This window comes from Gossypium hirsutum, chromosome A02, assembly GCF_007990345.1.
Source record: "Gossypium hirsutum isolate 1008001.06 chromosome A02, Gossypium_hirsutum_v2.1, whole genome shotgun sequence".
In the NCBI taxonomy this organism is placed as follows: Eukaryota; Viridiplantae; Streptophyta; class Magnoliopsida; order Malvales; family Malvaceae; genus Gossypium; species Gossypium hirsutum.
The window spans coordinates 61,802,016-61,874,104 of NC_053425.1; the positions used below are offsets into that span (position 1 = coordinate 61,802,016).

Here is a 72,089-nt window from a genome sequence, read left to right on the forward strand (position 1 = left end):
CACTATAAGACAAAGGAGAGAAAAGAAAGTAAGCTTATAGCTTAGTAAGTAAGTATATAAATAACAAATAAGAAATCTAATATGTTTACAACATAACTCAATTATATCATATTTTTAATTTTATTGTTTACTCCAATTTGATCAAGCTGTCCCTCCTGCATCATGATCACTAAATAAATCATAACTCGAGTTACGAAACTCAAAATTCAAATCCGTAAAATTTCCCTGAATCTAGACTCATAAAAATTCTTACTAATTGTTTTCTAGAATTTTTGGTTCAGCCAATTAGTACATTTTATTAGTTAAAGTTTCCCCTGTTACACAGCTCAACTGATCTGACCTCTGTTCATTACGAATTGAATTTCTCTCAGTACACAATTCAACTAACCATGAAACCTGTTCCATTTAAAACTATACTCAATAAGGAATTTATGCATATAAACTATATTTCTTAATTTGTTTTGTACAATTTTTAATGATTTTTCAAAGTTGAAACAGGGGATTACATAGTCATCCTGAGCAAGTCTCACACAATTGTAAATATCTCAAAATATAGAATTTCTTTGCTTTCTCTGTTTCTTTTATATGAAAATAGACTCATTACGCTTTAATTTAACATCTCATTCAACCTCTAATTAAATTCCTTCTATTTTTGGTGAATTTTCAAATTCATGTCACTGCTACTGTCTAAAACAGTTTTAATGCTAATTTCATTCTTTCACACATTCTTTATACTAACCTCATTTTAACTTACATATATATATATACTACAAATCATTTTCATCACATTTCATACATCACAAGTGTAGGTCTATGACTACAATGTCACCACAAAACCATCCCGTTGAACAATTCGGAATAATCCTCGATACTTGATAGTTTCAGCACACAGCCCCACCATCATATCTCATTTAATTCGGCTCTCTTGTACACATGGTGAACACTTAGTACCACTCATGTGATCTAGCCGATTTATCTCGTAGCTCTCTTGTCTACATGGTGTCCTTCACTTGGAATCACTCATGCGACCTAGCTACATTTATATCTCATGTAGCTCTCTTGTCTACATGGGATACATCCCGTATCACACATGTGACCTAGCTACTATATAGTATCTCGTAGCCTTCTTGTACACATGATGTGCACTCGGCACCATACATGTGACCTAGCTACGCTCCCTCTATTTTATTCGATTTTTTCGAATGTTCAACCGGGATCTCTCTCTCTATTATTTATTTCCATTCTTTCAATAATCGATTTATACTTCAACATCAGCTAATATATATATAATAAGCTGAAATATAAAAATGTAAATGAAATTAATGTATTATTTACATACAAACTTACCTCGGTGCAAAATATGGGAATTTTGCAATTTAGTCCAAAACTTTCTCCTTTCCCCGTTCGAGGTCGATTCCACGCCTTTCTTGATCTATAACAACATATTTAGCTCATTTAACACTCAAACTATTTATTTTAATCTAAAAATCACATTATACAAAAATTACATTTTTGCCCCCTAACTTTTACAAAATTATGATTTTGCCCCAAGGCTCGGAAATTTAATTTCAGCCCTTATTCTTATGTTTAATGACCTACTGATCATTTTTCTCTTCTATGGCAACATCAAATTCTCACTCTAACACATAGTTATGAACAATAGGTATTTTTATCGATTATGCCGTTTTGCTCGTTTTCGTTAAAAATCGCTTAGAAAAGATCGTTCCCCTAACTTCAAACATTCATATTCTACCATCAAACAACAAAATACATGCCTATAATTCATGGGTAAATTTTTAAACATAAACCCTAATTTGAACTAATGGTAGAAATAAGTAAACTGAGCTACGATGATTTCAAAAATATGAAGAACATTAAAAACGGGGCTTGAATTCACTTACTATGAAGCTTGAAAGTTGAGGAAACCCTAGCTATGGAGGAGAGAAATTTTCGGCAGCAACTAATGAAGATGATAACCAATTTTGTGTTATTTTTCCCATTTTATTTCATTTAATTTACAAATGACCAAAATGCCCTTACTACTAAACTTTCAAAAAAATTCCCTCCATGTCCAACTTTTGTCCATAACTTAAGAATGGGTCAAATTGCTATTTAAGACCTCCTAATTAATATCCCAAAGCAATTTCATACTAAAAACTTCTAAAACACAAGTTTTACAATTTATTCGATTTAGTCCCTATTTTCAACTTAAGCCCGAAATGCACAGAATTTCATCACGAAATTTTCATGAAATCATGAAATCATATCATAAACCCCAAAATAATTATAAAAAGATTATTTCTATCTCGGATTTGTGGTCACGAAACCACTATTCTGATTAGGCCCTAATTCGGGTTGTCACATTCTTCCATAAAATTTCAGAAAGCAACTTGAATACTCTCATGGCAAAACCCTAGATTTTCAACCATTTTTCAAAATAGTCCCCTTACTAGAAAGCTCATGCTACAAGGGTGCAAAAATACAAAAATCACTAGGAATAACCTTTTAAATGACTTACTTGAAAGAGATACAAATGGCTGATATTTTGAGCTCTCTAAACCCCTCTTTTTTTTGCTGAAAAATCGGTGGAGAAGATTACACTATAGCTTCCCTTTCTTTTATTTTTATTTTAGTCAAATAAGTTACCAAAAGCTCACCTAACCTAGTCAACATGACTCAATTTGTCCCCTATGGTCGGCAAAGCTTCTTTTAAGGGTCTATTTTCCCTTTCAAGACCCTCAATTATGGTTCTCTAGCTATTTGACACCCTTAGCTATCAAAATAGGATTTTTTCACTTTATGTGATTTAGTCCTTTTTCGCGATTAAGTTCACAAACGCTAAAATTAATTCATGAAAATTTTTATGCACCTTTATAAACATACCAACACACATAAAATAATATTAAAAATAATTTCTTCGACCTCAGGTTAGTGGTTCTGAAACCACTGTTCCAACTAGGCCCCAAATTGGGCTGTTACAATTTCTTAACGAAATTTTCACACAATCATATTATCATGTTGTAGACATTACAATAATAATAAAATAATGATTTTTATTTCAGATTTGTGGTCCCTAAACCACTGTTCTGATTTGACTATAAACGGGCTATTGCTGTTTTCCTAATGTTCGATTGGGATTTCTCGTATAGCAAAACTTTGTCAAACGTGGCCGTAGAATTAAACTCATCCACAAAATCAATCATATAGTTCATGCAATGTTAAAGCATTTAAATAAAATTATATTGAAGCTTATTTAACATACGAACTTACCTCGATTACAAAAACGGCTATTAGTTCAATTTAGTCCACAACCTTGTTCTTTCCCCAGTCTAAACTCGAACTTCTTTTTTCTTGATCAATAATATCAAATTCAACTTATCTAATCATCACATCATTCAATTCAACCCAAAAACACACAATGACAAAAATTATGTTTTTGCCCCTAAACTTTTGACATTTTACATTTTAGTCCCTAGGCTCGTATAATGATTTTCATCCAATTTCTTCATTACCCAAGCCCATTCGAACTTTTTTCATGCTCATGACAGCCCACATTTTCCATTTATTCACATTTTGCCACACATTTTATGGCCTTTTACAATTAGGTCCCTTTTTGATATTTTCATCAAAAATCACTTAGTAAATATTGTTTAACTAACAACAAACATGCATTTTCTACCATTAAACATCAAAATACAAGCTTATTCAACATGGGTAAAATTTTAGACTTTGATTTTCTTTCAAATTAGTCCTTAGAATAGCTAGATCAAGTTACAACATTCATAAAAACGTAAAAATCATTAAAAACGAGACAATGATGGACTTACAATCGAGCTTGGAAGCTTGGCCAAACCCTAGCTATGGTTTCCTCTTCAAAATCGGCAAAGGGAGGACTAAATTGAGAAGATGGAAACTTTTATTTAGTTATATTGTCTTTATTTACCAATTTACCAAAATGCCCTTAATGTATACCTTTAAAATCTTACATAGCCTTGTCCATTTTTGTCCATCCTAGAGTATAATGGTCTAATTATCATTTAAGGATCTCTAATTTAGAATTTCATAACAATTTACTACCTTTAGCCTATAGAACTCAAATTTTGCACCTATTGTAATTTAGTCCTTCTAGTCAAATTGAGTACTCAATTGATAAAATTTCTTAACAAAATTTTCACGCAATTGTCCTATCATGCTATAGACCTTAAAGAAATAATAAAATAAACATTTTTACTTAGAATTTTTGGTCCCAAAACCACTATTCTAATTTAACCCAAAAACAGGTTGTTACAACTCTCCTCCTATAGGGATTTTCGTCCCCGAAAATCTTACCAAAAAAGAGGTTTGGGTACTGTTTTCTCATAGCTTCTTAGGGTTCCCACGTAGCCTCTTCGACCCCATTCCGTTACCACAAAACTTTCACTAGAGATATGCTTTTATTTCTCAACTGTTTAACCTCTCGAGCTAACACTTTGATCGGTTCTTCACCATATGTCATATCAGGTCGAATCTCAATCTCTGATGGTGAGATTACATGCGATGGATCTGACCGATATTGTCACAACATTGACACATGAAATACATTGTGAATCATTTCTAACTTTGTCGGCAGAGCTAGTCGATATGCCACTAGCCCTATTCTTTCAATAACCTCATACGGCCCAATAAAACACAGGCATAGTTTACCCTAGCGACCGAATCTAAGGATTTTCTTCCACAGAGATACTTTCAAAAACATTTTATCACTGACTTGAAATTCAAAATTCTTTCGTTTCAAATCTGCATACGATTTGTCGATCCGAAGCTGCTTTAACACAATCACGGATTACTTTCACTTTCTCTTCGATTTCTTTAACCAAATCAACCCCCTGACTCTGTCTCTCAATGAGCTCAGACCAGTACAACGGAGTTCGACACTTGCGGCCATACAATGCCTCATACGGTGCCATCTTTATACTCGATGAAAACTGTTGTTATAAGCAAATTTGACTAAAGGTAGATATTTTTCCCAGCCACCTTCGAACTCTAAAACACAATAGCGAAGCATATTTTCGAGAACCTGAATCGTTCTTTCAAATTGACCTTCGATTTACGGTTGAAATACGGTACTAAAGTTCAACTTTGTGCCCAAAGTCTCTTGCAATTTTTTCCAAAATCGAGAAGTAAACCTCAGATCTCTTTCTGAAATAATAGAAATAGGCACCCCGTGCATTCTAACAATCTCAGCAATTTACGATTCAGCTAGCTTATCAAGTGAATAGTTGGTACGTACTGGAATAAAATGAGCCAATTTTGTCAATCTATCAACAATGACTCAAACAGCATCTTTCTTCTTCAGAGTCATAGGTAATCTAGTTACAAAATCTGTCGTAATTTTGTCCCATTTCCACTCGAAAATCATCACAAGCTAAAGTAAACTCGAAGATACTTGATGTTCAGCCTCTACTTGTTGAAAATTAAACATCTTGATACAAATTCAGAAATATCTCGTTTCATACCCGACCGCCAATCAATTTCTTCAAATCATTATACATCTTCGTACTTTCTGGATGAACAGATACACAACCATTGTATGCCTCATGAAGAACTTTCTGAATCAGTTCAGTATTTCTCGGTACACAAATTCTACCTCGAAACCTCAAACAATCATCAGATCCAATCTGATATTCTAAATCACTATGTATTTCGCATTGAATTCTCTTAGCTTGCAACTCATTATCACATTTCTGAGCTTCTCAAATTTGCTAAAGAAATATCATTCTAGCTTTCAATTCGGCCAAAATCGATCCATCGTCGGATAAGGCTAACCATGTATTCATTGCCCTTAAAGCAAACAAAGACTTTCTACTTAAAGCATCTGTAACTACGTTCACTTTCCCTAGGTGATAGTCAATCACTAATTATAGACTTTCAACAACTTGAGCCATCTTTGTTGTCGAAAATTCAAATCTTTCTGAGTCATTAAATACTTTAAACTCTTGTGATCAGTAAAGATGTGACACTTCTCACCAAAAAAAATATGTCTCCAAATTTTTAAAGTAAACACAATGGCAGCCAATTCCAAGTCGTGCGCCGGATAGTTCTTCTAATGTGGTTTCAACTGTCTCGAGGCGTGAGCTATTACTTTTCCCTCTTGTATCAACACACAACCAAGACCGTTCTATGACACGTCGCTATAAATCACAAACTCTTTTCCTGACTCAGGTTGCACTAATACCGGTGCCTCAGTTAACAACACTTTCAATTGTTCAAAACTCTTTTGACGTTTCTTAGACCATTCAAACATAACATCTTTCTATAACAATCTTGTCATAGGTGTAGCAATCATCGAGAATCCCTTGACAAAACAACAATAATAACTGACTAAGCCTAAAAATCTTCTATCCTCGGATACATTTCTCAGCGATTTCCAATCAACAATCGCCGAAATCTTACTCGGATCAACCCATATACCTTTCGCTGAAACAATATGCCCCAAGAATCAGACTTCTCAGAGCCAAAATTCACTTTTGCTAAACTTCACAAACAATTTCTTATCTCTCAAAGTCTTCAATACAATCCTTAAATTTTCGGCATGCTCAGACTTATCTCCGGAATAAATCTAGATGTCATCAATAAACACAACTACAAACTTGTCCAAATACGGTCTGAAGATCCGATTCACCAAATCCATAAAAATCGTAGGAGCATTAGTTAATCCAAAAGGCATAACAAGAAATTCATAATGCCCATACCTCATTCAAGATGTAGTTTTCGGCACATCCGAGTCTTTAACTCTCAGCTGATAATAGCCGGATCTCACATCTATCTTAAAGAACACTGTTGCCCCTTTCAACTGATCAAACAACTCATCAATCCTTGGTAAAGAATACTTGTTCTTTATTGTAACCTTGTTAAGTTGATGATAATCAATACAAAGTCTCATGGATCCATCTTTCTTCTTAACGAATAACACTGGTGCACCCCAGGAAGAAAACCTCAGCCTCGCAAAACCCTTATTTGTCAACTCTTGCAACTGAGACTTCAATTCTTTCAATTCGGTCGGAGCCATTCTATACGGAGCTATCGATATCGGTGAAGTTCTCGGTACCAAATTAATAGCAAACTCCACATCTCTAATCGGTGGTAATCCAGACAACTTTTTTAGGAACACATTCGGCTATTCACAAACTACTCGCACAGACTTGATCTTCAATTTTGACACCTTCATATTCAGTACATATGCAAGAAATGCTTCACAACCTTTTCTTACATATCTCTAAGATGACATCGACGAAATCACAATAGGCAACTCACTCGACTCATCCGGTTCAACCCGAAGAATTTCATTATTTTGACATTTCAATTCAATAGTCTTTCATTTACAATTTACTACGACATCATGTAGAGTCAACCAATCCATTCCAAGAATTACATCGAATTCATCAAACGGTAAAAGCATTAAGTCAGCCAGAAATAGTGACCCCGAATCATTAAAGGACAACTCTTGCAAACTTTATCAACTAGAACATATTTGCCTAAGGGGTTCGGCACCTTAATCACATATTCAATAGACTCAACAGGAAAATTCTTACTAGATACCAAATTCATGAAATATAAGAATGAATCGATCCAGGATCAATCAATGCAACTACGTTAGTATCATAAAGGGAAAATGTACCGGTGATAACATCAGGCAATGACACATCTTCACAAGTGCGAATAGCGTACGTTCTAGCAGGTGCTCTGACCTCAGATCTCGCAGTTAAATCCTTCATTACACCTTTGCTACTATTCCCACTTCCCTTATTTCTCGATGGCCTCCCTCTAGTGGTAGTGTTAGTCGGCTTTGCATTCTGAAAATTATCTTTCTCAGTCATTTCAAGGCAATCTCGAATGAAGTGATCTTGGGAGCACATTTAAAGCAAGCCAATTATTCATCCTACATTCACTGGGATGTCGTCTACCACATTGTTGAAATTCAGATTTATTAGACCTAGCATTGCCAACACTCGTTATTGATATAGTTTGGGCCTTAGAACCCGAATATTGCTTCCCACACTCTCTGTTGGGATACCCAGCTGAAGCATTTGAATGAGTATACAAATCCCTCAATTTCTTGGACGAAGATTGAAACGGCTTATTCATCGGCCTCTTTCTCAAATCTCTAGTCTCAAACTCAGCTTTTCTCTTTTCTTCGCTCAACTCTTCAGCTTTGCAAGGTTGTTCGACTAGCACAACAAATTCTTTCAATTCCAAAATCCCAATTAACATTATGATATCCTCGTTCAACCCATCTTTGAAACTCTTACACAAGATAGCTTCTATTGATACACATTCCCGAGCATACTTACTGGGTCTAACAAACTCTCGTTCGTATTCAGTCACAATCATACAGCCCTATTTCAGCTCCAAGAACTCCTTGCGTTTCTGGTCAATGAACCGTTGACTGACATACTTCTTTCTAAACTCGTCTTGGAAATCCCAAGTAACTCTTTCCCTCGGTACCACAAATATAAGATTATTCCACCACTGATATGCCGAGTCTCTCAGAAGTGATATAGTACATTTCAAACACTCCTCTGGTCCGCAAGAAAGCTCATCAAATACCCTAATAGAGTTCTCCAGCCAAAACTCTGCTCTCTCGAGATCATCATCAATATTGGCTCTAAATTCTTCAGCCCCTTATTTCTGAATCTTATCAACTGGAGACTTATTTAGTCTTAACAATTCCACAGCTTGGGGAGCTACGGGAACCGGTTAAGGGTTAGGTGGGGTGGAGGATGTTGGGTAGCCAGATTTGTTCGAACAAACTCGGCAAACCACTCAATCATCCTTTGGAAGAAGGCTTTCCTAGCCTTTCCTCCCTAACTAATCGTGACCAGTATACTTTCAGATAGAGTTTTCCCTTGAGTGGGAGCCGGTGCATTACTTTCAAATCATCAGCTACTTCTCAGTCGGGGTCCATTTACTATATGAAAACACAATCTAAATTGTTAGGAGTTGTCACACTATCACAATTTATATATGGCATGTATAGCTAGACTCTTACACGTGCTAGGTCAATCAAAGAATCGACTAAACCATAGCTCTGATACCACTAAATATAACAACCCTTACCCGTATTCAACGCCGGAATAGAGTATGAAGCATTACCGGACTTACATCACAAGCAAACATACAAATTGAGTCATAAATTTAGCATCCAAATTAAAACCATTTGTATTCAATCATAATGTCCCTAATACAAGCCCACAAAACATGTTTTAAAAGTCGCTCGAGACTAGACCGATGACTTAGGAAGTTTTTACAAAACTTAGAAAATTTTTGCCATAAACAGGGGTCACAGGCCCGTGTGGTTTTGGGACACACCCGTGTGGGCAGGCCGTGTGGTCACACACGCCCGTGTCCCTAACCCATGTAACTTTCTATTTTGCAATGCATAAACAAATTGAGGTCACATGGCCATGGGGCAGACCGTGTGTCACACACAGCCTAGACAGACGCCCGTGTGTCTACCCGTGTGGACAAAATAAAAGTTATTTACCAAGCCTTTTGCCACCCTCATTTACACCTACACTTACACCAATTCAATGGCATAATTCATGGCATATTTATGCAACCAAAACATCCACAATCATGGCTAGAGCATATCATTTTATTGTCAACACTTAACGTACTTACAACATCATATTCTACCAAACCAAATCATACCAATCTCACAACCACAAGTATCAAGACCAATACCTTCTTCAAGCAAGGTCTTATTTACTTCTACTAACATATCAAAATACCAACTTAACCATTCAACAACAAACCAAAGAGTCACATTCAACCATTTACTAAGCATTGATAAACCATATCACCAACAAGGCATATATATAACTTATAAGCTTACAACTAAATCAACCAAAATGAGCCAAGTTACATGGCCAAATGCCACATCAAAACTTTGACAATTACAAGTCAATACATTTGGCCAAATTCATAGTGACACTTATAACAAAATGACCAAGTCCCTATACATGCCATATACTCAAAATGCTAAATTTCATCAATACCCAAAATGATAGTTTTGATAGTGTGAGGTGAATCTCCCACAATCCCCAATCCGAGCTAGCTTGGCGGTACTATAAAACATGGAAAATAAACGGAGTAAGCTATATAGCTTAGTAAGCTAGTATGTAAGAAATAAGCAAACCTTTCCGTACATTTAACATTCAAATAATTTAATATAACACAATGTAATTTACCATAATATCATAATCATAATTCATTCCATCACAAACTTACCTCGAATTCATCATTTCCCAAAATTAATAGTCGTAAGTTTTAAGCACATACCTGAACCGTCTCGTAATAGTTTCATTTTCAATTCTCATCTTTGGCATACCCAATGAACCACTCAGAATAACAATTTCAGATACTCCAGAAAACTTGCACATAAAGTGCCACATATGTAGCCATTGCTACCTTTATCTCATAACACATAATTGCTCGCTCTCGAGCCATCAACGGGCCTACTCACACAAGCTGTCAGTCAAGACGTAGCTACTCGGTGCTGCTCACATAAACTGTCAAGTAACCACAACATATGCCGGTATACTCAGCCATCAGTAGGACGTACAGGACCAGCACCCGAATCACATAACATAAAACCCTAGTGACATGTCACTTGTATCCTAATCTATTCCTAAGGATTGATTGGGATTTCTAGCTTACCAAAACGTCGTCAAACGTGACCGTAGAATTAAACTCATTGTAACACCCCTCACCTGTACCCGACGTCGGGATAGGATTTGAGGCATTACCAGGACTTTACAATTTGAAACGTACCAAATTGGGTCACCAAAATTTACTCTAATTTTAAGCTTTTCATCCCTAAACAAATCGTCCCTTGTATAGGCCTTCGAGGCCTATAACATACCTAGAGGAAGTGCGGGACAAATTCGAGTACGTTCGAAAAACCTTGGGCTCCTTAGGAAATTATTTCTTATCATAAAGTGTCACACGCCCGTGTAGGTGGGCCGTGTGGACTCACATGCCCGTGTGACTTGGGGCACGCCCATGCCCTTCAATCGTGGGCAACACTGACTTATCAACACGGCCATGGCACACACCTGTGCTGCCTGCCCGTGGACGACACTGTCTTTTTAACATAGCCATGGTGTACACCCGTGTGGCCTACCCGTGTACAACTTTGAGCTAAAATTTTAAGTACAGGGGACACACGGCCATATCACACGCCCATGGGAGGGAACCGTGTGTCACACATGGCCTAGACACACACCCGTGTGTCTAACCATGTGGACTCTAATAGACTATTTTCCAAGCCTTTAGTCACCCCTTTCTACTACTTGGGCTTAGTGGTTACTAAATTCAAAGTAAAACACAATTATATACTTGTAAATAATCTTGTTCAAACTAGATGTATGGAAACCTTATATCATTAGTTTCATGCATGATAGGTTATTTCCCATTTTGTGTTTATGGGTTCCCATGTCACTTTAATTCATCTGAAATTGGCTCATTCATGTGACTCATTGCCAATTGGTAACGACCCATCACTTGTAAATAAAACCATGCATAAATTCGTAGGTCATAGCCTACTTCAATTAAGCCAATTTTCGTGGCCATATACAAAGAGATAAACATATTTTTACATGCCTTCATTTGGCAAATCAAATGACCCATATAACAAAATACTCAAAAATTTATACATGCCATTGAACAAAATAAACAAAGTCTTTATACCAAAGCTTGTCTAGTTGATAGTGTGTTGACTCTCCAATCGTCTTCCAATTCGTTCGAGTCTTCGAGCTCTGTGAGACAGGAAAAAAAGAGAGGGGTAAACATTTACATGCTTAGTAAGCTCGAATAACCGGAAAGTAAACTTACCGAGTAATTAGCATACGTCCATATTTAAATCATGAAATCATCAATTATGAAACGATTCCCTATCACATGCACTCAATCAATAAGTTATTGACATAACAAAGCATCAGGTAACTTATATAGATGAGCTCATCATTCATCATCTTATTGAAATACATCATATTGATCCCGTTGAGTTTCTAAGAGATCTCGATGGAATACCCATTATCCGTCAATTCTTACGGATGATCATTTCACATATATGCACTCCCGCGAACCTCACATCTCATGGCTGGATTACCAATCCAGACTAAATCCCCCATATCATGAACTCATACGGTGATGTCGGGATTACCAGTCCAGGTTAAATCCCTTATAACGACAAACACCCTTTATGAGCTCGGATCTGAATTACCAGTTCAAGCTAAATCCAGACCCTAATCGAATTTCCCGTCCGGGCTAAATCCATAATGTACACATATTCTTCGAGAGGCTTGATCATTCAAGGAACACCCGTCCGGGCTAGATCCTTTTCATACTTGAGATCACAGAGTACCCGTCCGGGCTAAATCCTTACTGCAGATCTCAGTTTACATGTCAAACAGGGTTTGTCCATCGAATTCCCTTTTTCAACCTCAACTGAGACATTTTTCACACGTTATCATCAAATATGCATTTCTAAGATATTTCTTGCCAATAATAAATGAAATCATCATGCATTCATAAATCATACAATTGTGCATATTAGGGTTTACTCTAAGTTATCCGGACTTACCTGGTATTCTTTTCGGAGTTGTGTTTTGGTTATTCCGAAACCTTGCGTTTACCTCGATCGACCTTAGAAATTTGTTCCTCGGGGTTTATAACAATAAAATTAACTCATTAATACACTAAATTATACATTTCAAGTTTAATATCTACCCCCGGTCTAAATAACTATTTTGCCCCTAACCTCTCACATTTTTACAATTTAGTCCCTAGGCTCGTATAATGAAACACATGCACTTTTTATCTTACCCAAGCCTAGCCAAACACTTTTCCTTATTATGGTAGCCCACATTTTCCATTCTCTTCTCATTTCTACCACACATTTACATCTTTTTCAAAATAGTCCCTATAAGGGTTTTTCATGAAAATCAACTAGGAAAAGATGTTTAATACACATTCATCTTTCATATTCCTCCATAATCCATCAAAATACAAGCAACTCATGCATGGGTAAATTTTTAAACATGAACCCTAGCATGAAATATGGGTAGAAATGGAGAGAGCAAGCTACCAGGATTTTAAAAGTACAAAGAACATTAAAAACGAGGCTTGAGAGCACTTACTATTGAGTTGGAAAGCTTGAAAACCCTAGCTATGGAAACCCTAAAAATTTCAGCAGCATGGAGAAGAAGAATGGCTGATTTTTGGTTCATTTTTTCCATTTTATTTCACTTAAATGCCAAATGACCAAAATACCCTTAAGCTCTTTCTTTGAAATTTCATCCATGCAAGCCCATTTTTGTCCAAAAATTTAGAAACTGGGAAATTGCTCCCCAAGACCTTCTATTTTATAATCTAAAGCAATTTCATGCAAGTTGCTTCTAGAAATCAAGTTTTGCAATTTATTCAATTTAGTCCCTAATCTCCAATTAAACACCTTACTCAAAGAATTTCTTCATGAAACTTTAACACATGCATATACTCATATTCTAGTCCTCATAATAATCATAAAATAAATATTTTGATGTCAAATTTGGGGTCCCGAAACCACTATTCTGACTATGCCCTATTTCGAGATGTTACATTTCTCTCCCCTTTAGGGACTTTCATCCTCGAAAGTCTTACCAGAAAACAGATTCGAATATTGAATCCTCGTGGTTTCTTTCGGCTCCTATGTAGCCTCTTCTACACCATGTCGATGCCATAAAACTTTTACTAGAGCCACATCTTTATTTCTCAACTGTTTAACTTCACGAGCCAATATCTTAACTGGTTCCTCTCCATAAGTCATGTCCGATCGAATTTCAATCTCAATCAGTGAAATTACATGAGAGGGGTCTGATCAGTATCTCCTTAACATGGATACATGGAACACGTCATGAATCTTTTCCAATTCGGGTGGCAACGCTAAACAATCGGCTAACGGTCCAACTCTTTCGGTGATCTCGTACGGCCCGATAAATCATGGACTCAGTTTACCTTTCCGACCAAATCTCAATACTTCTTTCCATAAAGATACTTTCAAGAATACTCTATCTCCAACTTGAAACTCAATTTCTTTTCTTTTCAGATCAGCATAAGACTTTTTCCTATCTGATGCGCTTTTAAACAATCCCGTATCACTTTAACTTTTTCTTCAGTTTCTTTAATCAGATCAACTCCATGAATCCAATTTTCCTTGAGTTTTGTCCAGTACAATGGAGTTCGGCACTTCCTTCCATACAAGGCCTCATAAGGCGCCATCTTCAAACTTGTTTGGAAACTATTGTTGTAGGCAAATTCTACCAATGACAGGTATTTTTCCCAGAAATGCAACAACGCAACATGTCCTTGAGAATCTGAATCATCTGCTCAGACTGGCCATCGGTCTGAGGGTGAAAAGCTGTGCCAAAGCTCAACTTTGTACCCAAGGCTTCTTGTAAATTCTTCTAGAATCTCGAAGTGAACCTCGGGTCTCTGTCTGAAATAATTGAAAGTGGTACTCCATGTAATCTTACTATCTCAGAAATGTACAAATCGACCAATCTATCAAGAGAATAATCCGTCCTTACCGGGATGAAATGAGCCGACTTTGTCAATTTGTCCACTATAACCCATATGGCATCTTTCTTTTTCGGAGTTAAAAGTAATCCCGTCAGGAAGTCCATACTAAATCTGTCCCACTTTCATTCGGGGAACATTACATGCTGTAACAAACCTGAAGGCACTTGATGTTCAGCTTTAACTTGCTGACGTACCAAGCATTTTGATACAAATTCAGAAACATCTCTTTTCATGTCGTTCCACCAGTACATCTTCTTTAAATCGTTGTACATCTTGGTACTTCTCGGGTGAACAGACAAACGACTGTTATGTGCTTCTTGTAAAATCTTCTGAATAAGTTTATTGTCTCTGGGTACACAAACCCTATCTCTGAACATCAAACATCCATTAGGACTAATTCGAAAATCTGACTCAACACCAGACTCACATTGAGCCCTTTTTGCTTGCAAGTCATCGTCATTAAGCTGAGCATCATGAATTTCCTGCAGAAATGTTGGCCTAGCCTCCAGCTCGGCCAGAACTGAACCATCATCAAGCAATGTCAAACGAGTATCCATGGCTCTCAAAGCATATAGGGATTTTTTACTTAGTGCATCGGCGACCACATTCGCTTTTCCTGGGTGATAGTCGATAATCATATCATAATCCTTAATTAATTCTAACCATCTCCGATGTCTCAAATTTAATTCTTTCTGAGTCATCAAGTATTTCAAACTCTTGTGGTCCGTGAATATACGGCAAGTCTCGCCATACAAATAATGCCTCCAAATTTTCAAGGCAAAAACAATAACGGCAAGCTCTAGGTCGTGGGTTGGATAATTCTTCTCGTGAGGCTTCAATTTTCATGAAGCATAGGCTATCACCTTGCCATCTTGCATAAATACACAACCCAATCCATTTAAGGATGCATCATTGTAGACCACAAACTCTTTTCCCGGTTCAAGTAGCACTAAAACAGGAGCTTCGGTCAACAATGTCTTTAACTTCTCAAAACTCTGCTGACAGTTCTCTATCCATTCAAACTTAATGTCTTTCTGTAGCAGCTTCGTCATTGGAGTCGCTATCATGGAAAATCCTTTTACAAACCTTCAATAGTAACCGGCTAAGCCCAAAAAGATTCTAACCTCAGTTGCATTCTTAGGCGATTTCCATTCAACAATTGCAGAAATCTTACTTGGATCAACTTGGATGCCTTCACCCGAAACTATATGACCCAAAAATCCAACTTCCTGGAGCCAAAACTCACTCTTGATAAGCTTAGCATACAGTTGCTTTTCCCGCAAGGTCTGTAACACAATTCTCAGGTGCTTCGCATACTCTGTCTCATCTTTAGAGTAGATCAAAATGTCGTCAATAAACACAATAACAAACTTATCCAATTATGACTGAAAGATCCTATTCATTAGATCCATAAACACAGCCAGTGCATTCGTCAGCCCAAATTGCATGACAAGAAATTCATAATGGTCATAACTTGTTCTAAAAGCTGTCTTGGGTACATCCGAGTCTTTAACTCGCAACTGTTAGTAGCCAGATCTCAAGTCTATCTTAGAGAATACGGTGGCTCCTCTCAGCTGGTCAAACAAATCATTGATCCTTGGCAAAGGATACTTATTCTTGATAGTCACCTTATTCAGTTGCCGATAATAGATACATAATCTCATCGAACCATCTTTCTTCTTTATGAACAACACGAGGGCAACCCAAGGTGAAAAACTTGGCCTAGCGAGTCCTTTATTTGTCAGCTCTTGCAACTGTGCTTTTAACTCCTTCAGCTCGGTAAGTGCCATTCTGTACGGGGCAATAGAAATGGGAGCCGTCCCTGGCACCAATTCAATACCAAACTCTATCTCTCTTTCAGGAGGTAATCTAGGTCATACCTCCGAAAACACATTTGGGTACTCACATACTATCGGCATGGACTCGATTTTCAACTCTGTTTCCTTTGTGTTCAGTACAAATGCAAGGTAGGCTTCATATCCTTTCCTCATATATCTCTGAGCAACCATCGCCGTGATTACAATTAGCGACGAACCCAATTCTCTTGATTCGACCCGTAGAATCTTAGCATCCGAGCATTTTAACTTAATATACTTACTACCACAATTCACTGTTACATCATGAAAGGCTAACCAATCCATACCAAGTATTACATCAAATTCATCAAATGGTAACAACATAAGGTTAGCCGGGAAACAACAACCTTGAATTGTCAAAGGACAATTCTTAAATGCCAAGTATTACATCAAAATCATTTTCTCATTTTATTTCACTTAAATGCCAAACGACCAAAATGCCCTTATGCTCTTTCTTTGAAATTTCATCCATGCAAGCCCATTTTTGTCCAAAATTTTAGAACTTGCGAAAATTGCTCCCCAAGACCTTCTATTTTATAATCTACAACAATTTCATGCAAGTTACTTCTAGAAATCAAGTTTTGCAATTTATTCAATTTAGTCCCTAATTTTCAATTGAACACCTTACTCAAAGAATTTCTTCATGAAACTTTAACACATGCATATACTCATATTCTAGGCCTCATAATAATCATAAAATAAATATTTTGATATCGAATTTGGGGTCCCAAAACCACTATTTCGACTAGGCCCTATTTCGAGATGTTACACTCGTCCACAAAATCAATCATGCAGTTCATGCAACGTTAAAGAATTTAAATACAATTATATTAAAGCTAATTTAACATAGGAACTTACCTCGGTTACAAAAATGGCTATTAGTTCAATTTAGTCCCCAAGCTTGTTCTTTCCCCGGTCTAAACTCAAACTTCATTTTTCATGCTCAAACTTCATTTTTCATGATCTATAATATCAAATTTAACTTATTTAATCATCACATTATTCAATTCAACCCAAAAACACACTATGAAAAAAATTATATTTTTGCCCCTAAACTTTTGAGATTTTACATTTTAGTCCCTAGGCTCGTATAATGATTTTCATCCAATTTCTTCATTACCCAGGCCTAGCCGAACCTTTTTCATGCTCATGACAACCCACATTTTCCATTTATTCACATTTTACCAAACATTTTACAACCTTTTACAATTAGGTCCCTTTTTGACATTTTCATCAAAAATCACTTTGTAAATATTGTTTAACTAACAACAAGCATGCATTTTCTACCATTAAACATTAAAATACAAGCTTATTCAACAAGGGGAAAATTTTATACTTTCATTTTCTTTCAAATTAGTCCTTGGATAGCTAGATCAAGAACATTTACAAAAATGTAAAAATCATTAAAAATGGGACAAATACGGGCTTACAATCGAGCTTGAAAGCTTGGCCAAACCCTAGATAAGGTTTCCTCTTTAAATTTGGTTACGGGAGGACTAAATTGAGAAGATGGACACTTTTATTTAGTTATTTTTGTTTTTTTAACCAATTTATCAAAATGCCCTTAATGCATAACTTTAAAATCTTACATAGCCTTGTTCATTTTTGTCCATCCTAGATTATAATGGTCTAATTACCATTTAAGGACCTCTAATTTAGAATTTCATAACAATTCACTACCTTTAGCCTATAGAACTCAAATTTTGCACCTATTACAATTTAGTCCTTCTAGTCAAATTGAGTACTCAATCGATAAATTTCTTAACGAAATTTTCACACAGTCATTCTATCATGCTGTAGACATTAAAGAAATAATAAAATAAACATTTATACTTCAGATTTGTTGTCCCAAAACCACTGTTCTAATTTGACCCAAAAACGGGTTGTTACAACATTAGTAGCATCACTCTCTGCCCTGGTTCAGACTACATAGGTGTTGAATTTAGCGTCTTAAGTGTAATATTTTTGTCAATGTACACTTTTAATTTTCTTGAATAGATTGATTAAAAAAATTATTCATGAATCACATTCATACCTTTTATAAATTGTCTTCAATGATTTTTGCATGCAAAGTAAAATGGAAGCAAATTTTAGCTCACTTGTTGTTTCATGTTTAATTAATAGTAAGCAGTATTATGTGGTCGAACTGTAATACGGGAAGACAACTTATATTAGTAGACGAACCTAAACATGTCCTTAGTCTAATTAGAAATGAACAAACCTACTGAAAGACTAATTTGTTGTCTTTCAAGTCCAATTGGAGAGATGTTTTGTCTTGGGCATCAAAGCGGATAACTCCCACAAGATATAGACATAGATATGACAGACAGTTCATCATTCATCAACCTAGACCCAAGTAGAATAGATCATGAATACATTTATGAATTTATTCATTTGTGGTGTTCATAGTGTGGCATACATTAATCCTGAGTGGATGGTAAACTATGTATTTTTGTTTCATACACTTTGATGTAAGTAAAAGCTTGAGTTTGAATACATAATGAATCAAAAGCTGGTGCATTAGGTTTATGAACCAAAAGCATGTGACTGGGCCGTGTGACCCAAGTAAGTCAGTTACACGGGCACAAACACGGTCGTGTATCTCTATTTCAAATGCCCACACGGCCTGAGACTCGGGCATGTCTCCTACTCACACGGCCTGGCCATACGATCGTGTGACCCCTGCAATGTTGAAAGTTTTCACTATTTTTTAAAAATTCTCTGAGTTTTTGATTTAGTCCCGACTTGTTTCTAACGTGTATTTAGGGCCTCGAAGGCTCGTATAAGGGACACTATGTATGTTTTGAACTGGTTTTAATATGTTTATTAATATGATATGAAATGTTTGAAATTTCTGTCAGTTTGAATTCTAATCTCTGTAATACTCCGTAACCCTACTCTAATGAAGGATACGAGTTAGGGGTGTTATATTTATTGGTATCAAAGCTACAGTTTAGTCAATTCTTGGACTAAACGTAGCGTGTGCAAGTCTAGCTATACATGTCATTATAAAACCTGTGATAGTGTGATATCTCCTAACCATTTTAAAACATGTTTTCTTATAACAATGACATCCAACCGAGCTGACTCCGATGAAGTATAGAGTAATGCTCAAGCCTCTGTTCATGGAGTAGATCAAACGGTACTAAGCCCGTATCTGAGGGCCAGGAGAAGAGGCTAAGGAAGCTTTCTTCCAGATGATGAATGAATGGTTTACTGAATTCGTATGGATGAACCTAGTTGCTCAACAACCTCCACCCCCTCCTACTCCCCAACTGGTTCTCGTTATTCCTCAAGGTATGGAACCAATCTAAGTTAGTAAGCCGCCTGTTGATAAGATACGTAAGTAAAGGGCTGAAGAATTTTGAGCTACTGCTGAAGATGATCCTAAGATAGCTGAATTCTAGTTAGAGAATACAATCAGGGTTTTTGATAAGCTATCCTATTCATCAGCTGAATGTGTTAAATGTGCAATATCTTTGTTGAAAGATTCGGCTTACTAGTGGTGGGCCACATTAATTTCTGTTGTGCCAAGATATCGAACACCTGGGAATTCTTCCAAACTGAGTTCCAAAAGAAATATATGAGTCAGAGGTTTCTAGATCAGAAATGTAAAGAATTTCTTGAGCTCAAATAGGGTCGCATGATTGTGTCATAATACGAGTGGGAATTTGATAAATTGAGCAAATATGTCCAAGAGTGTACTTCGACCGAGACTGTTATGTGTAAAAGATTTGAAGAAGGTTTAAATGAGGACATTAAGCTTGTAGTTGGAGTTCTTGAGCTGAAAGAATTTGTTATACTAGTCGGTCGAGCACATAAAGCCAAAGAGCTGAGCAAAGAGAAAAGACATGTTGATTTTGAAGTTAGAGACTCGAGAAAGAGATCAACTGGGAAGTTATATCAGTCAGCATCAAAGAAATAAAAAGAACATCACAACTGTTCTATAGCTTCTGTCGGTTATTCTAGAAGACACAGTGATACCCGGTGTTCGAGTCCAAAACCTCAAGCTACATCTATAGCAAGTGTGGGTAGTGTTAGAGATGTTTAATGCAAGTGTAAGTACTATAAAAGACCATATTATGGTGAGTGTCGAATGAAGAACAGAGCATGTTTTAGGTGTGGCTCCTTAGATCACTATCTTAAAGATTGCCTATAGAAATCCGAGAAAGAGAAAGCTCAAACCAAGAGGCTAAGGAACATTACTGCGACAGGTGGACCACCTCGTAATCCTAGAAATGTGATTGGTAGCCGTGGTGTAATGAAAGATTTTGCTGTGAGATTAGAGGCACGAGTGCCAGCTCAGGCTTATTCTATTCTGCACGAGAGGATGCTTCTGTACCAAATGTTATTACCGGTACTTTCTCTATTTTTTATACTGATATTATTGCTTTGATTGATCCGAGATCAACTCATTCATATGTGTGGATGAATTTAGTGTCTAGTAAGAATTTACCTATTAAGTCCACTGAGTTCGTGTTTAAAGTGTCGAACCCCCTAGGTCCGTATATGCTACTTGCTAAAGTCTGCAACAATTGTCCTTTAATGACTTGAGGTTACAGTTTTCTGGCTAATTTGATGCTGTTACCGTTAGATGAATTTGATGTGATTTTGGGCATGGATTGGCTAACTCTACACGATGTTCTTGTGAACTGTAGATGAAAGCTTATTGTATTGAAATGTCAGAATAATAAGATGCTTCGTATTGAATCAAATAGTGTGAGTGGGTTGCCTATTATTCTATCAGCTATGTTGGCGCAAAAATATGTGAGAAAAGGTTGCAATGCTTACCTTGCATATGTACTAGACTCTAAAGTATCTGAATTGAAGCTTGAGTCAATACCAGTGGTTTGTGAGTATCATGATCTATTTTCAAAAGAGTTACCTAGATTACCGTGGATCAGAGAGGTTGAGTTTGCTATTGAACTGGTACCGGGGACATCACCAATATCGATAGCACCTTACAGAATGGCTCCTACTGAGTTGAAAGAGTTGAAAGCACAACTGCAAGATTTGACATATAGGGGTTTTGCTCGACCCAGTTTTTCACCTTGGGGTGCATCGGTTCTATTCGTTAAGAAAAAGGATGGATGGATGAGGTTGTGTATAGAACACCGTTAGTTCAACAAGGTTACAATCAAGAGTAAATATCCACTACCCCGAATTGACGATCTGTTAGATCAGTTGAAAGGTGCCACAATATTCTCAAAGGTTAATCTTCATTCTGGTTATTATCAGCTACGAGTGAAAGATTCGAATGTGCCAAAAATTGCATTTAAAACCAATTACGGACACTATGAATTTCTTGTGATGTTGTTTCGTTTAACTAATGGACCTGCAGTATTTATGGATTTGATGAACAGAATCTTCAGACCGTACTTAGAAAACTTTGTTGTCGTATTTATCGACGACATTATGATTTATTCACAAGATGAGTCCTAGCATGTGTCGTTGCAAACTCTACGAGATAAACAATTGTTTACTAAATTTAGAAATTGTGAGTTTTGGCTTTGAGAAACCAGTTTTCTGGGATATATAGTATCAACTGAAGGCATCAGAGTTGATCCAAGTAAAATTTTAGCAGTTGTTCCACTAAAAAATGTATCCGAAGTTAGAAGTTTTTTAGGATTAGCTGGTTATTACAGAAGATTCATCAAAGGGTTCTTAATGATAGCTACATCGATGACACAACTTTTATAGAAAGATGTAAAATTTGAATGGTCAAAGAAATGTCAGCAAAGCTTCAATCAGTTGAAAGCACTGTTGACCGTGGCACCAGTTTCGGTTCAGCCTAAATCAGGTAAAGAATTTATGATTTTTAGTGATGCATCTTTAAATGATTTATGTAACAGCCCAATTTCGGCAAAATCGAAACAGTGGTCTCAGGACCACAAATATGAGCCGAAAATAAAATTTATTTTAATTTTATTATATGATTTGTATTATATTAGAAATGTCATGTGAAAATTCTGATAAGAAAATTTTACCATTTATGCGTTTAATTACGAGAAGGACCAACTCGCATAAAATGCAAAAGTTGAATTCTAGTAGCTAGAAGGATTAAATAGCTATGGAATTCAAAACTTGAGGTCCTTATATGGTAATTAGACCATTAATAGAAAGTTAGTAGATATTTTTGGATGATTCATCCATGGAAAATTAGAAAAAGCCTAAGGACTAAATTGGAAATCAAAATTATTAGAGATAATAAATTAATTAAATATAAATAAAAAATCCTTTATATCATCTTCTTCCCCAAAATAATACATGGAAACCCTAGGAAAGAGAAAGCAAGCTTTCTTGGCCAAATTGGGTAAGTTTTCTTGTCTCGTTTTTAGTAATTTCGATATTTTTGAAATAGGGATAGCTTATTCTATCTATTTGGGGGATTAATTTGAAAAGTTATCAAGGTATGGGAATTGGGTCATGGATGAATATGCTGTAAATTTGAAATTTATGGTAGAACATGAAAGGTTGTTGATAGATAAACAACTTTTACAAAGTGATTTTTGATGAAAACATGATTTAGGGACTAAAATGTAAATTTTTGAAAATGGAAGAAAAATTCTAATTTTTGTAGAATATATGTGCTGTAAATTTTATGGTGAAATTTTTGTTAGGCTTGGAGTAGGGAGTAAATTGCATAAATTTCATTTTCTGAGCCTAGGTACGAAATGGGAATTTATGGAAACGTTAGAGGCAAAATGGTAATTTTGCCTAGGATGTAAATTGAGTCCACTTGAATATGAAATGTGATAAATTGATGTAAAATTTACTCGTATAGATCTAGATAGAGCAAACTCAAAGCTAGAACAAGGAAAGAGGAAAATGTCGGATTAGTATATTTTACGTACACGAACATTTTCGAGGTAAGTTTGTGTAACTAAATTTTGTATATTTATATGCTTGAATTAAATGTTGTGTTTTTAAATTGTATAAATACTATATATATATGTCATTGAAAATATATCTGACAAAGCCCGATCAATAATAATCCCCAATAAATGATAAATGATAAAAATGTTACTTATATGCTTGAAATGAATGTGGAATGTGTTTACTTGAATTATATGAATGTTATGGATGTATGAAATAATCACATGCCCGATAATGTTTGAAAAATGTTTAAATCCCAGTTGAATAAATGGAAAATCGATGGATATGTGATTTCCCGAAAGGAATGAGGTCCTGCATTTGTAGCTGACGGGATTTAGCTCAGACAACTAATCCTATTGACCTCATTACAGAAAGGATTTAGCCTGGACAGGTAATCCAGATCAAACTTTTTAGAGCATATGTCATAAAAAGGATTTAGCCTGTACTGGTAATCCTGGCTAGGCCCTATTGAGTATATATTGTAGACAAGACTTGGCCTGGACTGGTAATCTTGTTGTTTATATATATGTGGCTCGAGAGTGTACTCTCTAAAATAGTACTTATGGGTACCATTGAATGTGAGTTGACAGAACCTGATTTGTACACCTCGAGTGTACTACCTGTGTATCCATCGATATTCTGAATAAATTTAACGGGTAACAATCCAGACATGAGAAGATATGAATAAGAAACGAGTTATTATACATATCTCCCTGAAATACATGAAATGATAATACATGATAATTGATATATGGAAACATGAGATGATGATATTTGTACATTAAATTTATTTGATGAGTACGTTCGTCCTTGATTATAGATTTTTACATCTTAAGTGTACGACTCGTGCAACATTGATATTTCGAATTAGAGGAGTAAAATTAAGACATGAAATAATCTGAACTCGAGATGAACTATTATGAAATTATACCGGTAATATAAAGAGATGATTTATACATGTTAAATGAATACATGTTGTGGAAAGCATATGTGCATGGAAACTCGATTGTTGTTAAGCCCATATATGTTGTGATGTTATTATGGAATGTATGACTAACAAGGGCAATGAGGATGTGTGTAAGGCTTGAGGTCAAATTGATTGAATATGTCTTACATAGTTAACTCAAAATAGAATGAATGGTAAGTTAAGTATTATACTAACTTACTAAGCATTTTATGCTAACTTAATTTTATTTCCCTATTTTAGAGTAAATCGAAAGCTCATTGGATTGGAAGCTTGGCAGAAATAACTCACACTATCTATCAGCCATGTTGGTACAATATGGTAAAACAATTATGGTTACAATGCCATGTATAGGTTATATTGGTCATATTGGCATGTAAGTGTAAATGATTATTGTAATCTAGCCATTGGAATGGCTAGTGATGATTATGTTTTGGTATATGTATATATATATGTATTTAAGTTTACTTTATGGAGATAACATAAGTGTTTATTATTGATTGATTGAGAAAGTTAAATAAGTATACTTATACCAAGGTAAGATTACAAACATCCATGCATGTAATGATAAGCCATGTTGAATGATAGAGTTTGCTCAATTGAAATGCTTGAAATGGTTGGTTTTTGGATGTGACTTTAAGTGTAGGTCATTGGTGTGATTTTGGGTGAGAAATGAAGCTAGAAATGGCTTTATTTTGTCCACACGGGCGTGTGTCTAGACCATGTGTGACACACGACCGAGTACATAGGCATGAAGTTAGGTCGTGTGTCCCCTGTACCTTGAATTTAAGAAAACAGAATGCTCAAAATTGACCACATGAGTAGAGACACGAGCGCGTGTCTCAGCCATGTTGCTACATGGCCCAGAACACGGGCGTGTGTCTTGGTCATGTGAAACCTACACCTAATTTTGAAAGAATTTAATTAACCACACGGCCCAGCACACGGGCATGTGGCATGGCCATGTGCACAAGTCAAAGAGTTACACGAGATCGAACATGGCCTGTAGTACAGGCGTGTCCTAGGGTCAGACGGGTGTGTCTCTTGGACCACATGGGCATGTGAGCCCTGTAAATTGGAAAATTTTAAAAATTCGTGAAAAATTTTTAGTGATTTCGATTAAGTCCCAACTCGATTCCAATGCTCATATTGGGCCTCGAGGGTCCATTTAAGGGACGATAGGAATAATCTTAGTTAATGAATAGTAATTTACGTGAATTATTTGAAAATTTTTGAAAGTTTCGGTAATGCTCCATAGTCTTGTTCCTGCGACGGATACGTGTTAAGGGGTGTTACAGTTTAGGTTGTGTTTTGATGTAGGAAGGCAAAGTAATCGCTTATGCTTCTAGACACTTAAAGCCACACGAAAATAATTATTTTACTCATGACCTAGAGTTGGCAGCTATTGTGTTTGCGTTGAAATTTTGGCGACACTATTTGTTCGGAGAAAAATGTCATATTTTTACCGATCACAAGAGTTTAAAATATCTAATGTCATAGAAAGATTTGACTTTGAGACAGTGCAGATGACTCAAACTGTTAAAAGATTATGAGTTGATCATTGATTATCATCTAAGAAAAGCAAATGTAGTTGCTGACACTCCGAGTAGAAAATTTTTATTTGCTCTGCGAGCGATGAATACACGACTGACATTATCTAATGATGGTTCGATCTTAGTTGAGTTGAAAACTAAACCGATGTGTTTACAATAGATTTTTTGAAGCTTAGAAATGTGATAAAGAGTTGTTAGCTAAACAGGCATAGTGTGAGTCAACTTCTAATTCAGAATTTCAGATAGGATTCGGTGGTTGCTTATTGTTCAGAGGTAGAATTTGTGTACTGAAGAATCTAGAGCTCATTCAGAGAATCTTACACAAAGCTTATAATGGTAGCTTGTCTATTCACCCAGGAAGTAATAAGATGTACATTGATTTGAAACAGATGTATTAGTGTCATGGAATAAAGCATGAGATATCTGACTTTGTATCGAGATGTTTGGTATGCCAGCAAATCAAAGCTAAACATCAGGTACCTTCTAGATTATTGTAGCTAGTGATGATATTGGAATAGAAAAGGGATCGAGTTACTATGGACTTCGTAACGGGTTTACCCTTATCTCTGGAAAAAAAGATATCATTTGGGTTGTCGTTGATCGTTTGAAAAAGTCAACACATTTTATTCCAGTACGTATAGATTACTCCCTTGAGAGATTAGCCGAGTTATATGTTTCTAAGATTGCCATATTACACAAAGTGCCAGTCTCCATCATATTAGATAAAGATCTGCGATTTCCATCACGATTTGGAAAAAGTTACAAGAAGCTCTTAGTACTCGGTTACATTTTAGCACTGCATTTCATCCTTAGATATATGGTCAGTCCGAAAGAGTAATTCAGATTCTCGAAGATATGCTTCGTTGCTGTGTATTAGAGTTCGAAGGAAATTGGGAGAAATATTTACTGTTGGTTGAATTTACGTATAATAATAGTTTTCAATTGAGCATAAAGATGGCACCGTATGAGGCTTTGTATGGTCGTAAATGTCAAACTCTGTAATACTGGACTAAGCTTAGTGAGAAAAAAGATACACAGGGTTGATTTGATTCGTGAGACTAAAGAAAAAGTAAAAGTGACCCAAGATAGTTTGAAAGCAGCTTCAGATCAACAGAAATCATATGCGGATCTTAAACATAAAAACATAGAGTTTCAAATCAGCGATAGAGTATTTTTGAAAGTATCACCCTGGAAGAAAGTTCTTCAGTACAGTCGCAAAGGAAAACTAAGTCCGCTATTTATCGGGCCATATAAGATTACTGAAAGAATCAGACCTGTTGCGTATTGATTAACTTTACCTTCAGAATTAGAAAAAGATTCATACTGCCTTCCACGTGTCTATGTTACGACGGTACCGATCTAACCCTTCACATGTTATCTCCCCGATGGATGTTGAGATTCAACCTGATATGTCGTATAGTGAGGAACCAATAAGAATTCTAGCCTGATAAGTGAAAGAATTTAGAAACAAGAATATAGCTTTAGTAAAAGTTCTCTAGCAGTGACACAGAATAGAAGAAGCCACCTGGGAACCTAAGGAAACTATGAGAAAGCAATACCTAAACCTCTTCCCTAGTAAGATTTTCGGGAACAAAAATTCCTTTAGGGGGAGTTGTAACAGCTCGTTTTCAATTAAATCGAAACAATGATTTTGGGACCACAAATTTGAAGTCAAAAATTATTTTTTACTATTATTTTATTTACTACAGCATGATAGTAGTACCATATAAAAAATTCATTAAGAATTTTTACTGTTTGCATACTCAATTTGATAAAAAGGACTAAATCGCGTACAGAGCAAAAGTTGAGTTCTAGTAGCTAAAGGTATTAAATAGTCATATAACTTTAAATTGCAAGTCCTTATATGTTAATTATACCACTTATATGTTAGTTGATGAGAATGGTTTGGCAATATGGAAATTTTGATTGATTTTAAAGGTTAATTAAGTAATTAGTAAATAATGTTAATATTAAATAAAACAAAAGTTAAAGTTATCATCTTTAACCTTTGTTCAACCAAAACTTCAAAGATAAAAATAACCATGGAAGCTTAACATTTGGTCATCCTTGTTTTCTTGATTAGGTATTCATTTTTGTCCCATTTTTAATGATTTCTATATTTTTGGGATCATTGTAACTTAATCTAGCTAGCCCGGGGACTAATTTGTGAAACTATTAAACTATTAGGGTTTTTCCATTGATGCATGCACATGAGTTTTGAAGTTTAATGATAGAAAATGGATGGTTGTTGTTAGATAAACAACTTTTGTAAAGGGGGGTTTTGGTAAAATTAAGAAATAAATGAAATATAGGACATCTAGGGACCTAATTGATATTCGACCATAGTAGGTTGTGATGGAATTTCATGAATTTCCATTTTTATGATATAGGGACTAAATTGAAAAGAAATTAAAAGTATAGGTGCAAAATGGTAATTTTTTGAAATATGATTTGGGTTAAATTGAATGAAATATATATTAAATTAAGTTAAATTTATCCATATAGATTAGGACAGACCTTGTACGACTTTAGATCGGGGCAAAGAGAAAGTCTCGAATTAATCACCTCTGTATTTATGAATACTTGTCGAGGTAAGTTCGTGTAATTAAATCGTATTTATATGTTTTTAATTGAAGTATATATATATGTTATGAATTGTCATACATAATTATCGATTTCATATCCAACGACGTACGACAATTACTGAGCCCCATTTGAACCTTAGGAATCCGTAGGATACAAATGACATGTCATTAGGGTTTACATGATTTGGGTACTGGCTCTGAACGTCCTACCGATGGCTGAGGTCCTACATGTGTTGTGGATACTCCACAGCTCGTGTGAGAAGCATCATGTAGCTACATTCTGACCCACAACTCGTGAGAGCAAGCTGATTTATAGCTCATGAGAGCATACCGATCTACAGCTCAAGTGAGCATACTGATTCACAGCTTGTATGAGCATAAATGTATATAAATTGACGAATTACAATTATATGAGCTAGCACACTATGTGTGAGCTATCTCGGGTATCCAACGATATTCTAAATGGTTCAACAGGCAATGTTCATACACGAAATGATAGAAGTTCGATATAAACTATTATAGGTATACACATGAACTTTAATAGAAATGTTGTTACATCTTATATGGAAACTTGAATTGGTTGATATATTTGGAACTTGATCAACTGATGTATTCATCCATGTTTATTGGCTTATATATGTCTTTACATGGCTAACATGGTTGGTGAATACGTGTTTAGGCATTTTGCCAAATTGTATTTGGATATGCTTGGTTTACTTACCTAATGTATGATTAAACAGTAAGTTATATTCTATGTTATACGAACTTACTAAGCTTAAATGTTTACTTTGTATTATTTTTTGTGTTTTATAGTGAATTAGAAGCTCGTTCGGGTTGGAAACTTTTCGAAGCTATATCACACTATCCATCAGCTCTTTTGATATATTCGGTTGTTTAATTTTGGTTATAATAGCATGTATAGGTATTTTGGCTAATGTTGGCCTATATGTTTGGTTGTGAATATGGCCATTTGATTTGGCTTGTGTTTTGGCATATTTTGGTATATATACAAGTAGCCTTAAAATGGTTGATGAATGACTTAATATGGTTGAATGATGGAAGATGAGATGATAGATGAATATGCATAATATATATGGCTTGTGACTTGTAGAGAATTGGTACTTGTTTGAATAGCTTAAATGACTATTGATGCTAATTATAGAATGGCATTTTGGTACCAAATGGTTGTGTTTTGGTAAGTAAATCATATGGTATGTATTGATACAAATATGCATGCAAGTTAGTTTATTATTTGGTCAAATTGAATACACGATTAGACATGTTTATATATTGTCATTTGAAGTACCTAAGAGCATATTGGTTGTATGATATTATACCATATGTATAAGACTTTTTTATGCTTGATTTGGATGTCTTGTTTTGGCTTGTAAGTATGTGCAATGTTGTGTGTAGGTACATGCCAAATTGGGTGAGAAAAATGGCTTGTAAAATGGCCTATTTTCGCCCACATGGGCGTGTGTCTCAGCCATATGTGACACACGACCAGGTGACACGGTCGTGTGTCCCCTGTAGCTTTCAAAGGGTTGCAAGTTAGGCTATTACACGGCCTAGCACACGGGCGTGTGGGGTTACTTTGAAGGGTACACAGCCTGGCACACGGGCGTGTGACTGGGTCATGTCACCCTAGTCAGTGAGTTACACGGGCTAGGACACAGTCGTGTGTCCCTATTTTGAATGCCCACACAGCCTGAGACATGGGCATGCCTCCTAGCCGTGTGACCCCTGAAGTTTTGAAAATTTTCACTATTTTCTAAAAATTTCTCTAAGTTTCCGATTTAGTCCCAACTTGTTTCTAACACGTATTTAGGGCCTCAAAGGCTCGTATAAGGGACACTATGTATGTTTAGAAATTTTTTTAATATGTTTATTGATATGATATGAAATATTTGAAATTTCTGTCAATTTGAATTGTAAACTCTAGTAATGCTCCGTAATCCTATTCTGGCGACGGATACGGGTTAGGGGTGTTACAGAAACGAACGTAAGTCTTATGTAAACTATATCTTCGATAAAACCCAAAAAACTGAAACACGTCCATAATGACGCAAACACAACCCAGCCAACCAGCAAAAGACCAATGTTGGTCTGGCAGCAAAGGATGCTAGTGGCCCGACGGATGTGGTCAACGACGACCCAAGTAGTTAGAGATCGCCCAATAGTGGTTGATGATAGCTCGATGATGGTGATGGCACAATGATGACGGCAGCCTCACAACAACTAAGACAGCAATGTGAATCAATGTGACAACAAAAGTTCATAGTGGCAAACTAAAAGACTCAAAGTATCCTTTAGGGTGATTTTTGTAATTTTATTATTTTTCTAGGATGGAATAATGGAAAATTTAACTAGTAAATTTTATGCTTTTATTTATGATAGCATGATGCTATTTATTTGACTACAAATATATGTTCATGCATATATATGATAAGCATACCATTTATTTTAAGGAAAGAGTGTCACATGTACTTGTCATGCATTTATTAATCATTTATGATTGAAACTAGACATTAAAAATCTTGCATGCTTTTAAAAATTAAGTGGGAGAATGTCCTTAAACAATATCTACGACCTCCATTAATGGTCTTTTATTATGGCATGACAATTTAACTACCCCACATTAGGATTGTCATGTGAATCTCACTAAGGAGATTTCCTAAAAGTAAGAAGAATTATCGTGTAAACGTATAATGGTTGGCTGACCACGTTGTAGATATTATTGTGTGATATAACAAGAAGTTTTTCTTCAAAAAGACAACTAGTCACAGTGTAACACCCCTTGTCCGATCCAGTTGTCGGACCCAGGCTATAAGATGTTACCAGACAAAACTCACATAGATTACACATACTTGAGACATACACGGTGGATCATGCCACGGACTAATATGTGGCTGACTGATCTTACAGGTTGTCCAACTGCGTATTTAATTGCTGATGGCAAAATTGTGGACTATCGTGGACACAAATATTGCAGAAAGTAAGGGGGACATCTAATTTCGTAATTTCTTGCGGACACCTAAATGGCAGACTATTTCGCAGATACCCTACACTACAATACGTCCCACGAAACTTATAATGCGGAACATAACAGAACCTAAGTCCATTTTATTTAACATACATCTTCTTATTATTCAATTTCAACCATAGTATTTCAACTCAATAATTGTTAATAACTCACCTAAATTTTATATAAAGCAAAATTTCATAAATATAAAGTAACTAAATTGGTCTTAGGTCATAGAGATACAAACCGAAAACTCGGTCACTTGTCATCGACTATTTCCTTTCCTCTCCTTTTTGACTAAACCAACTCATGGGGTGGGCCCGACTCAACCTGAATGCCCGCCTGAAAAGTGGGAGGTTTGGGTAAAAATATAGGCCTAAAATGGGCTTAGACAAAAGAAAAAGGCCAATTTAGAAAATGGACTGAGCCTTAGGTAAGGCTTTTTCGGCCCGAGCCCAGCCCGAATATGTTAAAAAAAACTGCAGTTTTTATTTTTATTTTTTTCAATATTTTGCTACCATTTCACTATTATGTTGCTATTATTTTGTTATTATTGTATAACTCTTGTTTTATTGTTAATTTTGTTACTATTTTAGAGGCATTTGCTTGTTAAGTTGCACCTATCTTAATGTTAATTATTGGGAAACATTTATTTTAATATTTTTATTAATTTTTTATGTATTATATTTTTTAAAAATTTTATATAAAAATTAATATAAAAAATTAATACTGGCTAGGCCGGGCCCGGGTTTTAATATTTTTATCCGAGCCGGACTTGGGCAAAATTTTAGGCTCATTTTTTAGGCTGAGTCTAAGCCTAGCAAATGAGCCTAAAATTTTAGTTAGGCACAGTCTAGCCAATGAGCACCTCTACTTTCAACGATCCTACGTCGTTTTTAGCTACAAATAATATTTCTATAATGGTATAATATCAAATTTTATACAAACCATATTTAATTACAAAGTCGTACATATTTTGCAAATTATTCAATTTAGTTTCTAAAACCGATATAGTCATATCTTTCAAATTTGAATTTCGATTTTAAAATCGATCTCAATCACATCCTTCTATAGCCTTCTATTATCTATAATTACAGAAATATTACACTAATTTCAAAATTTATGCACTTTAGTCTCTATGTTCAAAAACTAACAATTAAATGTTACAAACTGGTCCTTTTTCATATCTAAGCTTAAAATCTAACAAATTAACATCAATTTCATCAAGTATTCAACAATGATAACTTTTGAAAACTTTAACAAATTCACAAATTGATACACATGCTAGCAAAATCAAACTCTTAGAAACTCAAAAATATTAAAATTACAAGAAACGTACTTAAATCGCTTGCCAAATGAAAGACATTGAACCGTAAGAAAGCTTTCTTCCCTTTTATTTCTTGAAGTTTTGGTGAAGATGATAAAATAAGATGATATCCATTTCTTTTTGAGCTTTTATACTTTCATTTATTATTAATTAATTTAGTTTAATTTAATTAATCTTACTTTTAACTAATTAATCAACCTTTAAACATGATTTAGTGGTTTCTTACATCATTTCCCACTAACATACATTACACTTTGATTTAATAACTAATTTGGTCCTTTAACCAATTAAAAATCTATAATGATTAATTTTTATCACTTTTATAATTTAGTTCTTGTACCTTTATTAACAATAATTAACAAAATTAAAGGGCTAAACTTTAATTAGACCTTATACTAACCCCGTAAATATTAAATAATAATATTTATGAACTTAAACATCAGAAATGATACTCCAAAACCGCATTTTCTGATACCATTGACTTTGGGGTCATTACAATTTAATTAACTTTAATTTATTTAATCAGACGACTATAAACATCACCAACCACTAACACCCACCTTGACATGGTCTAATTACTATTTTAGACCTTAAGTCATTTTCTAATTAAAATCTATAGCGATTGGACTTTACAGTTTAGTTACTGAACCTTAATTAATCACTAATTCAACTAAGTTACCTATCCAAAATTCAATCACCTATACAATAAGTCTATTGTTATTAAATATTTACAGACTCAGTTTACGAAAATGGAATCTCGAACACGTAATTTTCGACATCACTAGAAATCGAGTCATTACATGAGCTCTCATTAATTACATATCATTACGAAAGTTACACGATCAATGCTAGTCATAAGTGTGTTACCCTCATAAAATATAATCTCTTTGAGATAAATTTGTTCTCCCAATATGATCTTATTTTATTTAATGACAATCATTATATCTTCTTTCATAAAAAGTCAATTATTATCATGATCACGTTTACTTTTCATCTATCATATAATACCAATAAAAGGATATTATTTACCTTTTTCTTGAGTTATGAATTTCACTGTTATGAATGATGTTACATGTAACACCCCGTACCCGAGACCGTTGCCGGAGTCGAACACGAGGTGCTAACCGACTTAATTCATTTACTTTTACAGTCCATTTTAAAAATTTCCAGGCAGTTGGCTAACTGTGTCACTATCACCTTAAAAATCATATCTTGAGTTCTAAAACTCGAAAATCAGTTTCGTAATTTTTCCCTGAAACTAGACTCATATTTCCATCTACATATTTTTTTCTATAATTTTTTGTTGGGCCAATTAATACATTTTATTAGTTAAAGTCTCCCCTGTTACAGGGTACGACTACACTGACCTTCATGCATTACGATTTGGATATCTCCCTGTACAGGGCTTCAATACTGATGCCGTTTATTTCTATAGAAACTAGACTCAAATAGGAATCTATACATATATGGAATGACTTCTAAATGTCTCTGGTTAATATATAATGAATTTCCAAAGTTAGATCAGGGGATCCAGAAACCGTTCTGACCCTGTCTCACGAAAACTTTAGCATCTCATAATATACTGTTCATATGAACGTTTCGTTACTTTCCTATGAAAATAGATTCATCAAGGTTCGTTTGCATAATTTATTCACTATTTAATTCCATTCCTACTATTTTTAGTGATTTTCCAAATCTACATCACTACTGCTGTCAGCATCTGCCTTTAAGGTAGACTTTACCTATTTCATAGTTTCCATGATTCAACTAGCCCTTTTAGCATAAATAGCACAAATTATGATAGTGATTAACCATTCCCATGGCCAATCCTTGTTAAGCATATCCATACCAAATGATTATAACATTATGCTCAAACATATATAAGCCATTTTCGCATGGCTATCCAAAATTATACAAATCCAAAGGGTCCATGACCCACAACAAAAAGGGTAGTCCTATACATGCCATTTCAAAGTTCAACCAAAAGTATACCAAAAGGAGCTTTGATAGTGTGGGCGACTTCGACTTCAAAATCCCGAGTCCGATAACTGAAGAACCAAAATCTATAAAACAGAGAATCAAAGAAACGGAGTAAGCATTAAATGCTTAGTAAGTTTTAAGCAAACAAAGTGTTCTCAATCACTATCATTGGTCATTCATTTCAACTGTTCGATGAAGTTAATCTAGAGCTTCATCTCGATCTATAATATCATTAAACGCAACACTTGGCTGCCACATATATACTTTCGAATAATAATGACCTAGATGGTCAAATATTTCCAAAGCACATTCTTCATCGATTTTCAACTTTCAAAAATCCTTTCCACTTGTTCATAATCACATCCATACTTTTAATTATTTCAACATGACAAGTACTAAATTACCATAGGCACATAAAGAACCAAACATATTCCTTATCACATATACGTAAGCTTACAAATCATAATCCTTACCTTGTACTGGCACATCTAGCTCAACCCAACTCATACTCAAATCATAAGGCTTTTGGGCAGAATATGCACTAATACATAAGAATATTTCATCGCATACTTTATTATACAAACATACCATTACCAATTAGATCATTCTCATATTTGGAGTTATAATATTAATCACATTTACCTACCTCTTTGATACTAATAATTCACCTCGAAATCACTCCACCGATGAGTAAGTAATACGTACCTGAACATCTTAAATACATAATACTTAATGCAGATACTCAATATCAAAGTCTTACTTGAATCCTAGCATTTAGCCGTCGGGTCTTTAAAGCTCGAATATAGTACGAGCACGAAGCCTACGGACATTAATCAGGATAATATTCTCGCATAAAGCCTGCGGGGTTTTAACCCGGATATAGTACTGACACAAATGCCCTTCGGGACTCATCACATTTATACACTTTCACATCCATCACGTTGGCCACTCGGCCCTGTCACATATATACACTTTCACATTCATCACATCGGCCATTAGGCCTTATCACGTATATACACTTTCACATTCATCACATCGGCCATTAGGCCTTATCACATATATACACTTTCACATTCATCACATCGGCTATTAGGCCTTATCACATATATACATATATACACTTTCACATTCATCACATCGGCTATTAGGCCTTATCACATATATACACTTTCACATTCATCACATCGGCCATTAGGCCTTATCACATATATATACACTTTCACATTCATCACATCGGCCATTAGGCCTTATCACATATATACACTTTCACATTTATTCAAATATACTTCACATACCACATATACTATCATGTACAGACTTGGTCTTGGCCGAATCTACATCCATTACTTTCCAATGAATAATTCAATTTTACGTCATACTATCATTTCATATTCGAATACTCATAAGCTTACAATATCACGATTTAGAATTCAAGTATGGGTTTAATCAATAGCTTATGAGCAACTAAAACAAGTTTTATCCATGTTTACAACAAAATCACATATTCACTACGAGCTGTTTTCCTGAGCAATGGTCACTAAATTATTTATAACCAGAGCTAAAAAACTCCAAATCACTTGCCGTTAATTTTTCCTGAATATAGACTCTTATATATTCCATCCATAAAATTTCCAGAATTTTAGGTTTGGCCAATCAATACCAGATTTTTCTTAAAGTTTCCCCTGTTTCACTATTTGACTAATCTGACCACTCTTCACTACAAATCAAATTTCTCATTTTACAGAATTCAAAATGTGTTGTATTTGATTTCATTTGAAACTAGACTCATTAAGGAGTCTAAGCATATAAATTTTATCTTATAACCATTTTTGTACAATTTATAATGATTTTCTAAAAACAGAATAGGGGATTTCGGAGTCATTCTGACACCGTCTCACACAACTTTAAATATCTCTTTATAGGAAATTTCTTTGCTCACAAGGTCTCTTTTATAAGAAACTAGACTAACTAAGCTTTGATTACATATTTTATTCAGCCTATAATTCCACGCCAACAATTTATAGTGATTTTCTAAAATCACGTTACTGCTGCTGTCCAAAGCAAATTATTACAATTTGCTCTTAAATTTCCAAGTCCAAACACTTATGAACTTACCTTTTGAGTTTAAGACATATCATGGCCACATCATATCTTATTAACTCAACTCATTATGTCCTATTTTGATTGGATTTACTCAACGTTTGATCACTTAAAACTTACCTCGGAAGTGGTCGACGATTAGGTATCCACGGCTATTCGTTTACATTCTCTTTTTCCCCTATCCTACTTTTATCCTCTTTGCTCTTAAGCTAAAGCCGCAGAGCACTTTCGAACACCATCACTCAGCTTGGATTGAAGCATCGGATACAAAAACTTTAACCTTCATGTACAATTAATTTCGGCATTCAATCCCCTTAAATTTCAGCTTGTAAAACAATTAATAGCAGTTTTAGACATCATAGTCTTCACCCATTTAGACAACATTCTTTAACATCTAAATAGCTCATTTATATATCATTTGTTCATTAACAACACAATATTCAAACAGCATCAATACCACAATCAGATAGCATAAGCAGGGCAGCAATGAATAATACCAACAAGGTAAAATTCGGACAATGATTTAACATTTTCAACAATTGTCAAACACAAGAGAATAAAAGTTCAAGGAAAGCTCACTAAGGTTCCCAACACCGATTCTACCTATTCAATTTGCTCTTTCCCTTTTCTACTACAACCTTCTCCTACCTTGTTAGCTAAATACAATCAACCCCAAAGTTACAAAAATGGATTATAACAACACAAGCATTCACTAAATTCTTTTAACACAAGTGAGAAACTCTTCATCTACTAGACATGCAACATTTGCAACTAGAAAAGAAAATCTTCTCTACTCCCACATATTCGTCAAGCTCAAATCAACAATGCAACCAGAATTTGTCAACGAAAAGCTATGGGCAAGGGAGAGTTTAGAAGAGTTACCCTTCTACTTGAAAATTTTAACTTCTAAGCAACAAATTTCATGGTTTTCCACTACATGCAGCTGCCCTCTCCTTTCTAGCTTCATTCCTTTCTTCCTCTTTTCATTTTGGCCAAGAAGAAGCGATTTCTTCTTTTCTTTCCTTCTCAAGTCACGGCAATGGGGGGGAACATGGATGAGACAACTTTGTTCTCATCACCCCTCCCTTTTCATTTCTTTATTACTAACCCTTTATTATATTCTTTCTCCCATAACACACTAACACAACATGTTTCCAACATGTTTCACCCCATAACATTTTGTCCACTCTCATGCTCATGGCCGGCCACTACTAATTAGGGGGGAAATTGACATGCAAGTCCACCCTTTTTATTTCATGCACTAATAGATCCTTATGTTTTGACCTATCACATTTCAAAAGTGTCACACATAAGTCCTATTGACTAAATTCACATGCAATTTACTAAATCAAAGCTTAAAACTTTCACACATTCGTATTCACATATAATAGTCATAAAATATGACGGCTAATTATTTTTATGACTCGATTTTGTGGTCCCGAAACCATTTTTTGACTAGGGTCAAATTAGGGGTGTCACATTACTTACTGCAAAGGTCGTATATCAAATGCAATAACTTTTGATCGCTTATATATTTAAACTCAAAATTTTACTTACATCAAGATATACAAATCATGCATACATTTTCAATCATTCATTCAGCATTAAGATGTCACAATATGAACATCATAAGTAAATAAATCCATAAACGGATTTAGAATCTATTATATTTGGATCATGTCTGATGTACAATCAGTCCAATCAGTTATATCTATATTTCAAAATCTATAATGGGTATTTGATTAGCTCCATTTTCATCAAGGATTATAACAAAAATTCATACGTACACAACACACTCGGAACAATTCGTGTGTACTCTAGTTTTAACTAAACTATACTGCAATGCAAACTTGGTCACTATACAATACCTGAATAAACAGATTAATCTGCAATTGGCTAACTGAACGATTGGGTCGTCAAGGATCATAGTCGTGATATTGATCATTGAATAATCTGGTTCGATCTTCATGGAGATGGAGAAGAATAAATTTAACCAAACTTGCACCTATGGACTAGAAACAGGTTGTAAAGAGATAGCATGTTCTGCATGGGGTATATGTTTCCTATCAATCTTTTTATTTCTTGAATAAACTTTCTGCAGTGAGATAAACTTGGGTTTACAACCTGCTAGAAATTGGTGACATAAAAATTTGTTCAATAGGTTGCTAATGGAAAGTAGACGCGAGTAAAATTCGATTTGACTCGAAAAAATCGAAAAAAAATTCAAATTTCAAGTTAAATTAATTGAGTTATTCGAGTTATTCGAGTCAATTCGATTTTTCTTTCTAAAATTTCGAGTTCGAATCGAGTTGAGTTTTCGAATTCGAATAATTCGTATAATTCAAATATCAAACTATAATATTTTACATTTTTACCTCAAACTCTCAAATATTTTTATTTTTCCCCCAAAACTTTTACTCCTCCTCACTTTTCCCCCAAAACTTTTACTCCCCTCCTATCCTAATCCCCCATCTACCTAAAATTTATTTCCCACCAAAATTTTACTCTCCCATTTACTTTTCCTCAAAATTTTACTCCCCAAAACCTTTAAAACTTTTTATTTTCCCCCTAAATTTTTACTCCCTCCCACTTTCCCCCTACAACTTTTACTTCCTTCCCGTCCCACCCCCCATCTACCCCAAACCCATCCCCCTATTTTTTTAATATTTTTCCTTCAAATTTTTACTCCCCTATTTATTTTCCCTCAAACGTTTACTCTCCAAAACTTTTTATTTTCTTCCTAAACTTTTTCTTTTCACTCTTTACTCCCAAATAAAAAATCAAAATTATCCAAAAAAAAAATCCCTAAACATAAATAGTAATAATTTTATTTATAACTACTATTTATATGATTAAATTAAATTTCATTTTTTATATTATTTATATTATTGAATTGTTTAGCCATATTGAATATTTATATTAAAATTGAATTATTAATGATGCCATAAAATATTCGTGTTAAAATTTTATATCGGTATCAATTTTACATTTTATCTTTAAAATAACATTTATTAAAAAAATCACATTTTTACATTTAATATATTTTTTAATTCCAAAATATATAGTGACAAGAATATGAAGATAATTGAAACAACTAAGCAAGCAAAGAAACTAATCCGTATATAAAAGATTAATAAATAAATTATAAGGTGATGAAAGGTAATAAAAAATTTGATCACGGTAGACAAATTTTATTACGATGGGTGACAATAGTTACAAGGACCTAAAATCATTTTTTAAAATTTAACTCGAACAAATATATTCGATTCAATTCAATTCAAATTCCATCTCTCGAGAAAATTTCAAATCAAATTAGAATGATAAAATATAATTCTTCAACTCGATTAATTCAAAAATTTTTTATTTAATTCGATTTGATTCAATCGAACGCTCACCCCTAATGAAAAGGATGGGTAAGGATTTTGATTGAATCTAAGGAAATTCTAGGTTGGTTGAATTAAACTCAATAATTGGTTCTTTTGCTTTTTATAGTTATAAAAGAGATCAATAATAGATAAAGATATGAAAAATATTGAAATTCAAACTTTAAATTTATTGAATCTTGCCACTTAAGAAAAACAAGAGCCAACTGAACTAAACATTTAAAATTCTTTAATCATGTTGGATGAAGAAAGCAAATGTTTTGCTTCAACTAAAGATAACCAATCAATATTCAGCAACAAAACAGGCCTCTGCTATCCAGAATTACACAAAGTACATACCCCTCCATGTAGAGATTTTAGAAGACAAATTTGTGATGCTCAAATTAATGAGAATTATGGTAACCAATCTACCTGTCGCAAAAATCATGACAATGAAGTCTTGTAACATTAGCTTTGATATCTCAGAAAAGAAGAATGCAAGAAAGTGCTCACTGGTTTGGACTTTGGATAAAATAAAATTGTATTTTCACATGGTTGAGCGGCATCAGGTTTGGTGAGTCCTTCCTCCAATCATGAGGAATGACAAATACTTGGCTTGCATTAGAGAACATTCAAAATGAAAAACCAGAGACTGACAAGCATATGAGAGAAATAGAGAAAGAAACAGAAAATAAGAATCATAAGGCAGAAGCATTTCTGGGAATTTGTCTGCTACTCATAAGATGTGGCAAATCTAATACCTGCATTCCAAAAAAAAAAATGAAGATGGTATCAAGTCATGCATATAATTGGCAGAATGCAATGTCAGCTATAAAGACCATATATGAAACCTTAAAGGTTTAAGTTTTTAAGAGCAAGGTAAATTACCCGCTCTGTGAAGCCCAAGTACCATCCATCATGAAAGTATTTAATGCACTATACTGCATGATGTAGCAAAAGTTAGAATAAGTCCATATTTCGTAGCAACATTCACATGACTAAAGGCCAGCCAAGTGCAACAACTTGCTCAAAAGTGCAGGTTTGATAATCAATCATTGCTCCTATTTTCTTGGAAATTATTTCTGCTCTGATTACAGCTGCCTTTTGCATCAATGCAAGGAGTGAGAGGTGGGAAAGAAGGCACAGCTTTTAGTATGAACTTACGGCCACTTCTTAATGGTCCCGAAGAGCTTGATCCAAGCTGGTGCAAATTGTGAGGAGGTGAAACTCGCTTGCCATTTGGGGAACCAGCTTTCACAGGTTTGATGGGCATAGAAGTGTCTTTCAATATCTCTGGCATATCATCCTCCAAAATGTCATAAAGTCCGCCATCAGCTGAGTCAAGCCCCTGAAGCTTTTTATTATCATTTAAAGGAGACATTGGCTTAATAGGTGAACTGTGCCAATGAAGAGAGCCACCTGAAGTGAGAGACCTACTTCTAGGGTCCAATTGGACCCGTGAAAGGCTTGTCAATTCCCTTGCTTTAGATGATGATGAACCTATAATAACCGAGGGATGATTTGGCAGTGGAGTGTGATGGAATTCATCAGCAAGGGTAACAGCATTGTTGTAACTAATTCCCTCACAGAAAGAATCAATATCTAAATTTCCTTTACTTGTTTCCAGAAGTATGTCATTGCTATCAGAAGTTCTTCGAGATCTTGGAGATTCATAAGATAAGACAGTAAGGTCAGACTCAGGTGAAGGAAGGCATCTCCTGGAAAGAAGTCTGGAAATGGATGCATTCTTTCCATGGCTGAATAAAAAGGTTAAGTAATCAGCAATTATGAAGTTAAATCAGTATTATTTAGCTGTATCTTGAATGAAACTAAGACACCATAATTATAAATCTTACTCTGAGCACTGGACTGAAGGTGTCAAAGGTGTAAGATGGTATGGATCACACAACTCAGAATGGAAAATTTCCTTCTTAGGTTTAGCTGCCACTCTACTTTCTGATATCTCTCCGCTTCTGTTAACCATTTCTTCAGTCACACAATAATCTGGAAATTCAGGAATAAGGATTAAGAGTATATTGATTCTCAATTCTTACTTACCAAAAGATACTGTCTGCCCAAAATGAACCCTATGATGATTTTGGGAAGAGAGCAGATTTCTCTATTCCTAGTATAGGAGATGAAGACTAGCATGCATAGAAAGACAACATTCTTAAAGATATTTCTTAAAAACTCACCTTTCTTCTTGCCATAGACATTTTTACACCCCTCACATCGACATCCAATTGAGCAACCAACATTAGCCTTTTCAATAAAAAAAGCATGAGTCCAGGAACAATACACTAACAGAGATGATGTATAAAGCATGATAGATGATTCAGATAGCAATAAATTTCCAGACCTGGTAACATTCACAATATTTTTTCAGACACATCGACCTTTTGCAATTGCACCCCCTTTTGTGTCTTGCTGAGGATGGTGTCTTCCGGTTTCCATCTTCCTGAAAAGACATGATTGTGAAATTACTATATCAGGAAAAAGAAAAGAAAAGCAGAAGGCATGTCTCTGTTTTGGGCTTGGGGGTTGTAATATACCCTGTTGCTTAAAGGAAACTCAGTGACCGGCTGTACAATCTTTGGAGCAAATGCTAGTGGATTACGTGATTCAATTTGTTTGCGTGTTTCAAGAACAGTCTCTTCATACTCGGGCCTGTTGAAGCAACCTTGGCAGGAACAAGGTTCAGCACAATAGATTCCAGCAGCAAAACAATCGCAATAGCTGAAAAGGAGAAATTTAGCATATATTGTATCAATAGAGCTATGCTACACATAACAGGACTGCAACCAATTAAAAACATAATTCACTTACAGTTTCAAGCATTTGGTCTTCTTGCAATTGCAACGCTTGCAACCATCACCATCTGTGCTGTTTGATAATTTCTTCCTATAGAAGCACATTAATGGCCCAGATGATAAACTATACGGAGAAAGTTATAATTGCAAATTTGAAAGAACTATCACAAAAACTTGCCTTTTCTTTATGGGGCTTTGTTGGTCAAACATGTCATTCCCATCTCCATCCTCTGAGCTAAATTTCCTCTTTGTGTTCGGAGTCATGTGAAACCCAACTGATTCCTCGGCAAAGAGTGATTCTGAAGCAGAACCTGCAATTGTGCAAACTTTCTGTTCTAGTGCTCCTTCTTGAGGAGTTGATACTTTTTCAAATGCATCTGAGCAATTGTCGATGTTTTCAGTTGTTTGACAGCTTGTAGTAGATGTTGATTTTATTGCCTGTGCCAATTTCATGCTTGCAGTTCCACCTTGACCCATTGATGTAGCATTAACAATGCTGTTTAGGTGTAAGCCAATACCTGATGGCTTGAGAACAGTTAAGGAAGAGTTGCCATAGCACTGGGGAATCATGTTCATTGCTAATTGGGACAAGTTAACTAGTTGCCTTGTCCTTGATTTAGCACTTAAATCAAGATGAGATGAACTCAAACTCTCTGTTTCTGAATTTGTAGCAAGTGATGTTGAAGAGATAATATTATTTGCTCGATTTGTGGAAATGCTGCAGGTTGCTGTGGCTTCTGGTTGAGCTCCTCCAAATTGAAGGCAACGTCTACTCATGCTGCGTTGGAGTTCACTGGCCTACATTGACTGTTGAAATTATTCTATTGCAAAAGGAACATATGGCAGCATTTAACAATTACAATTGAAGGGTTAGGGGAGTTTAAAGAGAAATTCAGTAATCTATTTTTTATCTCCCTAAATCAGGGCTACTTCAAATCTTTTCATACCTCATGTGTCATGCTATGAACTGGAACATCTGCATCTCCGCCAATATTTTTAGCAAAACCTTCATATGACTGAACCCCCAGCAGAGATCCAGGCAGCTGTTGAAGGAAATTACTGCATCCATCACCACGGCCATCTTTCTGCCAAAAGAAAAAAAGATTGAAACATGCATATTTTATCTCCTAAAATACATGGTACTAATTCCAGATTAGATGGGGAAGACAGAAATCAATTATTACCTGAGGACCAAAGTTTTTACATTCTTTTTCCTTAGAAGAAAGATCAAATCTATCAGACTCAAACTTTTGAAATCCATCAGATATCCCTTGAGCAGAACCTTGCTCATTTTCAATCTTCAACAATTTTTCATCAGAGGTTAACTTTCTTTCGATGCTTTCTTCACTTTGCCCAGACAAAAATTGAGCTGCATCAACTTCCCTCCCCACATTATTTTTGCTGCCAAACTTAATATTTTTTAAGTCCAGTAAACCATCAACTGATGATTGAAGCACATTATTAGATTGTTTCAAATTTAACTTGACTGAACATGCAGACTTTGCGCAGTCTGTTTCCACAGGGTCAGCCAAGTATTCATCAACACATTCAGAGGAACTACCAAGCTGGACTGCCACATCGTCCTTGTTATCTTCATTCTTAATATCAGTGACCAACCCTTGCGATTCGGTAACAGATCTTTCCAAAATACAAGACTCATTTATTATTTTCTTGTCCCCTTCACACTTTTGAGATATTTCCACACTGGATGACTGGGGCCTGGAAATAAGGTTTCATGCAATCAGAGCTCAAGCATGAAGCACTCAAATGGGAAAAGATAAAGCCAAAATAAAAGGTGGACGAACCTTCCAAGTGTATTTATACGTGGAGATGTAAATACAAGAGGAGGAGAACTGAGTCCAACAAACCCTTGTGCTACATGAGCTGCTTTGTCATGCTTTATAGGAGACAGACTGCTAATGTAATTGGAGAAAGGGGATTCCTGAAATCAAAGTGGAAAATGAAAAATAAAAAGTCTAAAAATGAATCCAGGCCTAAAAGCTATGCAGTCATCATGACAGGATCACGGGGAAAAAGGGAAAGGAAGGTCCAGTTTCAAATTACTGGAACTTAAATAAACTCAAGTCTGAAGTTGGCTACAAACTAATGGAACTCAACCAATATTAAGTCTGAAGTTGCTGTCCATGTCAATGCAAATGTCTTACAATAAAGCAGATAATAATTGCTTTGAAAACAATTCACCCCATTTAGTAAGCAAAACTAGCATATAACTAAACAAATAACTCATCTGAAACTAAATGAAACACTATTACAACCTTGTGCAAAACCTAGAACCACAAGACCTTAAACATTAAACCAGCATTTACTCATTAAAGAAACTTTTTCTTCTCTTTTCTAAGGCACCTCCAGTGACAGAATAGCATCAACAAAGACAAATTCAAATCTAAACCAGTATCCAATTAAAGGACAATATATTCTAGTACAAAGTTTAGATTCTGCCAATTCATTGAATCAAAACTCCTACCCCAATTCCTCTAAAAAAAAAGGATTACCAATACTCATTAAATTAGAGGAATTCAAGTCAAACCAAGTACAAATCACAACTCTACCAATAGAATTAAAGTATCACTTAAACAATACATTTAACCATATTTACTAACAAATTGTCAAATACAAACCTCCCGAAACACAAATCTAAGACTTAGAACAAGAAGCAAATTTACAAAAGAAAATGCATTAGAAAATCAAAGTCAGAAAAGGGTGTAGAAGAAAAACTTAAAGACTGAAATGACAAGGAACATAAATTACATCCATTCATTTCTTGAAAAAAAATTAATTAATTACTTGAACTGGCGAAGAAGATGAAGAAATAGATGCTGAGGCAGAAGCAAAGGCAGAAGCAGAGGGAATTGGGGACTTAGAAAGTTTAGGAGAATCCATGGTCTGGAACCCTAGTTAGCCTCGGCATTTCTTTTTATTTTTTCTTTTTTCTTAAACCTCCAGATTTTGATTTTGGTGTTGAAATTTTCTTTATAAATTTTAGTTTTATTTACCTACTACTAAAATTCGAGAGTTGGGAGAGAGATGTAGTAAGGCTAAGAGGTGAAGGGCGGACATTCAAAATCCGAGCGGGAACGAAAACAACACAGCTCCTCGGCCTTTCTGTTTCTATTGGATCACTTTTTGGGCCTAACAATCTTCCTAATCTGCCTCATTGGATATTACTTGTGTATTTCACACTTTTTTAGTTGTCAATGTTTATATCTTTTATTAATTTAATTTTTATTTTTTGTTTTTTTCTAAATTTTATCATTAATCTTTAAAAAAAAATAGTCAAATCATTTTTCTAATGTTGATGTTAACTAAAATATTATTTTTTTAACAATGTTGGTGTAAAAATTTGTATAATTCTTCTTATTTTTTTCTAACAATGTTGATGATAAAAATATTGACTAAAATGTTAAAAGAACAATAATGATTGTAACACCCCTATCCCGTATCCGTCGCCAGAATAGGTAAAGGGGCATTATCAGACTTGAAACTCATATCAGAACAGTAAATTTTTTTTTAAGAACATTCCTTTAGATAAATACTAAAGACAGTCAGGGATACAAATTTAAACTTCTATAAGTACACATTCAAAAGATGCCATTTTCGCATGGCTTATATACATTAACCAAAATATTCTTCGGCCACTGGTCTATTCTATACATGCCATAAAATAATTCAAAACATAACAGTAACAAGCAGTGGATAGTGATAGTGTGACTAGTTGCTGACGATCCCCGAGTCTGTAGCTTCTAAATGAGATCTATAAAACAGAGGAAACAAAGTAAACGGAGTAAGCATTACAATGCTTAGTAAGTTTTAAGCAGTGTCAACAGATAACAATCAAATTATAACATAGTTGTTCGTATTTTTATTTCACTCTTCCTTCGGGCATACCATCCCTTTACCGAATATGCACATCTCATCATATACAATAGGCAGATAAACTTTCACATAAAAGTGAGCTCATGTGACATAGATATATTGTATAATTTCACATAACCTCTCACACTGATCCAATGTCACATAATCATAGGAATAGTCTCATAGATTGCTCACGTATGCATCACATAACTACCTTATGATTTAGTTCAAATCAAGCTCACATATAAACTTGGAGTACATACCTGTTTAACCTTTCGTATTAAATATATTTATAAGTAATTCTTATTGCGAAGTCTTATAGCTTTAAACTCTACTCGGATTATCAGCGAGACCTTTAGCTCAGATGAAATCTCCACACGAGTCAGCGGGTCTTAACCCAGACATAGTCACCACATATGGTCATCTGGTCTTTAATCCCGGGTTTACATCATAGAGTTTCATGCATATTTATTCACATGTTACAACATTCACATCGACTATCATATTTGTAATTTCATTTACCTCATCAAATATCTAATAAAACACACCTTCCGCCGTTTGTCATTTGTCCACAATATATATATACACATCTCATACATATCTCACATTAGCCATTTGGCTTTACCGCATGTCCATCTCATACACGTTTCGCATTAGCCATTCGGTTTTACCTCATATCCATCTCATACGCATTTCGCATTAGCCATTCGGCTTTACCACATATATACACTTCCACGTTCATCACATTGGCCATTCTGCCTTGTCACATATATGCATGTTCACATTCATCACATTGGCCATTCGGCCTTATCACATATATGCATGTTCACATTCATCACATTGGCCATTCGGCCTTATCACACATACGCATGTTCACATTCATCACATTGGCCATTCGGCCTTATCACACATACGCATGTTCACATTCATCACAGTGGCCATTCGGCCTTATCACACATATGCATGTTCACATTCATCACATTGGCCATTCGACGTTATCACATATATGCATGTTCACATTCATCACATTGGCCATTCGGCCTTATCTCATATATGCATGTTCACATTCATCACATTGAATCCTAAATCAAAATATAAATTTTCATGTATTCACATCACAATTATCCAAATATACTTCACATACCACATATACTTTCATGTATACACTTTGTCTTGGCTGAATCTACATCTATCATTTTCCGATGAATAATTCAATTTCAAGCCATACTATCATTTCATATTCGAATACTTATAAACTTACAATTTCACAAATTTTAATATCAAAGATCCATCTAACACTCATATATCATTTTATAATATTACAATTTAGAATTCACGTATGGGTTTAATCAATAGCTTATGAGCAACTAAAACAAGTTTTATCCATGTTTACAACATAACCACAAATTCTCTACAAGCTGTTTTCCTGAGCAACAGTCGTTAAATTATTTGTAACCGGGGCTACAAAATTCCAAATTATGTACCGTTAATTTTTCATGAAAACAGACTCGTATATCCTCTATCCACAAAATTTTCAGAATTTTTGGTTTGGCCAATCAATACCAGATTTTTCTTAAAGTTTCCCCTATTTTACTGATTGACTACTCTGACTACTCTTCACTAAGAATTTAATTTCTCATTGTACAGAATTCAAAATATGTTTTCGTTTATTTTGTTTGAAACTAGACTCATTAAGGAGTCTAAGCATATAATTTTATCTTATAATCATTTTTGCACGATTTATAATGATTTTCCAAATACTGAACAGGGGATTTAGGAGCCATTTTGACTCTGTCTCACACAACTTTGAAAATCTCATTATCGGTAACCCCTTTACTTACACGATTTCTTTTATACGGAACTAGACGCGTCAAGCTTTAATTACATAATTTATCCAGCCTTTAACTCAACTCTCACAATTTATGGTAATTTTTCCAAAACACGCTACTGCTGCTGTCCCTAGCAGATTTATACAATTTACTCTGTAAAGTTCTCATTCACATATTTAAAACATAATATCATATATGCCGTCATTTAGAAAAGTCATTGACCTTAACGTATATACATAATTCATATTCATCCCGTTTTAAAACTTAAAACTTACAAAGGAATCAAACTCAAATACTTAAGAACTTACCTAGTATCTTTCTGAGTAGTTACGGGTCGGCTATTTCGTCACTTTAGCTTTCACCTTATCCGAAGTTGTCCCTATGTGCTCTTAAGCTTAATTGAGTAAATTAAGTATATCAACTTCATATACTTCACTTAATCAAAGCAAGAAATACAATTATCCTCACTATCTCACACATATACATTCAGTCAATCATTACTATGTTACAAGTCAAGCCTAGCTTAGGCTAGATCGAACATATATAATCTTTTAACTCAATTTACGAATCAAGACATATTAGTTATCAAGGGTTGACCATGATACACATAGTGAGCTCCATTTTTTTTAACTCACATTCGGCACATAAAAACATACACAAAATTTTCCACACAAGCTAGTATTTTAGTAATTAATATGATACAAGTTAAACCAAAAGTTTACAATAAAATTACAAGGTACATACATAGGGCCCATATACATGTTTATTCTAAAACACCACCCTTTAAACCCTCTAGCTCTACTTACAAAAGACTCTCATAACTAAAATCCATAAGTAAGTCATCCAATTCCACCATTTCAATAAGTATTTTATACCAAATCTAATAACTAAATGTTATTAATGAGATTCATACCAAGACCAAATATTCATTAACAACCAAAGCATATATTCAACAATTTAACAATGTGTTTAACCTCCATGGCCGAATAGATCCTTTCTATTCCATTTAACTACCATAATTTAAAGTATTTAAATCAAGTTCGTGAGTTTCTAATTTCATTACTTCAACCATTCAAAGCCTATCTAATTTCTCAAATAGATTTCTAATACAAGAATTAAGCCAACCTACTAACCTTAACACCCACTACTTATGTACAAAAATTTATCCACCCTAGCCTATAGTTCATTCGGCCATTCTTCACTCAACCAAACAAAATTTCATAGCAAACTCCTATGACCGAGCACACACATATACTTACATCCCAATACTCATAATATTCAAAATTCACATTTTAATAAATTATCTTAAACAATGACGAATCCTTAAGTGATTAAACATCAAATTTTATTCAATTCAAAACATATAAACAACATTTATTCATGACATCAAGCATCTTTATTTCGGCTATTACTAGTATAAGCATTAACCATTCATGTTTTTAGAAAGACCAATTTCTTTCCTCAACACATTCATCATCAAAATTCAAATAAAACAATCAAAATTCCTTCCTTTATAACCATAACCGAATGCTCCATTCACCCATCATTATTGAAAATTTTAGCATGGGCTAAGCAAGAACCATGATAATTTACCTAAAACAAGTAAACATTTCACAAATTTAACACAATATACTAACCTCCCTAAAGATTCAAGTGACCGAAATTCCTCCCCTCCTTTCTTTCTTCTATTCGGCCAAGTTGAACAAAGAGAGAACTTTGTTTTCATCACCAAATTTCCTTATTTTTATTTAAAGTATAAAACCATTTAACTAAAATTAATACATATTTTAGTATGAGTCCATCATCTTGGCCGGCCACTACTAGCAAAAGGGGTTATTTGACATGCAAGTCCAAGCATTCTTATAACATGCATTAATAAGTTACTTCAACATTTGCCTAACACATTTCTAAATTTTCTCACATAAGTCCTATTTAATAATTTCGCATACAAATGATAAAATTAAAGTATGAAACTTCCACACATTCATATTCACATATAATAAGCATCGAATATGACTGTTAATTATTTTTATGACTCGGTTTCGAGGTCCCGAAACCACTTTCCGACTAGGGTCAGATTAGGGGTGTCACAATGATAAAATTCAACTATATTATTTTTCAACAATATTTTTATCATAAAGAACAATAATTCAACTCTTATTAAAAGATTTATGGTTGAATTTGACTTTTTTAAAATGTCGATGGCTAAATTTAGCTTAAAAAAAAGGAATAATAGCCAAATTGGCAAAAGATATAAATATTGAGGGTTAAATTTGACATGACGCCTTTTATTTAAATGATTTAAACTACATATATACTGAAACATGTTTATTGGAACCACTGTCTTTATTATTGAATTACCGAACATAGCCAAAGACGATGTCGGGCGGTTGAAAGAGAGAGGAATGTTGAGAATCGTAGACGAGTAGCAGAAACATTTAGTTTGTACTTTTATGATTCGAGATCATATAAATTATATGCATATACATGTTGATTGCATGATTAGATATCAAGATAAGCCTATACTTGTCATATGAATTGATTCATATTGAATGATAATATGTCGAGAATTGAATTGAGATGTGTATAACCTAAATAAGCATAGTATGAACTTGATAATGGCATGAGATATGAATTGATGATGAAATGGTATGAATTCCTAATATGTGGATTGGTTTATAAAATGCAATTGGATCATTGGTACCCTATTAACTATTCGGGTAAAGTCAGATATAGTTGGCATGCCATAGCATTAGATTGTGTACATGTTATACTTCGGTTATATGTCAATAAGTGTTGGGCCCATATCACTTAAGACATTCCAATAAGTGTTAGGCACACTTTACTTCGGTTATGCCGATGAGCACTGGGCACAAATTATATTTCAAACATTTCGAAGAGGCACTAGGTGCTAGATGTAATGGTTGAATGATATGTGTATCCGTCTCAAGTTTGAATCTAATTAATAGGGAATATAAAACATAAATTTGATCAATGAGACTTGAATTGAAATGATGATATAAAATGGTATTGTAAGTATATATATGTGAAATAAGACTAAAGATAGCATGTGAAAGATCATACAAACCGGTTTATACAAACCCTGAGGGTCGATATGGTAGCAAAACAAATCAATAGATTCGAGAAAGAACCAGATAAAGAATTGAATAGATATCATTAAATGAATATGAAATGTGATTACCATATATGACTTGATATTGTATGAAGATTTGGTTAAATGTGATTGTGCCTAGTCTCGGTGTTTGATATATGAATGCTAATTGATTTGATTGGAAGTGGATGCTACATGGAATGCGTTATTCATGATATTGTAAATGTTTAATTGACTTGAATAATGAAAGTACCACCGAGCTTTATCGCTTAATGTACAGTTTGTTTATTCTATGTGTAGGTATTAGTGGATCTCGAAGTCTCGAGAGGTGAAGTAGCATTTAGATAACAAATTCTCGACTCAGCAATGTTTGTATAGTTCTTTACATTTCAATAAAGGGCATGTACCTAAGGTTGAACCGATTTTGAGTTGTAAAATTTTAACTTCACATTTTGAGTATTAGAAGTTACTCAATGGGATAGTTCATGAAATGTTAAGGCTTACATGAGTTGATATATGTATTTGATCATATATGATGAGTTTTATTGCATTTTAGGGCCTCAAAATCAATTGGATTATTCTATTCGGTAGGTTGAATCAAATGATGTAAGGCATGGTAGGTGTTTTTCTTTAAAGTTGTGACACTATCCTATAGATGTTGTGACATCAGCTATCAACGTCACAATGTCCCTTGTTTGAAGTTGCGACGTCAACCTACTACTTTGAAAATCACAACATTGCACTTCTAAAGTCATGATGCCTAGTGTCTATCGTTGATGTCACGATGTGAGTCCCTCATGGTCACAAAACCAACTTGAAACATTTTGAAAAATTTGCATTTTGGTCCCCTAATGGCCTCGAGTCATCATAAGAGCTTTCGTAAGCTCGTATAAACCCCAAATAAGATTATATAATATGTTTTATTAGTATATTAATCATAATAACTTGTATTAATATGTTAGATTGATTGGAATTGTATTCATGGTTACTCCGGTAGATTGATTGGAATTGTATTCATAGTTACTCCGGCAATGAATGTAGCATTCTACAGCTTGAACCCATAGATCAGGTCGAGTGTGGAGTGTTACAGCTCATATATGTGGTGAGAGTGAAAATTCTATGTGGGGTAATAACCTCTATTCTAATACTTATAACCTAGGGTGATGTGAGCATTCTAACCATAAATAGGGAGGAAACGAAAGGGAGGGGCCATTACATATTTTACCTATGTAAGTCTTGTAAATATGCTTTCCGATGGTCATTTCGGTTTTTTATACCAAGAACCAACTAAGTTAAATTATTCACATAAACCAAATAAACCGAATAGACTTTGGGAGCAAAGTTGAATAAACTAAAGTTTTTGGTTCGATTTTTAGATTTTTTTATTTTGAGTTGGAAATGATTTTTTTTTATTTTTTTTCAAATAATATATTTTTTCTTCAATTAAATATATCTTATTGCTTTTAATTTTAATTTTATTTTAAATTCATCATAAAAATATTAAAAATTAAATCAAACAATTTTTAATGAACTCAAAAAATATTTATTTTATTACAAGGCCAACATTTCAACATATAATTTTCATAACTTCTACTATTCTTAATATATATATATTAATTTGGATCTTTTTAATATGTTAAGTGATAGGAATTAAAATGAATATCTTTTAAAAAATAAATTATCAATTTGGGTTTTAAATATTAAGGAGTTTGAGTTTTGAAGAGTATTAAGTTTTAATAGGTATTTGAGTTTAAAGTTTAAATTTTGATTTATGTAAATGGATTATGGGCTTATGGCCTTATGAGTTATGCCTTAATTGGTTTATTCGGTTTATAATGTTAAAACTGAAAATTGACCAAATAAATAAATTAAACCGGACATGAAAACCGAATAAATAGAAAAAAATCACTTTTTCGATTTGATTCACTTCAATTTTATCGGATTAGAATTTTCTGCACACCCTTACTTTCCATATAATCATGCAGATGCAAAGCAGACCAGCTATGCACGTCATAAAGTATCCTCTTGTTGCTTTGAATCCCACAGCATATATCATATGCTTTTCTATATCAAAGTATCTACAGTTCCAAGGCAGCAATTTCCTACCCAATCTCTTCTCGTGCAAAAGCTTGAGGAGCTGTAACTGTATCTAAATTTCAAAAGCCGATGTTGCTCCCAGTCTTCATATTTTCTTACAAGTATCAGTATCCAGCACTCATGTTCCAAGCATATCTAGATATAACGATGTGACCTTCCGAGGATCCTACAAGAGAAAAGTCGGACAACATTTAACACATTCATGTAGAATATATACTGATATACCCGTATCTGCCATAGCCAAAAAGTTCCTTGGAAGGCAGAGCACAAGCTCATCCATTCACGTTTACAAGGCTTATTTCCAAATTCCAGAAAGCCACTGAACAACTGGAACCTATAAAATGATATTTCAGAAGCAGCACACTATCTTATTCCCGCCGGCAAAAAAAACAAAAAGGTAGGCTTTATTCATATACAGAACAAGCATATCTAGTAAGCATATGTTCAGGTCATGCAAATTCCCATATTTGATCACCATCCATCCAAAGAAAAGGTTTCAGGTTTACTTACTTTTATCCAATAAACATCGACAGCAAAAAGCCATCATGCACATGAGAAATAATTAAGGTAAACTCGTGCAGAAACTTATATAGAATCCATTTCTCCAATTTATCATTCAACAGCACGGAAAGATGTGCGAGGAGAATTAAATCCGTAGAGTTTCTAAAGGGATAAACATATAATATCCACCAACAGCAGCAGGGAAAATTTCTTTCATTCATGATTCATGCATTCACTCACAGAACTATAAACTAACTAGTATTTTCTAGCACAGATGTAAGTTTCTGATTTTTACCTCGTGTAATGGACACATAATCTAACTTGATAAATAAACAAGTACCTTTCTTGATTCTAGATAATTTAATATTCCACGCCAAATACATCACAAGAGCAAGTTATAGTTGCTTGATTCTGATAGCAGTCTTCATGCAAAACTTAACAGGGACTTTTGTAGAGGAAAAACTACTATACGTTTCATATTGGCATTTTCATCAGAGAGAATTACAGACCATCTCCGATGATGTGAGTTAAATCGATATGAGGCATTTATCTCCACCTAAGTTGGAAAAGAAAACTTTACAGTGATGGAGGTGGAATCTACATTACATACAGCACCCTCGATAGAGCACTATCAATCATTTATTAATCGATTCACCAAACCAATAACAAGCCACTAATCCATAAAAATTTATCTAAAAGACCAGAAAAAGAGATGACCACAAAAGTACCATTACTACATAGTCAACTTGGAAGGCTTAGAAATTTTAGCCTATTATTGATGTGAAATCTTTAAATGTTTATGGACTAGCAAAGATGGTATCTGACATTACAAACAGAAAATGTAAAATTCAGCAGCATACTGAATCTGAGGTAATATGGAATAAGAAGGTTCTTCATGCATTGGTGCATTAATCAAACTTATTTTCCATTGATATATATTAGTAGAAAAAACAGAAACTTTAACTAAGAAATGTACGATAATGTAATGCCAAAAATCAGTTTCTTTGAACTACACTACATGGTAACATAACAAATTTAACAAAACAGTGATAAAAATTAGCATTATCACCAACTAATTGTAACTCAAGCCGGTGCAACTGATTTTGGACAACTCCTTCTCCTTATGCTTCAAACACTGATGCAAAATTGCAAGCCTGGCAGTCTCAAATGCAAAATAGCCCAAAGCTGAAAAACAAGCACTATGAACAACTCTAGGCCCCAGTCCACTAGTCAAACCAATCCAACCTTCCTCCTTCAAAATCTGCTTCACTGTCGCATTAACCCCACCATACATAGCAGCAGCAACTTTATTCCCGTGAACCTGAGTCATCAACCTTGTTTTCACCACATCGAGAGGAGTAGTCAAAGAAGCTGAAATTGCACCAGCCAAAGCACCGCAACAAACACACTGAATTGGCTCCAAATTAGTCTGTTTTGTCTTTCTCAAAACCGCAGCTTTTAAATACTCAAAAGAGGAATAACTTAACACCCCAGCAGGCAAATTCCTCAACAAAGTAGCTGAGTAACCAGCATAAAGACCCAAAATCCCATCTTTTTCTAAAATTCTCAACAAGACTTCCCATGACCTTCCTTTAGCACCAGCTTGCATTCTTTGAGTAATCAACTCTTTCGGTACCATTATAGCTGACGAAACAATATTTCCCATAGCACCAGCAGTTGGAGGAATAAGCAAAGCCGGATACTCCAATTTGGACAAAAAAGACTTACCAAATTCACATGTCCCAAAATAAACAGCTGAAGAAGCCGTCGAACCTACAATAACAGCTGAAACTCCTCGGTAAAATCCCAGAATACCATTCGTCTGGAAAGTTTTGACTACTGCATCAAAGGTGTTAGCATAAATCTCGGAAGCACCCTTTGTCTGCATTTTGGTTTTGATGGTATCGAGTGGGAGAAGGCATACGTAAGTAAATGCACCGGCAATTCCACCACCACCTGCACCGATTAGAGCTCTTTCGAAGACAGATAAGTTTTTCATAAGGATTTGGGCTTTGGAGCTGTTTCTCGATCTGGGTTCTAGCCATTTGGGGAATTTAGGCGATTTGGGTTGCTGGGATTCAGTTAAATTGGAAAAAGGGAGCGGAATACGAAACTTGGTGGGTTTTCCAGGTTGAGGACCTCCAGAAATGGAGGCAGAGGCAAAGGAGAGGTGATGTAGGTGAGGTTTGAGGGGTTTTTGAGTATTTTTCGGGGATGAAGTGAGAGTGATGAAATGGCTGTAAAGGTAACCGAAGTCGGTGTTGACTGGCGGATGATTTAAGTCAGAAGAAGGGAGACCCAAAGATGCAGAGAGTCTCGCCTCCATTGCTAAAGCTTTATGTTGCTCTGGTTTGTTTTTGCCTTGCAATTTTCTTTCACCGACTGTTTCAATCGGTTTGGAGTTTGAAGTTTTAACCACTCATTGATGGATGATCAAATAGATGTCGTTTATTCACAGTAATAAATTTTATTTTTAAAAATATTTAAAATTATTAAAATATTATATTTTTAAATATTATTAAACATATATATTTAATTATTTATATTTAGTGACATAATAAATTATTAATATAATAAATATAATATATTAAAATAATAAATTATTTAATATTTTAATTTTATTTTAATAATAAATTTTAAAAACAATAATTTTAGATATTATTATTCACATATTATTGAAAAATTCAATATTAATATTTTAATAATAAATATTTATTACAATTATAAATATATTAATAATAAATTTTTGTAGTATAAATGCTAAAATATGTTATAAGTCATTTACAATTTAGTCTTTGTACTTTTATTTTCAATAATTTAGTCATTTTACTTTTTAAATTTGATAATCAAGTCCAATTGTTGATATGGTTAAATTTTTTTGTCAATTTTGTTGATGTCACATTTTTAAATAAAAATACTCACTTGGTAGTTATGTAATTAAAAAAAAGACGTTATAATGAACCTGAAATTAAGATAATATTTTTAATATATGCAAAAACAATGTAAAATATAAGATTATAGATAAAAATAAATTCAATTAAACAATGAAAAAAATCTCAAATGTATGTTTGTTTCATTGAAAATAATTTTTATGAAATATTTTTAAGAAATCTACCAAACAACAAAAAATATTTTACACAGATTCATCTAAACACAAAAAAATATTAGCTTTTCCAGAAAAGTAAATAATTTCCCAGAAGTCATTTTCCAGACAAGGTTATGTGGATGGGACTACCGGTCGAATTGGTCAAAGAACGAATTTATTAGTTTAATTGATTTGTTAATAAATATTATTTGATTAAATAAATTATTAAATATTTTATAAAAATAAAAATATGATAGAATTGATTTTTTTGTTCGGTTCAATCAGTCGATATCAATTCTCGAATCAATCGATTCAGAATCTTTCTTTAAACTAATACTTAGACCAATAACCGATCCAATCCAATTCGAACAACCTTATTTCAAGTTCGAGCTCTACCATGAGCTCACTAAGAAAAGCTTAGAGTAAGTTTTACCAATTAAAGTTACAAGTTAATAACAAAATATTTCTCATAATTTTTTTGTATTTCCCTATAAAAATCGATATGCCCTCATAGTTTTTGTACTTCAACATAATTTTTTGGTACACTTTTATGATTTTGGATATTTTCTCTTAACAATTGGTATACCTTTATGATTTTTTATATCCACCGTAATCTTTTATACATCATCATATTGTTTTGTACTGTTGTAATACCTTATACTCGACCTGATTACCAGGTTCGAGCTACAGTGTCACAACCGTTGTCGAAGCAACTACGAAAAATTCACAACTAAAATTTTCAATTAATGAAAACATCAACAAATTTACATTCCTTTGACATACTTAAGTAAATACGAGTTTCATTTATATATGCATCTAATAGCATACACCCGATCAACCATATATATATTAGTACTAGACTATGAGATTAACGTCGAATTATAATATTATAAAATACTGCAAAACCTAACCCATTAAGTACTTGCCAATAATAAATAAGAGTGAAACGACCCAACATTCTTGATATTGCCAATAACAAACCATACACTAAGTACTCAGTGGTAATTCCATAACTTAAGCATGTAATATTAATATAACCAATACTATCCCCAAGTAAAACATGTATATCTACATATATATATCTACCACGTACTTAGTACTTAAAAGTTAGTTAGCTATACATTTTCAATTTGAGCATGTTAAGTGCCTAAATCTCATAACAATTCTTCCCTACTTCAATTCCATTTATATAAACATATCAATATTCTTATAATTGCAAGCACTTCAATTATAACTAAAACAAATCAACCCTATATCCAAACACTTACTTTATCAACTCGTGACATTTTTAGTATGCTATCAATATATTCTTTTCACTTATTTAATAATAACCCAACCTTAGTCAGCAATACTATTTCACACTTTAAACACATTACAACTCATTTATATACACATGACTCATAATTTAAATACATAACAATTTAAATATAAATATAACATATTAACTTTCTCACATTTGACTTAACTTGGATAATGTAGACATCAATATCATATGACATTAGGCAGTAAACCAAAATTAATATGTCCTTCATTGGACCACAAAAACTCCAACAATGCAAGGCACAATCAAACACATTTACAGCTTAGTTAAGACACAATGACGTAAAAATAATTGTTGTAAATCATCGTGCGAACAACATTAGGTTTTAGCATTTGAACAACATAATAATGAACATTTGAAGCCATTAAGACAACATTCATTAATTAACATTGGGTTAGTATAAAAATACACATTTAAAACCATTAAGATACCAATTCAGACTGCAGCCAAACATGCAATCCGATTAGCAATTAAATGCATTAATTCAGTTGACTTCTAGCCATGCACTTTTAAGCAACAACTTAATATTTATTTTTAGATAATGGGAAATTTAATATATATTTTTTGAAAAATAATTAAACATGAAATTTTGAACTATATTTTAATACATTTAATCAGACCACCCCATTATACACAAAATGGACAACCCTGTTTATACATATGGGATAGCATTGTTATGTCCAAAACAAACATCATTTCATCACCATTCAAACAGCCTCATTATTCACTAAATTTTTAGCCTTAAAATCATCAGTTAGATCTCATTACACACATCCAATGATTAAAATTAAACCTAATATGAACAACCATAATTTGCTCAAACAAACCACATCTTTAAGCCAATTTGGGTAGCCTCATTGCTCTCACAAATTGGACAACATTTAACACTATTCAGACTCCATTAAGATTGCATTGAACAACCTCATTATTCACACAAAATGGACAGCATATAACCATGAAATAGTGACTTAAATTGTAACCTCCCCAACACGGCCTAGACGATAGGCCCAAATGAGAGATTACATCGGCTTCCGAAATGACCTAGTAGCGATCGGGGTTTATAAAACAATCATTTAAAAACATTTGTTTATTTTTAGAAGAAAACTTAGTTGATTTCTGAATTATTTATTACTAAAAAATCTAATTATAAATTTAGTAGCGTAAAAGTGATATCTATTTATGTTTTAATAGAAGTCTTATTTCATGCATATATAATTAAATACCCTAATTTTAATAACCTAATCAAAATTTAAAGGTCATACATGTTGAATAATCCTTAAAAAAAACTTAAGTCCTATGACACAATTTAAATAAAACATTACAATTTCTCAATAACGAAAAATTTGAAATAATAAATCTAAAATATTTAATAGACAAAACAAAACAGAGCCCTTCAAAATACCATGTCCGCATCTTAACTTGGTGGGTTATCTGTAAAGACGGAGAATAAAGGTGTAACACCCCACACCCGTACCCTACGCCGGGACGAAATACGAGGTGTTCCCTAAATCGGTCGCACATAAACACCCTTTTCTTAGTCGTCATAATTTAGTCGAATTTAAAACTTTTCCAAGTCTTTATCAAGGACTTCATAACAAAGGACTATGAGGTTCCAACCGTCAATTAAAACCGTTCGGGAATGATTCGGATCTTCCTACAAACTCTGAAAAACATTACTAGATACAGGGGCACACGCCCGTGTGGGAGGGGCAACACGCCCTTGTGACAAATTCGACATGGTCATGCTGATGGCCCGTGTGGCTCACATGGCCTAAACAATTCATGGACACGCCCGTGTCCTCCACCCGTGTTGAATTAATTCTAAATGCACACCTACAGGGGTTTTCACACGGCCTGGCACACGCCAGTGTCCCTGGCCCGTGTCCTTCATACGGCCATGACACGCCCCTGTCCTAGCTCGTGTACAGAAACATGGACATTCTGTTTCTGATGTTAGCATCCCAAAAATGTCATACGGCCAAGGCATATGCCCGTGTGCTAGGCCGTGTCCATCACACGGCTGAGACACACGGCCTTGTCTCTGCCCGTGTGTTTACTATCATGCATACTGACTTGAAATCTTTATGTGCAGGGGACACATGGTCAGACCACACACCCATAGGGCAGACCGTGCGTCACACACGGCCTAGACACACTCCTGTGTGCCTAACCGTGTGGACAATATAAGGCTATTTACCAAGCCTCTTTGCCACCCTTATTTACACTGCCTACACATTAAAAACCAAAACCAATACAAGGCTTATCTTGTGCAACCAATTCAGCCACAATAAACAACATTCCATGTGTGCATTTTACTCATCTATGAAAATAACATCTTTGTATATAAACCAAAATGAATGTTAGCCATCGTTCAAGGCTTAATGCAAAATGAGGGATTTATCCCAAACCAACATATTTGGCCAAACTTATAAAGACACAAAATATAAGTCTAGCTCCCCATACATGCCATATTCAAAAATATAAATCAAATTATACCGAAAGCTTTGATTAATAGTGTGATTGATATATCTGACTTCCGTTGATCCTTGAGCTAGATAGGCGGCACTATAAGAAAATGGAAAAGGAGAGGGAGTAAGCATAAAACTTAGTAAGTTGCACATAAATAATTTTTACAACATAACTCTTGCATTCATCAACAAGTATCATAATACACAAGTGGCATAAGCAAAACTTACTCATTAATAGTCGATACACCTCATATAGCATATATTGAGCTCACATTTCATACATAACAAATAGGTACCTATGTCACTCACAATAAGGTTATACTTTCCTTGTTAACTTGACATCATACTTTTACCATTGAACTATTTGGAACATTATCGGATACTCATTTAGCCTCAAACATGGGTGCAGGTGCTGATGCCATGTCCTAGACATGGTCTTACACAAGGTCTAGCATATATGTGCCAATGCCATGTCCTAGACATGGTCTTACACTGACACATCTAATAGCCGATGCATGTCCCAGACATGTCTTACACTAGCTTACGTCTCAAGGCTGATACATGTCCCAGACACGTATTACACTAGCACTTGTCTCCCTGCCATATCCCAGACATGGTCTTACACTGGCTCTCATAATGTGGCCGATGCATGTCCCGGACATATCTTACATTAGCTCACAATAACTTATATGTTATAACCTGAATATCTGATTTATTTCCTAGGTTCAAACGGGAACTCTACTATCTCTATTACCATCATGCTTTCTCAATTCCATAATCAAGAAAATCATGCTATATTAATCTCAAGTACAATTCAACACATACAATAACATTGTGGTTGTATTACTTACATACAACTTACCTCGGATTACAAAATGTTGCAACTAGTCGCTTTAGTCGATTTGCTTGGCTTTCCCTCGGTTTAGGTTCAGATTCGATATTTCTTGATCTATAATAGTAAAACGTACTTATTTAGTCACCAATTAAAATTAGGCAAATAAAAAATTTAAAACTTTGGTAAAATGACCATTTTGTCCCTAGGCTTTGACAAAATGACCATTTTACCCCTAGACCCGGAAATCGATTTTTATCGAATTTCTTTACACCTTAAGCCTAGCCGAACCTTTTCTATTCGTATAGAAACTCCAAATACCCACTATTTCCCACACCTATCATCTATTTTACAACTTATGCAATATAGTCATTTTAGGTGTTTTCATACTAACACCTTTCACAAAAGTTGGTCATAAGACACTCAAGACTCATTTTCTTCCATAAAAAATCAACAAACATTACAAATCCTTTCATGGAAAAACCCTAAAATCTTAATCATTTTGCAAAATAGTACCCTCATTTGAAAGCTTATGCTTCAAGGGTCTCAAAAGTACAAAAATAGTCAAGAAAAACTATAAAAATCACTTACTTGTGAAGGCTTAAAGTTGCTGAAATTTCAAGCTCTTAAAACCCCATATCTCGCTGAAAATTTTGGTTGAGAAGAAAGAATAGATGAAAAAGATGAAGGCTAGGCACTTAGGGTATTATTATATTACACCTTATATCATCAACATACCTAATGTTGACTTTTCAACATTTTTACCTCCCATGGCCTGCCAAACTGTCACAATAGGGTCTAATTGCCCTTTAAAGACCCCCAATTTTTTTATTCTCTAGCTATTTGACACATTTAGCTATTAATTTAGGACTTTTGCATTTTATGCGATTTAGTTTTTTTTCCCAATTGAGCTCACAAACGTCAAAATTAACCCACCAAATTTTTCATACACTAATATAAACATGTAATGACTTCAGAATAATAATAAAATAATTTATTCAACTTTAGATTTGTGGTCCCAAGACCACTATTCTTACTAGCCCCAAACTTAGGCTGTTATATTTTTTCCCCCTTAGGGATTTTCGTCCCCAAAAATCTTACTGATGAATAAGTTTGGGTACTGATCTCTTATTGTCTCCTCGGGTTCCCATGTGGCTTCCTCGACTCCATGTCTATGCCACAAAACCTTTACGAGTGCAATACTCTTATTTTTTAACTATTTGACTTCCCGAGCCAATATCTTGACTGGCTTTTCGCTATAAATCATATCTGGAAGAATCTCAACCTCCGTTGGCTTAATCACATGCGAAAGGTCTGATCTATATCGACATAACATAGACATATGAAGCAAGTTGTGAATCTTTTCCAATTCGGACGGCAAAGCCAATCGATAGGCAACAGGCCCTGTTCTCTCGATAACCTCATATGGTCCTATGAAATGAGGACTCAACTTGCCTCTTCTACCAAATCTGAGGACTTTCCTCCACGGGGACACTTTCAAAATTACCTTATCACCGACTTGGAACTTAATTTCCTTTCGTTTCAAATCTGCATAGGATTTCTGTTTATCTGAGGCGGCCTTCAAGCAGTCACGAGTCACTTTAACTTTCTCTTTAGTCTCTTTGATTAAATCGACCCCGTGAATCTGACCCTTTCTGAGCTCAATCCAATATAAGGGCATTCGACACTTTCGTGCATAGAAAGCCTTATAAGGTGCCATCTTCAAACTTGTCTGATAACTATTGTTGTAGGCGAATTCAACCAATGGCAAATACCTTTCCCAACTACCTTGGAACTCGAGAATACAATAGTGCAACATGTCTTCTAAAATCTGAATCACTCTTTCCGACTGGCCATCTGTTTACGGGTGAAATGCTGTGCTAAAACTCAACTTTGTTCCCAAAGCCTCTTATATTTTCTTCTAAAACCTTGAGATAAATCTCGGGTCCCTATCTGAAACAATCGACAAAGGCACTCCATGTAGCCTCACAATCTTAGAAACGTACAAGTCAGCCAGTTTCTCGAGAGAGTAATCAATAGGCACTGGTATAAAATGTGCCAACTTTGTTAGCCTATCCACTACAACCCAAATAGTATCATTTTTCTTCGGGGTTACCGGCAAACCCTTCATAAAATCCATAGTGATCCTATCCCACTTCCACTCGGGGACCATGATAGGCTGAAGTAGACCCGAAGGTACTTGGTGTTCAACCTTCACTTGCTGACACACAAGACACTTGGAAACAAACTCTAAAATATCTCTTTTCATCCCGACCACCAGTACATTTTCTTTAGGTTGTTGTACATTTTTACACTACCCGGGTGGATGGACAAACACTCGCGATGTGCCTCATCTAAAATTTTCTGAATCAAATCTTGTTCTTGGGTACACAAACTCTATCTTTGAACATCAAACACCTATGGACACCAACATGAAACTCAGATTTATTTTTTATCTTACACTAAGCCATTTTTGCTTGCAACTCCTTATTACTTTTCTGAGCTTCACGGATCTCTTGTAGAAATGTCAGTCTCGCTCTAAACTCTGCTAGGATCAAACCATCACCAGACATAAACAACTGAGTACTCAAGGCTCTCAAAGCGAATAATGACTTTCTACTCAAGGCATCGGTGACTACATTCTCCTTTCTTGGGTGATAGTCAATTACCAATTCATAATCCTTTATCAGTTCTAGCCACCTTCGTTGCCGGAGATTCAACTCCTTTTGAGTCATCAAATACTTGAGACTTTTTTGGTCAGTGAATACTCGACATTTCGCTCCATACAAATGGTGCCTCCAAATCTTCAATGCGAATACGATGGCAGCCAACTCTAGATCGTGCATCTCGAAATTTTTCTCATGTGGCTTTAGCTGTCTTGAGGCATAGGCTATAACCTTGCCTTCTTACATAAGCACGCACCCTAAACCATTCAAGGAGGCTTCGCTATATATCGCAAATTCCTTACCCGGCTCCGGTTCCACTAACACTGTGGCTTCGGTCAACAAAGACTTTAATTGCTCGAAACTCTGTTGGCACTTTTCTATCCATTCGAACTTGACATCTTTTTGCAGCAGTCTTTTCATTGGGGTAGCTATCATAGAGAATCAATTTACAAATCGCTTATAGTATATGGCCAAACCCCAAAAGCTTCGGACCTTTGTCACATTCTTCGGCGGTTTCCATTCAACAATAGCCGAGACTTTGCTTGGTTCAACTCTAATCCTGTCAATCGACAGAATGTGTCCGAGAAATCCAACCTCCTTAAGCCAAAATTTTCTCTTACTGAACTTGGCGTACAATTTTTTGTCTCTCAGGGTCTGTAATACAGTCCTCAAATGCTTCATGTGCTCACTCTCATCACGCGAGTAAATCAGTATGTCAACAATAAAGACCACCACGAATTTATCCAAATACAGCAAAAAAATGCAGTTCATCAAATCCATAAACACCGCCGGGGCATTAGTCAAACCAAAGGGCATGAGTAGTAACTTATAATGCCCATATCTTGTCCGAAACGCAGTCTTCAGTACATCTTGTTCTTTTACCCTTAACTGGTAGTATCCTGACCTCAGGTTGGAAAATACAGTGGCTCCCTTTAACCGATCAAATAGGTCATCGATCCTTGGCAAAGGATGCTTGTTCTTCACTGTTACCTTATTAAGCTGTGTATAGTCAATGCATAACCTCATCGACCCATCTTTCTTTTTCACAAAGAGCACCGGAGCACCCCATGGGGTGAAGCTCAGTCTCGCAAAGCCCTTATTCATTAACTCTTGTAGTTGAGCTTTCAACTCCTTTAACTTTGTAGGAGCCATCCTATATGGAGCAATCAAGATGGGTGTCGTGCCCGGTATCAACTCGATTCCAAACTTTACTTCCCTCACTGGAGGTAGTCTGAGTAATACCTCTAGAAACATGTCTATAAACTCACAAATCACTGGTACCAATTCAATTTTCAACTCAGACACTTGAGTATTCAACACCAAAGCTAGGTAAGCTTCATATCCTTTTCTCAAATATTTCTTAACAGTCAAAGACGATACTAGTACCGGCAAAGTATCCGACTCATTTGGTCCAACCCGAAGAACAATTCTGTCTTCACGTTTCAATTCAATAACTTTTCTCCCATAATCCATTACAACATTGTGAGAAGTCAACCAATCCATCCCAAGGATTACATCAAATTCATTAAACGACAACAACATCAGGTTGGCCGGAAAATAATGACCCTTAATTGTGAAAGGACAATTTTTACACACTTGGTCTACTAACACGTATCTACCCAAAGGATTGGACACTCTTGTCACAAATTCAGTGGACTCTACTATCATGTTCATTTGAGGTATCAATTCCATACAAATATAAGAGTGGGTAGACCCCGGGTCAATTAAAGCAACAACAGATACATCGTGAATAGAAAAGGTACCCGTGATCACGTCTAGAGACTCTGCCTCTTCACGGGCACAGATAGCGTAAGTCCTTGCAGGTGCTCTGCCCTCGGACCTCACTGCAACATCTCTTAGCACACCCCTGCTAGTAGCCCTGCTTCCAGAATTCTTTTGTGGTCTACCCCTCAATAGAGCACTACTTATCTTCACTTTTTTCTTTTTCTCTCTCTCTTCCAGTCTAGGATAGTCCCGAATAAAGTGGTCCAGTGATTCACATTTAAAGCACCCTCTTTGTTTACCTCGACACTCCTCGAAATGGCGTCTACCACATTGCAAGCATTTTGGCCTATCTGGCCGTGTACTGCCGACACTAGCGACAGAAGTGGTTTGGGCTCTAGAAGTTGTGTTCTACCAGTTCTTATTTATATTCGAAAACCCCACTGAAGCATTTGATCGCGTAGTGAATTCCTTCGATCTCTTAGATGAGGACTGATGTGACTTTTCCATTTGTCTCTTCTTTGAATCTCGCGACTCAAATGCCGCTTTCCTCCTCTCTTTTACTAGCTCCTCTGCCTTGCATGCTTTCTCAACGAGCACCACAAATTCTCCTAGTTGTAGGATGCCAACAAATACTCGGAGATCTTCATTAAGACCATCCTCGAACCTCTTACACGTAATGGCTTCTGAAGATACGCACTTCCCTGCATACTTGCTGAGCCTCACAAATTCACGTTCATATTTTGTTACCGACATTCGGTATTACTTTAGCTCTAGAAATTCCTTCTTCTATTGATCTATAAACCTTTGGCTAATATACTTTTTTTAGAACTCTTCCTGGAAAAATTCACAAGTTACTCTCTCTCTCTCGATACCACAGACACGAGAGTGTTCCACCACTAGTAGGCCGAATCTCTCAAGAGTGATACTGCACACTTCATGCATTCTTCAGATGCACACGACAGTTCATCAAATACTTTGGTGGTATTTTCTAGCCAAAACTCTACTTTCTCTGGGTAGTCATCTAAGTTAGCCCGGAATTCCTTAGCTCATTGTTTCTGAATATTATCTACTGGAGGCTTCTCTCTCCTAATTAAGTCCGCGTCTTGCAGAGCTACCGGGGCATACTGAGGAATCGAAGGAGGTGGGGGAGGTGGAGCGTTTGGATTCGCACGAATGAACCCTGTGTACCAAGCATCCATTATTCAGAGATACGATTCTCTAGCACCTCCGCCTTGACCCATAGTTACGGGCCCACTCTCAACTGGCGTGGTCCCTTCAATGGGAGCCGGTGCGTTACTCTTCACATCATCCGCCGTAGCTCTATCAAGATCCATTTACTATATGAAAATATAATTTTATAATGGTCAAAAGTCGTCACACTATCAATATACAGTTATGACATGTATAGCTAGACCCGTACTCTTGATATGTCAGTATTAGAATCAACTAAACAATAGCTCTGATACCACTAAATGTAACACCCCGAACCCGAGACCGTCACCGGAGTCGAACACGAGGTGTTAACAGAATTTAAACCACTTATAAAAAAATTTCCCAGACACTGCCAATCTGCATACTAGTCGCTTTAAAAATCATATCTTGAGTTCAGAAACTCGGAATCCAGTTCCGTAAATTTTCCCTGAAACTAGACTCATATGCCCATCTACATGTTTTTTTCTAGAATTTTTGGTTGGGCCAATTAGTACAGTTTATTAGTCAAAGTCTCCCATGTTACAGGGATCGACTACACTGACCTTTGCGCATTACGACTTTGATATCTCTCTGTACAGGGCTTCAATACTGATGTCGTTTGTTTCTATAGAAACTAGACTCAAAGAGGAATCTATACATATATGGAATGACTCCTAATTGTCTCTGGTTAATTTATAATGAATTTCCAAAGTCGGAACAGGAAATCCAGAAACCGTTCTGGCCCTGTCTCACGAGAACCTGAATATCTCTTAACATACTGTCCATATGATCGTTTCGTTACTTTCCTATGAAAATAGATTCATCAAGGTTCGTTTACATAATTTATTCACTATTTAATTCCCTTCCTAATATTTTTAGTGATTTTACAAATCTACATCACTGCTGCTGTCAGCATCTGCCTTTAAGGTAGACTTTACCTATTTCATAGTTTCCATGATTCAACTAGCCCTTTTAGCATAAATAGCACAATTTATGATAGTGATTAACCATTCCCATGGCCAATCCTTGTTAAGCATATCCACACCTCTCAATAACCATATCCATACCAAATGATTATAACATTATACTCAAACATATTTAAGCCATTTTCGCATGGCTAACCAAAATTATACAAGTCCAAAGGGTCCATGACCCACAACAAAAGGGTAGTCCTATACATGCCATATCCAGAGTTCAACTAAAAGAGTACCAAAAGGGCTTTGATAGTGTGGATGACTTCGACTTCGATGATCCCGAATCCGATATCCGACGAACAAAATCTATAAAACAGAGAGCCAAAGCAACGGGGTAAGCATTTTAAAGCTTAGTAAGTTTCAAGTAATGAAATCGGCTTTGACTAAAGTATTACATTCACATAGCTAAATGGATCACTTTATTAATACACATTCTCATACACATACTTACTTCACACTTCATCAACATATACACACAAGGTATTAACCTATCTAAAAGTCGAAAGTTCGTTAGTCGATTGAACGAATACTATTAAAAACGAATCGACTTTTCCGATGCACACGCAAACATACCTTATCGTTTGGGTTTTTCGAGCGTATTAATTGAATGTATTACAGCACAACACGCTCACCTTCGAACCCAAGTTTCTTCGGAATTTAGCCGGATATAACCACAAGCACAAATGCCCTCGGGTCTTAGCCCGGATATATCAACTCGCACAAATGCCTTCGGGTCTTAGCCCGGATATATCAACTCGGACAAATACCTTCGGGTCTTAGCCCGGATAAAATCACTAGCACAATTGCCTTCGGGTCTTATCCCGGGTATAGCAACTCGCACAAATGCCTTCGGGTCTTGGCCCGGATAAAATCACTAGCACAATTGCCTTCGGGACTTAGCCTGGATATCATTCAAATGCTCATGCACACATATATCAACAATCATGACACATCCATATTTCACTTTCGTTACTAAGGCTCAAACACAAAGCATTTATTAAACCTTTCCAATTTCGGCTCAATAGCCACACACAAAGAGCATGATTTCAATTGGCTTTATAACATAGTCTCTATGCACATTCGGCTATCCATCATAGTATGACTAATCATTTCAATATAATTCAAGTAGGGTCATTACTCGAAGACTTACCTCGGATGTTGTCGAACAACTTTAATGGCTATTCAATTACTTTTTCCTTCCCTTTATCGGATCTAGTTCCCCTTTGCTCTTGAGCTTAAAGAATACAAATAGGAGTATTCAATATTTAAACCAATAATATGAATTTATTAATCACATTCGGCAATCACATATCATTAAATTTTCAAACCAAAATGTCATTATATGACCACATATACACATATCCATATACTTAAGCTCAATAATTATAATATAATATCATATACTCACTTTAAGTATATTGCCGAATATACTTAATCATACATACACCTAACCAAAATAATTTCTAAAATCTTTATATCATTTATACACTAAGCCGAATACTCTTACCAAGTTCACCTATATTCTTCAACAAATTCTTCATTGATCAAACACATATTCGGCTAAAGAAGTGGCAATTTTAGCAACTTTTGATTTAATACTTAATCAATTATAATACATCTAAATATTCTTTTCATATTATTAACTCAAATCACATACATTATTTAATATAACATTTTCACCTTCGGCATTAGTATCAACCATAGTAGCCGATTCTTCCTACTTTGTACCCATGCATCTATTTGATCCTTAGTTAGTTCAAACACTCACACACTAAGATTCATCCAATTTTAACAAGAAATAAAATCCTTAATCCTCAAACTACCATGGCCGAATGTTATAACCCAAGCCACATATATTGTTCCTCAAGGCCCTTCAAGGACCACATTCGGCACCTCCTTAATAACAACCCAAATTTCAACCTTCAAGAAAGAAGAAAAAAAATATATGTGCTAAGAGCTTCAAACTACTTGGCCAAATATCAAACCTCCTAACAATCAAAACTTAAGCCATGGAATGATTAGAACTTGAACTAACCACCTTCTTTATACAAAATTTTCCAAGAATTTCAAGGTACTTACCTCTTCTTAATCCTCATCCAAACCGAACATAAAGCAAGAGAACTCTTTCTTCTTCCTTTGATTTTTCGGTCAAGAAGAACAAATAGGATGAAGCCTATTTTTTTCTTCTAGTTTCGGCAAAATGGGGGAGCAAGGATGAAACAACTTTGGTTTCTCCTCCCACTCCCCTCATATTTTATTGTTCTTAACACAACATGTTGTCATAAACTTTTCATAATATGTTTTACCCATCACAATTTTTCTATCCACCTTGTCATGGCCGGCCACTACTATTTAGGGGGGGAATTTGACATGCAAGTCCCCCCTTTTTATTTCATGCACTAATAGGTCCTTATGCTTTGACCTATCACATTTCAAAATTTTCTCATATAAGTCCTATTTACTAAAATTCACCTACAATTAAACAAAATTCAAACACGAAATTTTCACACATGCACATGTACATATAATGAGCATCAATTATGACGGTTAATTATTTTTATGACTCGGTTTAGCGGTCCCGGAACCACTTCCCGACTAGGGTCAATTTTGGGCTGTCACACTAAATGAAACACCCCACACCCGTACCCAATGCCGGGACGAAATACGAGGTGTTACCTAAATTGGTCGCCCACAAACACCCTTTTCTTAGTCATCATAATTTACTCGAATTTAAAACTTTTCTGATTCTTTATCAAGGACTTCATAACAAAGGCCTATGAGGTTCCAACCGTCATTTAAAACCGTTCGGGAATGATTCAGATCTTCCCACAAACTCTGAAAAACATTACTAGATACAGGGGCACGCGCCTGTAAACTGAAAAATATATAGGATTTTTCCTATATAAATTATCACCTTTTTACTTAAATTTGTTGTTAAAACCAAGTAATTGTTTAATAAATTAATGAAATATGTGAAAATATGAAAACAAGACATAGAAATTATTAAAATGTGATTTTATGCTTTGTTATATAGTTTTCATGCATAAAATGGCTTATTTTATATTAAATTGAGCATATTATATTTTTTATGACATAAAGTGGGCCATGCATGACTAAATTAAATAATAAAATATAAAATTATATTTAATAATTCAATTTAAAATATTTCATTAATAATTCGGGTTTTAATTAATTTAATTAAGTTGGTAAAATTTAATTCTTTGGTCCTCTAACTTATTGATTTATTTTTGGACAGGTCTGAGAGCTTTAATTTGATTATAAAACCGTCCAAATAGAGGGCCAAGTCAGCCCAAAATTTGGCTGAATATGGAGGTTCATAAACCATCTTTTGGTTTAATTACACAACGTCCTTGAAGAG

General features: G+C 34.9%; 2 protein-coding genes across 2 annotated transcripts; both read right to left on the minus strand.

The window, feature by feature from the left end:
* Window positions 1-40,722: 40,722 nt before the first annotated feature.
* LOC121213753 (protein tesmin/TSO1-like CXC 2) lies at window positions 40,723-46,129 on the minus strand. The gene is made up of 12 exons (XM_041086774.1): window positions 45,842-46,129; window positions 44,842-44,978; window positions 44,221-44,755; window positions 43,984-44,121; window positions 43,215-43,834; window positions 43,053-43,127; window positions 42,779-42,962; window positions 42,586-42,684; window positions 42,422-42,488; window positions 42,083-42,230; window positions 41,115-41,983; window positions 40,723-40,987 (listed from the first exon to the last, which is right to left on the minus strand). Exons 1-11 carry the CDS (start codon window positions 45,935-45,937, stop codon window positions 41,275-41,277), a joined length of 2,808 nt encoding a protein of 935 aa, XP_040942708.1. The 5' UTR covers window positions 45,938-46,129; the 3' UTR covers window positions 40,723-40,987; window positions 41,115-41,274.
* A 9,227-nt stretch (window positions 46,130-55,356) lies between these two features.
* Window positions 55,357-56,877, minus strand: LOC107951832 (protein MITOFERRINLIKE 1, chloroplastic). Its single transcript, XM_041086781.1, has one exon. The coding sequence runs from the start codon at window positions 56,772-56,774 to the stop codon at window positions 55,521-55,523; it is 1,254 nt and encodes a 417-aa protein (XP_040942715.1). The 5' UTR covers window positions 56,775-56,877; the 3' UTR covers window positions 55,357-55,520.
* Window positions 56,878-72,089: the final 15,212 nt, after the last annotated feature.

What these genes read in the sequence shown, in the direction of transcription:
- LOC121213753 (XM_041086774.1), bottom strand. Translation starts at nt 45,937, where the DNA reads ATGGATTCTCCTAAACTTTCTAAGTCCCCAATTCCCTCTGCTTCTGCC. An exon ending in GTAAAAACTTTGGTCCTCAG is followed by an intron (nt 44,122 to 44,220) that starts GTAATAATTGAT and finishes TTCTTTTGGCAG; the next exon opens with AAAGATGGCCGTGGTGATGG. An exon ending in AAGACCAAATGCTTGAAACT is followed by an intron (nt 42,963 to 43,052) that starts GTAAGTGAATTA and finishes TCTCCTTTTCAG; the next exon opens with CTATTGCGATTGTTTTGCTG.
- LOC107951832 (XM_041086781.1), bottom strand. Translation starts at nt 56,774, where the DNA reads ATGGAGGCGAGACTCTCTGCATCTTTGGGTCTCCCTTCTTCTGACTTA.